Source organism: Pelobates fuscus, chromosome 3 (assembly GCF_036172605.1).
Source record: "Pelobates fuscus isolate aPelFus1 chromosome 3, aPelFus1.pri, whole genome shotgun sequence".
Lineage (NCBI taxonomy): Eukaryota > Metazoa > Chordata > Amphibia > Anura > Pelobatidae > Pelobates > Pelobates fuscus.
This window is the reverse complement of record NC_086319.1, coordinates 267,491,321-267,563,409: the sequence shown is the minus strand read 5'-3', so window position 1 is coordinate 267,563,409 and position 72,089 is coordinate 267,491,321. Positions and strand designations below refer to the sequence as shown.

Below are 72,089 nucleotides of genomic sequence, written 5' to 3'. Positions count from 1 at the left end.
ACAGCCCTGAGACAGGAAGGAGTCCCTCTGGCCACAATGTCCAGTTGACATGAGAAATATCCAATAGGCCTCTGGCGGCCTCTTAAGTCATTAGTTTGGGTGAGAACTCCTGTTGCGTGGCCTTGTCTTTCAGAGACAAATAATTTGAAAGGTTTTGAGTAGTCAGGTAGGCCCAAGGCAGGAGCAGAAGCAATGGCACGTTTGAGAGTATTGAAATTGTCCAGAGCTTCATTAGTCAAACAGAAAGGGTCAGACTTAAGTGCGTCATAGAGAGGTTGCATGAGCAGGGAGGCTTCTGGGATCCATGCTCTGCAGTAGGAAATGAGGCCTAGGAAGGCATGGAGAGATTTTGAAGTCCTTGGAGTTGGAATATCCAGGACAGCTCTCACCCGGTCCCGGGTAAGATGTCTGGTACCTTGAGATAGGCAATGTCCAAGGAAAATTACTGAGAGTTGGCAGAACTGTAGCTTGATGAGCGAAGCTTTGCATCCTTGTTCTGCCAAATAACAAAGCAGACTAATTGAGCACTGTTCAGTAGTGGGTATATCATCTCCACAGAGCAGCAAATCATCCACATACTGGAGCAGAACAACTTCTGGGTGCTCAGCTTGCCATGGGTCAAGGATGGTGGCCATGGCTTTTGCAAATTGACTTGGTGAATTTTGTGCCCCTTGGGGCATGACAGTCCAGGTATACTGTTGCATCTCATGAGTGAAAGCAAACAGGTATTGGCAGGATGGGTCCAGTGGGACACTGAAAAAAGCATTTGCTAGGTCGATGACTGTGAAAAATTTTGCAGATGGCGGGACTCCAGAGAGCAGAGTATGGGGGTTTGGTACAAGAGGGGTGTCCAGGACGGTAGCTTCATTGACAGCACGGAGATCCTGAACCATCCTGTACTTCTCTGGCTCACCTTTTGGAGTCTTCTTTTTCACAGGGAATAATGGGGTGTTGCATTCAGATTTACATTTTACCAGGGCACCCTTCTCCAAGAGTGCCTTGATGTGGGTAGAAATGGCAGCAGCCTGTGCTGGTTTTAATGGATATTGTGGTTTTCTTGGTAATTTAGCTCCTGGAATCAGCTTTACCACCACAGGGGGAACGTTTAGGTGACCTATGTCCTCTGGGCCTGAGGACCATAACTTGGCGGGCACCTGTGTTTTTAATGCCTCTGGGAAATTGGACCTTAATTCTGCTGCTTTCTCCCGGGGCTTTTCTAAATGCAGCATTAGAGGCAAGGAGCACAAGGCTGAGGTGTCTGATTCAGATAGAGGTGTGGACATTTCTACCTGCCCATCCGGGGTGAAGGTGATGGATGCTTGCAGGCGTGAGAGAACATCAGCACCTAACAGGTTAATTGGGCATGTGGAGGATACCAGAAAACGAGCAAGCAGGCTAGAGCCAACTCGTAATGGAGTTGTTAAAGGGCTATGTCTTGGCTGGCCATCTACTCCAACACAAGAAACATCAATATTTGATAGAAATGATGGGTCTGGCAGGTCTTGTTCTCGCAGAACACTACGGGCTGCACCTGTGTCAACTAGAAAGGTGGTAGGGTGGCCTTCAATGGGCAAAGTCACTGTGGCAAGTGGCCCCCCCTTATCCCCTGTAGACACTGCCATTACAGGGGTTACAGACACAGGCTTGCCAATTTCCTAATCATCCGGTTCCTCAATTATCGGAACCTGTTTGGTGGCTTTGGGAGCCGGGGCAGGTTTGGAGGGCTTTCTGGGCTCCTTTGGCTCCTTTTTTGGTTCTGGACAGTCACTTCTAAAGTGCCCCTTGGCTCCACAATTAAAACAATGTCCCCCCTCCTCTGGTCTAGTACCTCTTGGGACTGGGGTGGAGCGGGATACCATGAGAGGAGCTGAAGTGGGTCTTCTTGGGGTCTGAGCGGATTCCAAACCTCTAGCAACTAAAAGTAGGGTATCCAGGGGAACAACCTTATATTCAGGGCGTGCAGCAATGATTCCCTTGCGTATAGAGTCTTTAACACCTTGGACAAACGCACCTGACAGCATTTGTGAATGAATCTTGTCAGTAAGATCAAACCCCAAATCTGTAAACATTTGATACAGTCTTGCATGAAACCTTTCCACTGATTCTCCTTTATCTTGAATAACATCAGTAAGGCCAGCAGCCTGATCTGCAAGTTTGTCCTTAGCCCATTCTCTTAATTGGGTGCAAAAAGTTACTCCAGAGGGGTAGTCAACATCACTGTTGAGCAGATCTGTACTGAGGTGTCGGGCCATGCTTGGCCAATATGCATCCCCTGCTTTAATAGCACAAATGCTCAGTAGATCACGCCATGCGGCTGAATAAGTCTTTTGAATTTGAACTATCCCTCGGTAGAAGGGCATAGGCTGCTTTTCTGGGTCAGGGAGTGATTTCATCAGAGCACTAGCTTGAGTGGGGTTAAAAGCAACATACTTAGGAGGGGCCCGTTCTCCCCGACCCTTGTGGCCGAAGGGATCATCGATAGAACGATGAGTTGGGGCTCCTGCAGCAAGCTCCGATGAGACATGGGACACCCTGTCCACCTCGTCATCATCGAATTCTATGATATTGGCTCTTCTGCGCGGTGCAGGGCCCGCGTGAGGTGAAAGGATCGGTGGTTGGGAATGAGCCCCAGATGCAGGGGTGGCTAGCGAGTCATAACCTGGGGATAGGTAGTCACCGGGGATTACTGGCATCAGGGCTGAACTGGGGGCCGCCATATTGGAGGCGGGGAAAGGAGTTGCTTCAGGATTAAGGGAAGAAGCGGCAGCCATATTTGATATGGGCACTTCCGGGGCAGACTGGGCCGGACTGGGCATGACCGGAACCTGGGGAGTGGCTTGGGGAAAGGGAGGGTAACCGGGGTAGGGCAGGGCCATGGGATATGGGAAGGGGTAGGGCCAGGCAGGGGAGGGCAAAAGAGTAGGGTGGGCAGGTACGGTTAAGGAGGTAGGATATTGGATTGAGGCGGAGCTGGTTATGGGAGGAGACAGGACGGGATTAGTAGGGATGGATGCAGAAAGAGGAGTCGTAGCAAGGGAGGGAGGGGTAGTTAGTTGGGTGGGTGCTGATGGAAGGGGATTAACCATAGAGAGGGATTGCAGGGGGGAGGTGGCAGATGAGATGTTGGGATTAGGCATGGAAGGGAGCGTGGGGATGGCTGAGGATGATGGGACCGTTAGAGAAGGGGTAAAGAAAGATCCATCAGAGTTCAGGACTGGGCAGACAGGGGAGGTGATGGGATGGGATTCGGGAGGATTGGGAGTGGGGAACATAGTCAGCTGGCTATCACCTATTGCTGACTGAACCTTGGGGATAGACATCCCCTGGGCGCCATTTTGGGGCGCTGGCTGAGGGAAACCCCCAGCAACACAATTTTTATGATACACAAACAATTTCACACCTTTGTGATTTATCTCTTCTTCAACCCAACCTTCTAACTGAATAGCCTTCGCTACTCTGTACCATGCTTCGGCAGTCTTTAATAAACCATTATCTGTAAGCTTGCCTTTCATTTCTGCTAGTAACTTGCGCCAACTTTCTGGTTGCAATCTTCCACATGTCGGTACAGCAATTTTACATACTTTTGCAATCTTTTCAACACCTTTAACCATCTCTTCACCCTCTCTGTTCTCTACTAAATCACATGCTAACCAGCCCTTGCTGGGCTTATCTAAATCCTGTCCCATAGTCCCTTTACCCCTATACCAGCGTCCTAGATATAGAGAGAGAGAAGGAAAATTGAACAGGAACGTCTACAATGCTCGACTGCCACCCGAGAATCGTGGGACTTTCTCAGGTGCGTCTTCCCAAAACGTAGACTAGTCACTGAATCCGCCTACCCGGGGTGGTAGACACGGATTGGAGCGAGGTGAGAAGTGTGTGACCAATCACTTCTCTTTTAAGAGGAATGGGAGTGGATAGTATAATAATATAGAAAGTGTAGAAAAGATGAAAGGCAAGGAAAAATCCTTAGAGACAGACACAGGAGTTCATGAGACTCCTCATTAAACAAACAAGACAACAATACAGTTGAAATACAGTGCATGCATCACAGTTCAAATGAAATCAACAGTAATTCCTTTCCTTTACTCGTGTGCTTACTCCAAAGTCACCTCCCTCAACCCCGTAGTGTCTCCGCTCGGAGAATGACTTTCATAAGTCTCACTACCAGCGGCCACGGAAAACAACTGACACCGGTCCGAGTTCCGTCAGCCTCCCTCTGCACAGCAGTCCACAAGAATGTGGCCACCTCTATCCTCACTCCCGTAGTGCCCCTATAAAACCCACTTATAAGTCTCACTACCACGTGATGCGGAAAACAAGCAATGCCTACTTGAATCCCCCCAGGAAACAGAGTCCCCTGCCACAAGACTAAGTCCCCTACCACAAATAAACAGAAAACTGGAATTCCACCAGCCCCAGTGCTCAGGGCTGTGGTTACCAAAAGAAAACTGGAATCCCCCCAGCCGAAGCTGAGGTTTACCAAAACTGGAATCCCCCCAGCCTTGGCACTCGGGACAGTGGTTACCAAACTTGGAATTCCACTAGCCCCAGAACTCGAAACTGTGGGTTACCACGTGCACAATGAGGCTAGCTGGGCTCTCAAAGTGTCACCAGAAGGATCACAGGATCACAGGAAATTATGAGTCTACACAAAATCCACAGTTCCAACAATCCCCTTTTTCCTCCTAAAAGGCTCCTAAAAGAGGTAAACAGGCAAAGAAGACCCCCAGGAACGCATCCACAGGTCAACCCCCCTTTTTCCCTACAACCACAGCACCGTGGTTCCTAAAAGGAGTAAAACAGGTAACAGAAGACCCCCAGGAACGCATCCACAGGTCCACCCCCCTTTATCCCAAAAGGGGTAAAATACAAACAGATAAACAGACAAACCGAAGACCTAGGCAAGTCCCCTCAGGTCCACCCCCCTTTATCCCAAAAAGGGGAAAACAAGCAAGACAGAACCCCAGGCAAATCCCCTGCAGGTCCACCCCCCCTTTATCTCAAAATGGGGAAACAGGCAAACAATTCAAACACAATTCAAACACACCCAGGCAACAGATAGACTAAAATGCAGGTAAACAAGTGAGTAACGAGACACCGGGCAAGATATTACCTGTCTTTGATGTCCTCCCGGGAAGCAGTCACAGACACGTGGACGGGTCAATCAAAGGGGCCGGAACATACCGGTGGCTCTGCAGAAGTCTCTACCGTGTACCTGGAGGTGATCAGTCTCCTTTCCTTCCCCCTGGATTCCTCCGTCCACCCTTGTCTTCCTTAGGACGGCTCACCGGCCGGACATAGCCCGATGCCCCACGTTGGGCGCCAAGTTGTTATGGTACTTTTTAGCAGTAAACCAAAATGTTTAAATGTCTATCTGTTCCTGTCCGAATCAATAAAATAAATTGCGTATATACGCTGAAGTAATTAAGTCTGACACACAAGGTTCAGGTTAAAATAACTTCGAGAAAATTTATTGGCAAGTGATTAAAAAGCGGACGCGCAGGTCCTTTTAAGAGACATTTTACGTCATCATTGATTATTAGAATATCAGCAAATAAACATCATTAATTGGATTAATTGTTAAGTGTCGGGATTAATGTCCACCTATCAATATTATTAATTGGCTCAAAAACTAAGTGGTTAGTCCCGTGTCCACCCACCAAGAGGTGGGATTGTTCTGGACACGGGTGGGGGACAAGGGGTCTTGAGCGTCATTTTACACGGTCGGTGATCTCAGGCCTCGTGGCCAGGTGCAAGGTCTCTTATGAATAGAACATTTCATTACTACTGTGCTCTCATGGCCTTCAAACTATACTATGTTGCAAATCTTAAGGAAAAGTCAGCAATTCCTGTGTTAATCATGTCTTTATAGAAAATACAGTCTTTGTTCTATTGTATTAGATGTGCTGGGAAATTCTGTCATGTAAGGTAGTTTTAAAATGAACAAGTTAGGTTATGAGGACAAAATGGAGGATTGAAGAAGTCAGGTTAGGAGGACAAAATGGAGGATTGTCACAGTATAAAGTTAAAATGGAGTTAGTGCAATCATTGAATACAAGTACAATAAGGGTTTTTTAAATAATCCCACATCACATCCAACTTGTCTGGTTACAAATATGTGTCTGTTAGTCCACTCATTGTACAGCACTACGGAACTTGTTGGCACTTTAGAAATAATAACGATAAAAATAATCCATTATTACAGTGAGAAGTATGGGGTAGTGTGCATGTACACATATCTCTGGCATTCAAATACTAAAGGTACACACAAGTACACATCTGCATTTAACACCAACATGACAGACAAATACACCCTTGCATTTGCACAAACACTCTCCATACAAAAACAACCAGAATTTCAAAGACACAGCGAATGGAAATAGAAATAGAACGTTGTTGGGTTGTGTAAATGGTAGATCCCCAACTGGCAAATCATTACAACAGTTGAGAATCTACCTTTTTTCACACATGCTCCACAAGGGGCCCCCAAACATGAGTGCACTGGGGCACTCTCCTAATTAGTTTCACCCTGGGTATCAATTACTATCTTTGTGTTCAGTTGTCAGAGATAGATTTAAAAGAATCAAAAAGCCAATAGGAATGGCAGAGTATTGATTCTTCAGATTTACCACTAGATGTCAGCAGAGTCCCAGTGATGGTGCGTAACATTGCAAAGAAAAATAAAATAAATATGTCTTCTATTTTTAGAAGCATTAACCTGGATTGGCACACATTTAAAATAAAAACAGACAAAATATGATTATATCAGAAACATTTTCCTTAGTATTGGACAGTACTGGAACTTACAGGGAGTGCAGAATTATTAGGCAAGTTGTATTTTTGAGGATTAATTTTATTATTGAACAACAACCATGTTCTCAATGAACCCAAAAAACTCATTAATATCAAAGCTGAATATTTTTGGAAGTAGTTTTTAGTTTGTTTTTAGTTTTAGCTATTTTAGGGGGATATCTGTGTGTGCAGGTGACTATTACTGTGCATAATTATTAGGCAACTTAACAAAAAACAAATATATACCCATTTCAATTATTTATTTTTACCAGTGAAACCAATATAACATCTCAACATTCACAAATATACATTTCTGACATTCAAAAACAAAACAAAAACAAATCAGTGAACAATATAGCCACCTTTCTCTGCAAGGACACTCAAAAGCCTGCCATCCATGGATTCTGTCAGTGTTTTGATCTGTTCACCATCAACATTGCGTGTAGCAGCAACCACAGCCTCCCAGACACTGTTCAGAGAGGTGTACTGTTTTCTCTCCTTGTAAATCTCACATTTGATGATGGACCACAGGTTCTCAATGGGGTTCAGATCAGGTGAACAAGGAGGCCATGTCATTAGATTTTCTTCTTTTATACCCTTTCTTGCCAGCCACGCTGTGGAGTACTTGGACGCGTGTGATGGGGCATTGTCCTGCATGAAAATCATGTTTTTCTTGAAGGATGCAGACTTCTTCCTGTACCACTGCTTGAAGAAGGTGTCTTCCAGAAACTGGCAGTAGGACTGGGAGTTGAGCTTGACTCCATCCTCAACCCGAAAAGGCCCCACAAGCTCATCTTTGATGATACCAGCCCAAACCAGTACTCCACCTCCACCTTACTGGCGTCTGAGTCGGACTGGAGCTCTCTGCCCTTTACCAATCCAGGCAAGGGCCCATCCATCTGGCCCATCAAGACTCACTCTCATTTCATCAGTCCATAAAACCTTAGAAAAATCAGTCTTGAGATATTTCTTGGCCCAGTCTTGACATTTCAGCTTGTGTGTCTTGTTCAGTGGTGGTCGTCTTTCAGCCTTTCTTACCTTGGCCATGTCTCTGAGTATTGCACACCTTGTGCTTTTGGGCACTCCAGTGATGTTGCAGCTCTGAAATATGGCCAAACTGGTGGCAAGTGGCATCTTGGCAGCTGCACGCTTGACTTTTCTCAGTTCATGGGCAGTTATTTTGCACCTTGGTTTTTCCACACGCTTCTTGCGACCCTGTTGACTATTTTGAATGAAACGCTTGATTGTTCGATGATCACGCTTCAGAAGCTTTGCAATTTTAAGAGTGCTGCATCCCTCTGCAAGATATCTCACTATTTTTGACTTTTCTGAGCCTGTCAAGTCCTTCTTTTGACCCATTTTGCCAAAGGAAAGGAAGTTGCCTAATAATTATGCACACCTGATATAGGGTGTTGATGTCATTAGACCACACCCCTTCTCATTACAGAGATGCACATCACCTAATATGCTTAATTGGTAGTAGGCTTTCGAGCCTATACAGCTTGGAGTAAGACAACATGCATAAAGAGGATGATGTGGTCAAAATACTCATTTGCCTAATAATTCTGCACTCCCTGTATATTACCAAAACGAAAACACTGTAAATGGCAAAGCACATGTTTCTGTATTGTATCATTGTCTCCCTAAGCCTAACTTTTGTATTTTTCCATTTGAGTGTTGATGTCTTTTTTAATTTTGTATTTACTTAAATGTTTAACCCAGTTCTTCACATTATCCTAATATACCCTGAGTATACCACTAGTAACACTAACCACAACAGCAGAAAATAATACATGTATATGTTGGCTTAATGAAGGCATGCTAGGGGATATAGTGTACAGGACAATGACAAGAGAAACATAGGCCTCTTCACTCCGAATAGACCATCAAGAAGAGTTTTGTCCACACTTTATGAACACACTAATAGTTGTCCCAGAGCAAATAAACCTCATTTGGTTATTGGCTCACATTTACATATCATTTTGAACTGTGGCCTTGTAATTCACAAACTGAGCCCTAAGGTGTGTCTCTTGCAGATAAATGAACTTGTTTTCCTTGTGCCTTTATAATTGCTCACTCATGCCTATTAACCCTGTCTTCACTTTTTTTTTTTCTCTCCAACAGGTACTTTTTCAAAAAAAAGTCGGATGATGCCATTTATGGTACCATTTCAGATTTGCTAAATCAGAAACAAGTGATCTGGAATACGTACTGTATGTTTGATGTGCTAAACAGGATCAGACTTGGGTCCTCCAGTGTACACTTGCCCATTATTGATTGTCATAATTTATTGTAGATATGTGAACCAAAAAAAAATTGTCATAGTTAATCCACACACGTATGACAAATGTATAAATTTGGTGTCTCCAACAGCCCATACCAAGACACATCTTGTGTACAGTGAGTAGAGTAGACAAGAGAGTGGTCAGGCTCAATTGTGTATTTTGTGCTGCACTAGGCATGACTAAACCCGGGCACCCCGTAACCTAAATTTGCCCCACCCATTCCTGTTAAAGCAGCATCGCTTCCTGTTTAAGACCAACACTGGCAGACTTTGACTGACAGACACACATCCTCACTGATACATGCACTGACATATACTCACTGACAGATACACAGTCATTGGTACACAAACTGTTTAGCCAACACACTCTGAAACACCCACTCACTGACAAGCACATACTCACAGATACACATACGCTGACATAAACTCACTGAAAGAAACACACTGACATACATACACACGGTCACTAATTTGACACACACTGGCACACAATTTCACAGACTCACACATCCCCACAGACACTCATTGACAGACAGACAAACACACACTCAATGACAGACACTCACACACACACACTCACTGACAAACACACACATTCACTGACAGACACACTCACTGACAGACACACATACTGGCAGACAGACTTACATTTATTGACAGACACACACACATATTCACTGGCAGACACACACACATACACACACACACACACACACACACTCAATGACAGACAGACACACATGTACTCTAAAAAACATACACACTCACTAACAAGAACACACACACTGACAGACACACACACACACACATTCACTAACAGACACACACTCAGTGACAGACACACATCATATTCTGGCTCCTGACATCACAGCAGTGCATGCAAAGGAGCAGAGCAGGAGGAGCACAGAGATCAGCACTCCTTTGCCGCTTCGGCTACAATACGCATGTCTTTCCACCCAATGGGGACCCAAAGGTGGCCAATCGGCCAGCTCTTGGGCCCCCCATGCCAAAAGACCAACAAGGCATCTGGGGTGCTAGGAGGTGGTGTTTTTTGCTGCCCCCTGGAAAGTGTTGCCCAAGGCATATACCTTGTTAGCCTCGTGGCAAATACAGTGCTGGTTAGACTAAATCAGCCCAAACAAGGGTTAAGGGCTGTGCCGCTCCAGTATGGCAAATCTTTCCCCCATTCTTTCCTTCTATTCATGGAAAGGTGCACGTTGGCAGCTGGTTCTTACTTTCTACTCAGTGACTTTCATGGTGGGTATGCCTGCGGCACCATTACTAATATAGCTTATATTGTGTGAAAACCTGTAATTTACTCCATGTTCCAATTAAATAATCAGCATTTTAATTGATGCCCATTATCTCACAACCTGATTTTAACATGCATTTGTCGTTACTGCAAATAGTAATGCAACTACAGATAACGAAATCAAGCTTTTACCTTCACTGCAGTAATAACCCACACACTATAATTTTACATAACTCCAGATTTAGGAAGTCAGTTCTGCAATTTGGTCGGCTGATTGGTGCTTTAGAAAAACACTAATGTTAGGGTCCCAACTGGAAATGCCTTGAAGAAGCCTTGAGAAGCGAATAGACTTGCTATGCACAATGATGTAAAGAGGAGGTACGGAGAAGCCATAGATAGTCAACGATAAATCAGAACAGCCAGCCTAACACATCTCATGTCCAGTGTATTACTTAGAATGAAATGCAGACTTTCTTGAGCAATAAAAGTTGAAGCAGGTAAGTCATAACTTTGACACGTATAGTTAAAAAAAATGTAAATATATGTTTTTTTAGCACAAGTTGAAACATTGTCCTCTCTTAAAAAGATAATAAATTCTAATACTTTTATTAAAAAAAAAAAAACTCATTGTTCCCAGGCCCACTTTGCTTGTGGCAACTGGAGAAATATCCCTGTGCCCAAGTGTCCCCCTGAGATGGGCTTATTCCTGCAGATATGCTGATGGGGAAGAAAGCAGAGAGGCGCTGGTGCAGTATCATTGCCTGCTCTCCAGCTCCTGGAAGTTTGTCAGATAATGGAAATGCTGCAGCAAGCAACTATTAAGTAAGCCAATGATGAATCCACCTTGACCTTGGCTGTACTTTTCCTGCTTGACTTTACTAAAGATTCATGAAAATAACAGTAAATTTAACCCCTCTGGATAAACCGTGAATATTTTGCAGACCTGTTTTCTTTACTAATTTTGCAGAAATGACAAATATTAATCCGAAAAATGTTTCATGTTAGGTGTTCATGCAAAAAGGATATACACAGATATAGATAAATAGATACATGATAGATAGATAGATAGATAGATGATTGATAGATAGATCGATAAATAGATAGATAGATAAATAGATAGATGCTTGATAGATAGATAGATAAATAGATAGATAGATAGATAGATGATTGATGATTGATAGATAGATAGATAGATAGATAAATAGATAGATGATTGATAGATAGATAGATAGATAGATAGATAGATAGATGCTTTAACAGCATGGCCAGATCGTTGTAATATCAGCAGCCTGGGAGGAAGTGAGAGCCAGTCACAGAGGGAGCCGAGAGGTGGATGCAAAAGTTACAGGGAGGGAGAAGAAAGAAGAGAGCTTGTCCAGACCCAACACTCCCAATAGCCTCAAACACCAGCAAGACACAGGGAAAGGCACCCTCGTGCCAACAAAAATTAATAGTGGGGTGGCTAAAAATGATTACATGCCTGCGTCTGTGTGTCAGTGTGTGTGTGTCAATGGGTGTCTGTGTCAGTGGGTGGGTGTCAATGTGTCAGTGTGTGTATGTGTGTGTATCTATGTGTTTGTCAGTGTGTATGTATCAGTGTGTGTTTCTATGTGTGTATGTGTCAGCAAGTGTATTTGTGTGTATCTGTGTGTCAGTATGGGTATCTGGGTGTGTGTGTGTATGTGTCAGAGTGTATCTGAGTGTATTTGTGTCAGTGTGTATCTGATTGTGTGTAGGATCTGCCACCCATTCCACCACCATCTTGCAGGCACTTAGAGCTGTAGGTGATGTAGACCAGTAAGTTTCCTAAGTGTAGGGGATGTAATGTTTGTGTTTAGGGAATGTAGTGTATGTGTATAGGGGATGTAGTTTGTGTGTATAGTGGATGCAGTGTATCAGGGAGGAAGTGTTTGAGTATAGTGGATGCAGTGTCTGTGTAAAGTGTATGTAGTGTGTGTGTATAGTAGATGCAGTATGTGTTTAGTGGATGTGGTGTGTCTGTAAAGGATACAGTGTGTAAAGTGGATGCAGAGTATGTATATAATGGATGCAGTGTGTTGTGGTGGGATTGTGAGAGGAGCAGTTCCATTATTTATTTATTTTTGCTTTATAAAATATTATTCCTTCCATCCTGCCTCTTACTTCTGGCTAAAGAGGGAGGGACACTACATTCCCTGGTGGGCCTGTGATACTTAGAGTCTCCTGCTGGGTGCCCAGACTCTTCTTGCGAACTCGGACAGAGTACAGTGTTGGAACATTGCCATGTTAAACCAATGCAATGCGTTCGCAGGAGAGAGGGAGGATCAGTCTCTAGTGGCTGACTGACCAGCAGTCTTCATCTTCCCTCTCCAGCAGCCAGTCTTCACCTTCTGACGCGAGCCGGCATGCATTGTGTGCTGTGTTGCCATGGCAAGAATCAGCAACACTTTGCAACCGAGGTCTGCAAGGGTGCCAAAGGTGGAGTTTAGTGTGTCCTGGGCCCCCTCTTTGAAGATAGCAAGGCATATATAAATATATAGCGGCACATTGGAGGACGCATGTATAGGGCCCTGGCACACAGCAGTTTACAAGAGCAGAGGCGAAAAGTCCGGGCCCCCAGCCAGGACCCTTACGGTTGTCATGCCTGATGGCTGCCCTGTTAGGGAGAGAGGCGATGGCTTTTTTAACCTCTGTTTCAGTTATGGGAGCATTCAATACCTCTTATTGATCATTAGTAAGTTGATCAAGCCCAGAGTCTTCCATGGTCTATATGCTCAGAATCCGGGTCACCAGGGGAGGCTGAATATAGCGTTTGAAAATATTATAAAAAGAGTGTTTTAATTGTTTTGGAATCTCATTGAATGCTCCCATGACTGAAACGGAGGTTAAACAAGCCATTACCTCTCTCCCTAACAGGGCAGCCATCAGGACATGACAACTGTAATGGTCCTGGGGGCCAGGACTTTTCACCTCTGCTCTTGTAATCTGCTGTGTACCAGGGCCCTATACATGCGTCCTCCAATGTGCCACTATATATTTATATATGCCCTGCTATCTTCAAAGAGGGGGCCCAGGACACACTAAACTCCACCTTTGGCACCCTTGCAGACCTTGGTTGCAAAGTGTTGCTGATTCTTGCCATGGCAACACAGCACACAATGCATGCCGGCTCGCGTCAGAAGGTGAAGACTGGCTGCTGGAAAGGGAAGATGAAGACTGCTGGTCAGTCAGCCACTAGAGACTGATCATTGTATATATGTGATGTAGGAATGGGGGTGTCTTTGTTTAAACATATGTATGAGAAATTTGCATGTTAAATTGCCCCAACTGAAATATTTGTTTTTGGAATATTCGGTTTTGCCTTCGGCATGTACCATTAGGAATGTGTCCAGTAATTGAAGATTATACTAGCTTTAGTGTACTAATAATCTTAATTTTAGTAATGACAGGAGGCGAATATTTGCATATCTTTCTTTACTGAAAACTCCAGCAGCATAGAAACAGTAACAACCAATCAGAGAAAAGATATGGTGCCCATAAAAGGCCCTGTCTATGACATCACTTCCTCTTTCTTTGAAGCGAATGTTAAATAACAACAAAAACATAACCAAATTACGTTAACAATTCAACAACATAGTAGTGAAAATTAACTCCGGCAGTTCCATGGTGTAACGGTATGGAAGGTGAGTCTTTGTCCCGAAGAGAAGACGTTCATGCTGAAAGAAAAAGAAAAAGGTGAAAGGTCTCTGGCATGGTAACATGTCCGCATACAATAAACATTAAGAGCCTGAAACACCAATGGATATTAGGATGTGTAACCTATTGATATACATATAACTTCGAAAGCAAAGGCGTGTAAGCAGTAAAAGCACCACATAATTCAAGGAACATGATCAGTTATACAACCTATGCATGACTTTCAGGCTATATGTCTAAGTAGTAATATACAATCATAACATGCATGCTTTCCTGAACACCAAGACATAATCTGTACAACACGAGATAACATGGGAGGGATCCTATAGGGTGGGAAATATTCGCCTCCTGTCATTACTAAAATTAAGATTATTAGTACACTAAAGCTAGTATAATCTTCAATTTTACCACATGACAGGAGGCTTCATATTTGCATTTTTAAAGCTTAGAATTGACCAGTGTGAAGGAAGTATGAGATGTCTGCCGAAATAGAGCGTTTTAAACGTACCCTCTCGCGCTCAAACCGCGCATCGTATAATGTCGGTTAGGGAAACGTCGGCCGAAAAGGACTTGTGAGGCCGCCGCTCCCTTGACCGAGTGGGCTCCGAAACAAGGTTCGACGCCCGCTAGATACAATAGCCAGCGGATCCATCTGGCCAGTGTAGCGGTAGACACCTCTCCATAAGGTTCCACGTAAGAAGTCAGGAGTAGACCCGTCGTATGAGTACGAAGGGGTCGTGAATTCGGTATACCCCATTAGCGTTCCGACCACCCCTAGTTTGGTGTCTGACACAAAGTATGGGTATGACACCGAAGATAAATTGGACTTAGTTCGTCTCGATATGGTAAAGGTAATCCCGTCTGGTGTGATAGAGAAAACCATCCATATCGAAAGCCCTAACGTCCGTCACCCGTCTAAATAAGACGAGGCATAACAAGAGGGCTAGTTTGGCTGAAAGTTGTTTCAGTGACAAACAAGGATTGTCCTGCTATTCCCCAAGGAATCACAGCACCACATCCACCTGCCAGAGGTGTGAATACTTGGGTGCCGGGTCTCGATAGTTCTGCACCCCGTAGTAGTCGACAAACCAGTGGATCTTGACCTACTGGTCCGCCCTGTACCAGAACGTGCGCCGCCGATATGGCGGATCCGATCGCGTTGAGGGATCGATATGACCGCCCCAACGAGACCAGGTGTGACAGATAGTTAAGGATCGGTGGGGCAGGTGCGGTAAAGGGATCAGTATCCCTTTCCACCCACCAAACACTCCAGGCCGGTCAGGCAGAAATATAGCATTTCCTGGTGCCGGCAGCCTATGAGTCCCATCAGAGGTCTTAGTTGATGCAATAGGTCGTGGACATTCCAGGAGGCCCTGAAATCGTCCAGGCCACTAGTGCCAGTCGTCCTTCCATGACAAAGGAGTGGGCTTCCCCTTGAGGTCCCGTCAAACGTAGAGGGAAGGTAGGGAGTGGTAGAGGGTCTTCGCGAGACGTCCCCAGGCAATCCGGGAACCACAGTTGGCATTGTCCGAGGGTTGTCATGAGCAGGAGCGATATCCTGTGTGTGCATGTGTATCGAAGCACCCTTGCCATTGTGGAGAGCGGTTGGGTCCATTTGTATGGGTTCATCCACCACTAAGCATCCGGAGGAAGAGTCAAAGATCGTTTTGCCGATCCAAGTTTGCAAGTGAAGTAATCACCATCGAAATTCCGTCCTCACTTCTGTCGACAGTGGGATCCAGTGGTCGCATGAGTGACCGGCGTGTACGTATCTAGCCAGCAGTCGTTGCATGGCCCCGTAGTGTAGTGGGCCAGGGAATATCGATTGTATGGAGGAGGAGAGGAGGAGAGGAATCCCACAATCCAGTGAGTATTCTGAGAGGAATCGTATCCAACCTTAGAGCGTATCCGACATCCATCCGTATAGGGGTGATCTTGTCGGGGACCGACGCGGAACGTAGTTCTCCAAGCCAATGTCGAAATCGAGGAACTGACCCGACACAGATGGGGGAGCGATTTGTCTGCGTACTACCAAAAAACCCATGGAGTCCAGAACGTGAACGTCAAATTTGACTGCAAACGTAGCCTGGATTCGCAAAGGGTCAGCAAGTCTTCCAGGTACACGAGACATCGCACGTCCAAATTCGCGGATGTGAGCCCTCACCGGCTTCAGTAGCTTCGTGGGTACCATGGAGTCGTAAACTGCTGTGTTAGTCCTCATCACTGGGATCGGAGGAAAACTAGGTAGTTTAGGGTAACGGATATTGACAAGTATGTGTCTTCGGGGTCCAGATGTGTAAACCAGTCGTTATCGTTCAGGAGGTCTAGTAGAAGGTTGATTTTCTCTATCCTGAAGCGTTTGCATACCACGTAGGAGTTACCTTGATGATAGGTTGACTCACTAGTAGATGAAGCAGTTGGTGGTTCGGTTCCGCTACCGACCAGTCCTCCCAAAAACACCTTTCCCCGAAGGGGTGTGGAGGATTTGCTTCAGCGAGGTCTGGGCTAAAGTTAGTGTGGTGGATAAGTTCCCGCCGTCAAATAGTAGGTCTTGTGCTTCTGGGCCGAATACTAGTCGTTCTTACGTTCCACTTCCTCAGATGGCGAGTTGTCTTTGTGTGAGTGATCTATTATGTCCAACGTGCGTGGTGGATAGTAGTCTTCTTTGTTGGAAGATTGTGGTGGACAGGGTTGCGGATTCCCGGTGTTCCGTCTACTTGGTCTGTTCGATGGGCGACTTGCTTTAGACCTTAGTGGCGGAGGGGGGGGGGGGGGCTGGAGCCTTTCCCTTGCCGTTTTGACATGAAGGCTCGTGGGGCTGAGGTCCCCAGCAAGCAGTTTGGGGCAGAGCTCATAACAAAAAAACCTTCTCCACTGAGGCCGCCACCGCGTCGTTTATCAAGAAGTCCTGGGGAGGTTGAGAGTGTCCTCCATGACCCGTCATCCCAGGTGGTGTGCCATGGTAACCCAGAGGACACCCACATTATAATTGTTGGCACCTTACAAGTATTGCATGCATGTCTGGGGGTCATCCCAGGTGGTGTGCCATGAAAATTTACCCAGAGGACACTCACGTTCAATATGTACGCCAGGTACAGTAAATGTACAGATATGTATCCCTGTGAAGGGTACTCCGCAATACACTCAGTTCACTCATGATCCTGCCTGCAAATCGTATCCAGCAAGGTAGTACTGTTGCTTTACTGTAAAACTGCCAGGCAGTGTTTAAACATCCATATATGTATGCAGTAATCAGTGATAAAGTTGAGGCGTAGGTCTTCGTGCATTCCATCGGGGTTCACCCCGGGTGGCGTGCCGTGGTAACCCAGAGGACACCCACATCAACGTAATGGTCTATGAATGACCTTGCATGCATATCTGGGGGGTCACCCCAGGTGGTGTGCCATGAAAAATACCCAGAGGACACCCACATCAACATAATGGTCTATGAATGACCTTGCATGCATATCTGGGGGGTCACCCCAGGTGGTGTGCCATGAAAAATACCCAGAGGACACCCACATCAACGTAATGGTCTATGAATTACCTTGCATGCATATCTGGGGGGTCACCCCAGGTGGTGTGCCATGAAAAATACCCAGTGGACACCCACATAAATGTGTACGGTCAGGTACAGTAATATAGTATGACCCAGCGTAGGGTATAATAGTACAGTATGCCCCTGTATAGGGTACGGTAGTAGTATGTCCCATGTAGGGTACATTAATATAGTATGCCGCTGTGTGGGGCACAGTCATATAGTATGCCCCTGCGTGGGGCACAGTAATATATCATGATCCTGTGTGGCATAGATATAGTATATGACCCTTTAGGTTACAGGAGAAAACATTCAGTGTCCATACAATGCTTTGCATGCTGAAATAAAGCCACCATTTAAACAAGGACAAATTGACAGACACACACAAACTTACTCTCACTGTTCTCAAAGTGCCCACCAGGGGATTTGAACCAGAGCACTTTGCAGGCCTGAGCCTGCTGTACTGCTTTCAAAGCCACAGCAGCTCACTGTATATATATCTTCAAGCATATGGCATGAAGTAAAATTGCCGTATGGCCGAGGGTTGTGAGAGTCATGGTCCAGCTAGACCTGCCTGTCCTCAGCTTTCCTTAATACAGAAAAGCAGTTGTCCTTTAAGTGTCTCATACAGTCTATACTGATACAAAAAGACCAAGTCTCAGGAAAAGCTACCTCATGTACCCGCAGGCACCCCATGCAGAGGTCACGATGAATACAAGTGGAGCTCGGCCATCGGGTGATTCCCGAACCGCCAAGCGAGCGGGGAAGGCGGCCGTCGGTATCTCGCGAGCCGCGAGATCCAAGATGGCCGCTGCCCGCATGTGGAGGAGCGCGACGATCGCGCGGCAGAAAAACAAAGGAAAAATAAAACTAAACTGATCTAGCCTCCCTCCACCCATCCCCATACAGTCCCCCAAATATATAAAGAGCAGGTCCGCGGGGCGAGCGCGACACGGGCAGTCGTGACGTCCGCGGACCGCCAGGCATAACAAAGTAAAATACAGAGGGGGAGAAAAAAGGAAGAAGGTGCTAGGGACAGGTTATAAGAGGGCCAGATAGCAGTAGTTGAAAAATCATTATGACAATTGTAATACAGTGTAAAAAAGAGTATACCAGAGAGGTAAAATACTCTGACCTGTTGTAGGCTGGAGCAGCAAAGAAAGAGGAAGTGATGTCATAGACAGGGCCTTTTATGGGCACCATATCTTTTCTCTGATTGGTTGTTACTGTTTCTATGCTGCTGGAGTTTTCAGTAAAGAAAGATATGCAAATATGAAGCCTCCTGTCATGTGGTAAAATTGTGTGGCATCCATATAGGCTCTATTGGCAAGATATGTTCGACAAGTAAGATAAACCCTTATGGGCTTAGGAAACTGAACCATTGATAGCTTAGAATTCGTTCAATCATTAGTTTTTTTTTATCAAGAGAACCCTGAGAGATTATTAGAAGGTAATTGAGATGCTAAATGCTGATGTTGTCGTCAACCAAGTTTGCCCTGGGCCCTCCAACATAGATATACTGACCAATCCATTTGACGTTAAAGATGGAATATGCAGAGGCTTTCCATAAGCACAAGTCTTTGCAAGGCAAGCAGGTTGAGCTAAATAACCAGGAAATAACAGGACACACTCTTCACACCATAGGCGTGAGCAGCCTATTGCATAAAGGTGCCTGCGGGACTGGAGCCTGCGGGACTAGAGTTCACTCTCGCGAGTTCTGAACGTTGCTGTGGTAACCGCGGCAACGCTCTGACCTCGCGAGAGGAACCCAACAGGTTCCACAAGGCCTGGTTTGAAAATGAATAAACTTTAAAAAAACAATGGACTGCAGGGGAACAGGACACCAAAACTGTTAATGTGTGTATTTTATATTCTCTGTACTTTTGTGGTGTTGAACTTTTCCGTCATTCTTTTTAATTAGGACAGTCCTTTTTATTACATGGACACTCTGGGCATCATAACAACTTCATTGCATTGAAGTTGTTACTGTGCAAAGAGTTCCTGTGCACTGATTTACGTTAAGGGTTTATAACGTTTATGTTTGCAAAATAGTCCCAGATCTCTCCACCTCTCCACTTCCTATACAGATCAGGCCAAGCACCGCTGGTAAGCTGAGAGTGTCAGCTGCATAGGAAGGGGCAGAGTGATTGAATGCTGATTTGCAGATTTTGGGATTAAACGTTCATTAATGGTTTAACCCCTTGAGGTAGGATGTTGGCCAGCAACATAGAAAGTTCATTGCAATGAGATTGTTTTGGTGCCCGGAGTGGACCTTTAAGTAGCCATTTTTTTATTCATTGCAATGCTTTTCCACGAGGTCTGTAGGAGCGCTCCCAGTTGAGCTCAGCCTTACCTATGCAGCGGCTGTATCTGATAGCCCGAGAGCTGCTGGCCACTGCACGTTAGAGCCTTTTATCGCTCAATCAGTTCAGCCCCTATATACGGTCGTGAATGTGCGTGCATCCTCAAGTCGAAATCATGCACGCATTTTCCGATATCACATGACCCCTATTCTTGAGCTATTTTAACTCAAAATAAATATTTATCAGTGTCCTGTTTGTGGTTTCCTACTAGGTTATCCGTGAGAGCATTATTTGAATTGATTCTTGTACATTTTGACTTTGGTTTGTACTTTGACAATTCTGACTTCTGTATCCCTTGATCTTTGGCTTGTCTTACCATTTACGTATCTTCTATTTCCCTGACCTTGGCTTGTTCTATACTTTTGTGTTTAATGACCTTAAATCACCATTCTAAGGTCCGGTAATACGCTTTAGGATTTTGGTTATAATCATTGTATTTAACTTAAGTTCTGTGTGTTGATTATTAGACTATCCTGGCAATGTTGCCCAATATAATTAATTGTAATGCAGGTTTTCTCTATTTCTAAATCCAAGTTTTACAATTTTATAAGTGAGATTAATTCACTTTTCCTGGCTAATCGTGGCAGCATCACTTATGGGTAGCTCCGCCACCAGTCCAGATCAGGACATGAACTGACCAATGAAAAAAAAAGACTGTATCTATAAAAGTTCCCTCCTCCTTCCATACAACATAGATAGGAATATTTTCCACACAAAAAAAATGTTTTGGCCACCTTTCCATGTGTACCATGGGTCTACCAATCACAGTTTAGCCTCTCTGTGCCTGAAGTACCCAGTAAACAGCCTGCATGAGCAGAACTAACTGGTTCATGTTTAAATATAAGCAGTTTAAATCATGAAGAAATTCTTCTTACTTTTGCTGAGGACTAGCAGTGGCTCAAGAAAAAGCTTTTATAAAATCCCCCTCCATAACCCTCTGAGGCTTTATTGGGAGCAACCTTCAACTATATATATATTTCAGGGAATTTTTATTGAATTTATACAGAATTGGTTCTTCCCTCCTATACAGTTCAAGTCCAGTGCACATTCTCTAAAAAACTTCATTCAACAATGCAGATCTAATTGATACATTCGGAATTACGTCTGTTCCTAATGGGTAAGCAATACCTTGTTCCCCTGTACCCATTCACAATCTTACTTGAGCCCTTGAATTTTCCCTAATGTTGTAGCGTTCCCAGTCTCTTGTATTGAGAGCGCAGGCAAACATCACATACATTTATACTGTTTCCGAGGGAAAATGGTGCAAACATTCGGTGTCTCAATTTGCTGAACACGCACTGGCTCCTTTAAAGGGACATTCACCTATAGGATCTTAAAGAGACAGCATACAAGAATTCTGCTCTACCAAAAGATTTGCTGGAGACTTTAGAAATCTCCTTTCGCTGCCGTTATCACCTACGTAGGCACTACATTAATCCATTTCGTCAACCAGGTAGGTACTACAGTAATCTGTTTTGTCCTAGACTAAATTTTTCTTCCTTATCTCCCTCATGGAAACAATCCTCTTACCTAAAATAATTTTATTGGCTGTTATTTTTTTTCTTTTTCAGATGGCTTCTCCCTTCTCCATTGCTCAGTTCAAATAACCATAGGGGAGTCAATAACATTTTTTAATAAGCGGGGAATCAAAAGAGTGCCAATAGTGCCAAGAGTGCCATCATGTATATTTATGGCCTTGTGTTTTACACCTCAAATATGAGCCGAAAAAGATCAAGGGATGCTACACCCACAAGGAAACATAAAGATAAGTCCAGTGGGGGCTCATCCTGATGGGAGTCAGAGTTCCATTCTGACTCCCTCCTCCTTCCTCCCGCGTGGGTTCTGATAGCTGGGAGGAGTGACGTGCAGTCACTTCCTCCCAGCAGTGATCTCATCACAGGGGGCCCGGTCACGCTGTTAAAGCGCCCAGCGCTGACCGGGCCCCCTGATCATCCATATCTATCGGGTGGCCCTGACAGCATGGGCCACCTGATGGACCCCTTGGACGGCGGCCCTGGCAAGGTGGCCCGTCAGGTGTGTGTATGTGTGCAAAATGTGGCAGCTGGTACCCAGTCGCAGTGGTCCGCAGGGCGGCCGGGCCCTCTGCGACCGCGGTATGTATGCCACTGCTTACTGGCCTATAGTTGCCCGACTCCTCCCTACTGCCTTTCTTGTGAATAAGCACAACATTCGCTACCTTCCAATCTTCTGGGACTACTCCTGTTAACAATGATTGATTAAATAAATCTGTTAATGGTTTTGCTAGTACACTACTAAGCTATTTTAATAATTTTGGGTGTATTCCATCAGGCCCCATTGACTTCCTCTGTAAACTCAAATGTACCGTATATACTCGAGTATAAGTCGAGTTTCTCAGCACATTTTTTGTGCTGAAAAACCCCAACTCGAGTCACTGTCTGTATTATGGCAACTTACATTGCCATAATACAGACAAGGACCGCCGGGCTCATTACAAGCCCGGCGGTCCTGTTGGGGGCTGGCAGCGAGATGTAACTTACCTTTCCTGCAGCTCCTGTCAGCTCCCTTCTCTCTCCTCCGTTCCGGTCAGCTCCCACTGCAAGTCTCGCGAGAGCTGCGGGGTCAGAGTGGCAATGCTCCGCGTGGCTCTCACACCGCGAGATTTACAGTGGGGAGCTGACCGGAGGAGAGAGAAGGGAGCTGACCAGCTAATAAGCAGGGAGGGGGGACGAAAAAAAATAACATAAAAATTTTAATAAAACATAAAAATGTTAATAATATTTAAAAAAAAAATAATAATAATGTAAAAATAAAATATCAATAATATTTAACAAAAAATAATGTAAAAATAAAATATAAAAAATATAAGAAAAAAAACAATATTAAAATAATAATAATTTAAAAAATAAAATTAAAATGCCCACCCCCCACCAAGGCTCTGCATCACACACACACTGCATTCATACACACACACACTGCACTCATACACACACACTGCATTCATACACACACACTGCATTCATACACACACCGCATTCATACACACACACACGGCATTTATACAAACACACTGCATTATATACACACACACACACACTGCATTCATTATATACACACACTGTAAATAAATATTCAATTAATATAATTTTGGGGGGATATCATTTTATTTAGAAATTTACCAGTAGCTGCTGCATTTCCCACCCTAGTCTTATACTCGAGTCAATACGTTTTCCCAGTTTTTTGGGGTAAAATTAGGGGTCTCGACTTATATTCGGGTCGACTTATACTCGAGTATATACGGTAACTAATTACTTATTTGTCCTTTTTTCTTAACTGAGGTCCCTTTCCTTCATTTTCATCTGTAAATACTGAACAAAAATATTAATTGAGGCAGTCATCTAGACCTTTATCCCCTTCTACATACCTTCCTTCTTTTGTTTTTAATCTAACTAATCTTTGTTTTACTTTTCTTTTCTCATTTATGTATTTAAAAAATGTTTTGGCTTCCGGTCGATGACTCGAGGTGGTCAGACGCACTACTCTGGAGCTCCGTGACAAAATCAGAGAAATCACGCCTAATTATCGCCAAAATCGCCACTGCTCACCGCTGCCTGCACGCAGGTACCCCACAAGCCAAATGGGACGCAAGCATAAGAAGAAGGCAGCAGATGTAACAACCCCGGGGCTCACAATTGGGGAAATGTGGAGGAGAGCATGCGGCCCGAGTGAAGCCAATATGGCGGCGCTCCATGGCGGCTGCACGGACTTCTCGGACGATTATTCCGAGGAAGCAGAGGAGGAATACCTCCCAACTCCAGACCCGAAACCAAAGAAAACCTCCAGCAATACGAGAAAAGACCCTGATGCCGACCTAGTGACCACTGGGGTGCTCAAGGCCCTCCTGGCAGACCTGCAAAGCAATATCCTCACGGATGTCACGGCCTTAAGGGGTGAACAGCGGGGTCTGACAGGCCGCATCACTGTGCTAGAGGCCTCCTCTCAGGAACACAAGAGCACCATCGCTACTCTGCAAGGTGAACTGCGGGAACTGCACCGCAAAAATGCGCTGCTGGAACAGCGCCTGGATGCCAAGGAGGACGCGAAGAGACGATTCAATATCAAGGTCAGGGGGCATCTAGAAGAGCTACCAGAGACAGAAGTTCCGCACACGGTCAAACGCCTTCTGACCAGCATACTGCCTCCAGGTAATACTGCACCTATCGTGCCCGCAACTATTTTCAGGATCCCAAAATCTGCCAAAGCCCCTAACTCAGACACAAGGGACACTATCCTCACCTTTCACAACGGAGCGGACAGAGCGACGGTCCTTACCGCCCTTCGGGGAAAGACCCCCTTACAATTTGAGAGTACAAAGCTGACTTTCTACGGCGACCTGTCAGGGGATACCTTGGCGTGGCGTAGGTCACTCCGACCCCTCACCACCACACTCCAGCAACACAATATTCCATATCGCTGGCGGACCCCCAACTCACTCCATGTGCAGCGCGGGGAGACAACCCACAAGATCCATGACCCACAAGACGCAGCAGAACTACTACAGACCTTGGGCCTCACATGGGACTCACTCCTCCAGGCGGGCCCCGTAGCCTCCACCACACCGACTCACAGTTGGAACCCAGCGGGCAGTGCCCCATTTGTACCTCGAAACCTCACACCAGTTACATACGCCGCAGTCACCACCTAAACCGAACTGAAGCGCCTTCACGTCCACTCCGACGTTGCCCTCACCTGACTATACCGGGCCCCACCACCGAGCAACCTAGAACCTCTGGGACTTTATTGATCACCTACCGGATTGTTATCCCACCCTCTGCTGGGCCCCGACGCGGCTATCAAGAGACCACAACTCATTACAGTCAACCAGCCACAGACTCTCACACAGGGAATGGATTTCTGTGGGTGGTCGCGACGACCCAACTTGCCGCCCATGCCTCAGCCAACGGGCTACACTGGGATTGTGTTCGATCCTGAAGCGGACTACAACCATGTCGGCCCCAATACCGGGACACTGTATGATGTACATAGTTCCTACTCTTTGCGAAACTGTTGCTCACTCCTGTGCCTTTATAATGTGCTCCCATTTACTGTCCCAACTGCAGGTGCACAGTAGCGCATTGACATACTGATTGCCCAATTAATGCATACAGCCTACACAGCCTCACGAACCCAATAGTTACTCACCGGAATGAATGAATGGCTAGACTTCGCCCTTAGCTCGACACACGCCAAACACTTAAGGGAAAGGGATGCCCACATACATCAGGTTTAGCACCTACAACATATGTCTACCTTAACAGTAGTATCGGCCTCCCGTCTGACCCATAGCAATGCAGAACATCATCACACATAGACAACATCTTGGCGCCACGCTTGCTTCTGCTATGCATCGACCACATACTCTTGACAATACCTTACTAAACCCAAACCTGACTATTATCGAGAATAGTGCCAAGACTGCTTAACTCCTGTTCACTTTTACTTTTATCCTTACCCCTATTACCGTACAATTATACAAGCTTAATTCGATGTCCCATATGACCTCATGACACTCACTTCGACGATTGCTAACGGGGTGCTTCAAAACTGTTTATTTTTGCTTCGTATGCACGACTTGCTATCACTGTCATTGGCTTAACAGCAGACATAGATAGGCCTATTAACTTGTATGCTTTACTTTTATAATTAATGCTTCACTAAACACAAACTGTTTATATAAAAATTTGATTATTAATCCTCTGCTTGAGCTAATCGAGAATACTGTTGCAATTCAACTCTTTATATCCCAAAAATGTGCCAGCTTACCGCTTGCCACAACTTGTACGAAATGTTTACTATTCTAATTTGATGTCACTGTTGTGGCGCACCAAAGTTTATTGCTATTCTTGTGCACCCAAAGTTTATTGCTATTCTTGTGCAACCAAAATAAAGAATTAAAAAAAAAAAAAAAAAAAAAAGGTTTTGTCCCCTTTTTTACTGACTGTGCTATTTTCTCTTCTGTGTGTGATTTGGAAGCTCTTATAACTTGCTTAGCCTCTTTCTGCCTACTCTTATAGATTACCTACTCTGTCTATCTTCCTCACTCTGTTTTTTTTTTTTTTTATCATTACTAAATGCTAACTTTTTGTTTTTTTACTATTTTGGCCACATCTGCGGAGTACCACAGTGGTTTCATAATTCTTTTGCTTTTACTGACAAGCCTAATGCAATTTTCTGTTGCCTTCACCAGCGCAATTTATAAATAATTCCATTTCTCTTGTACTCCATTTAAACTGCTCCAGTCTTATAATAACTCCTTTACACATATTCTAATTTTAGAAAAGTCTGTTTTTCTAAAGTCTAAAACTTTAGTTTTTGTGTGGTGTGACTGTGTCACTGTTCTTATATTAAACCACACTGACTGATGATCACTGGATCCAAAACATTCACCTACAGTAATATCTGATACCAAATCTGCATTTGTTAACACTAAATCTAGTATGGCCTCTTTATGAGTTGACTCCTCAATGACAAGCAGCTTTTTTAGTTTCCCAGTACACATGAGGAAGATTAAAGTCACCCATGATGATAACTTCCCTTTCATTGTCATTTTAGCTCTTTCCTCAACTAGTAGATTACCTAACTCTTCTATTTATCCTGGGGGCCTATAAATCACACCTACACGAGTTACGGTGTGATTTCCAAATTCTAATATAACCCAAACGTACTTTATGTTTGCCTCACTAACTTTTATTAGGCTAGATTTTATGCTATCGTTCACATACAGGGCCACCCCTCCCCTTTCTCGCCTTTCCTGTCTTTTCTATATAAAGTGTACCCTGGTATTGCTATGTCCCAATCATTTTTCTCATTATACCATGTCTCAGTAACAGCGACTAAATCTACATTATCTGTTTCCAATGCCATTATTGCACAATTACATGGATCTTATTCCCTAAACTGTGAGCATTTGTAGACATGACTCTAAACTTATAATTTTTTTAACACACTCGCTACAGTTACTTTCTGTCCTTGTTTTGGGAGGAAATGTTTATCACCGTTTTGCCACCCCTCCCCCCCTAGTTTAAATATATCCTAGCAAAACCTCTGAACTGGTCACTGAGAACATTTGTTCCCTTTTGAGAAAGATGCAAACCACCTTTTTCGTACATTTTATTTCCATTCCAAACAGAGCTACCATGAGAAATTAACCCAAATCCTTGCTCCCGACACCATTCGCCAAGCCACAAGTTAAAGTCCCTAATACACATCCTCCTGTCGTTCTGAGTGTTATGCACAGGCAGAACTTCAGAGAATGGCAGTGTGGAAGCAACCTACTGTATATCAAAAACACAAAAAACTTCCTTTACCTCTGAAAGCTCCAGGAAGACATCTCACAAGTCCACTAATGTCCAGCTCCACACCTCTTATGATAGAATCCCCCAATAACAACTGCTTTCTATCAGGCCTCACCTTATCCTTTTTGTCATTTGCTGCAGTCTTGCACAACTTTGACATAGAGGATGGTGGTTCCACAAACTCGGTGCCTGAGCCTGTCTCCATAACACCTCTTCACTCCATGTCTGAGCTTGTCTCCATTACACCACTACACTCGAGTCAGGGCCCAAGCCTGTCCCCATAATACCACTACACTCAGTGCCTGAGAATGTCTCCACAACACCATTTCACACTGTGCCTGAGCCTGTCTCCACAACTCCACTACACTTGGTGCCCGAGCCTGTCTCCATAACACCACTACACTCTGAAAGTGCTGAAAATGAATTATGTAGAGCAACAGACTGTGCAATATGCCTTTTATCCACAACTCTAAGTCTACCAGATCCTACAGTAATCCATCTGCCATTCCTATGACGTCTCTGCGGCAGTGGCTTTGCAACAGTTCCAGCCTGAGTTTGTTTAACGGATAACTTACAAATCTCAGACTTCAAAAATATTGTATAATTTACAAATCTCAGACTTCAAATATACAATCTCCTTCCGCAATATAGAGAACTGTCTATAGATTAGACAGCATCCAAATCTACAAAAAGTGAAACGTGACCAATTATAAAAGCTAAGAAAGGGCAGGAGGTAGTGATAATATGGTATCTCGCTCCCATACACTCGGAACTAGTGAGTGGGAACGAGCACACTACGTCCCACCTCCTGTCTCGGGAGCAGTCACCAAGTCTGGATTGATAGGGCAGGGGTAGGCAACCTTTTAGCAGCACTGTGACGAAATAAGATTGTGATGCCCCGTAGCGTGCTGGTCCTATTCTCTTTAAATTGAGATGTGCATGTCGCCGTATTCTGCTTGTATTATTTATATTGCAGTTGCTTTGTATCGTTGTATTTGTGTGTATATTGTATATGTTCATGAGTAGTTTGTGGTATCGTGTATGATACCTATGAATGTGGGCTGTGTATGGGGGATGCTTGTGGAATTGTCTGTGTGGATGGATATGTCACATTGTGTGTTTGGCAGTGTGTGTATGTGTGGGGCTGTTTGGGATATTGCATGTGAGAGGCTGCATGCGGGGTTGTGTGCATGTGTGTGGATTGTTCGTATTTGTATGAGGGGGAGGCTTATGTCGACAGGGCATGAGCGGAGGTGGAGCCTAAGTCAGCGTCAAGGGACCTCAGCACTGGACTTAGGTAAAAGACAGAAAGGGGAGCCGCGAGTGGGGGAAACGGTGCCAGGAAGAAAAAGTTTGTTTTCCCTGTGCTATAGTTTTGCTTTAAGCAAGCTGAAGTGCTTTATGGGTGTGGAGTGGTCCTTCAAAATAATGATAAATTGTAAAGGTAATATGAATATAATAAATAATATAAGTTAGTAATAGAAATTTAATATCTGGAATTTCACTGAACTCCACTGAAGCGTGGAAATTAATTTGTACCAAATTTGCAGGGAGACAGTTGCCAACTCTGCCGAATTATCATTTTGTTTGAGCAGTTGGTTGTATATTTCTATCAAGACATAACGACACACTGGTAACGCTTCAGGAGCTGAATGTTGAGCATTTCACTATAAAGCACATACAAAGACTACAGGCACCATGACCACGTCAAATCACTGACTTTACAAGCTTGGAAACATATCCAATTCAGCCTGAATTTTGCATTTTATTTTTCAATATATAAACCCCTTGTGAAATAGGGATCCACTGCCAAACAGTTTCAGATTTATGTTACAGCTTCCCTCTGATAGCATCTGAGGTATGTACTGTATTGTAACTAACCAGGAAATGTGAGTTATGACACTAGGTTTTGAATATTTTGCTACATGCCACCCACACCACCAGTGGCAGGGCGGGGAGGAGGGAAGTATCGCAGCACACTGGCCAGGCAGGTGACATGCACCAACTTGTGTGAGAAAGGGCAGAGCCAGTAGTCTCTCTGGCTTCGTGACGTCACTGCCTCCGCCCTCAGCCCGCTCCCCTTGTCCCAGCCCAGTGACGTCACTTCACCCGCGGCCTCCATCTTGAAGCCGTGGCCTCAGAGTCCGGTCCTCCCGCCCCGGGCAGCGGCCTCCCCGGTATCCGCCTCCATCTGGAGTCCGGGACCAGCACCGGCCCAGGGTCAGCATGGCGGGTGAGAGAGAAACACGGGGGAGGGCGTTCGGCGGTAATATTGGGGGGTGGGGGCTGTTTTTCTGTCTGTAGTTGAGGTGGGTTTGTGAGCAGCCAGCCCGGGTGAAGCCGATCCACACACTGACACAGAGCACATAGAGAGAGCCTGCAGCCTGCTCACTGCACAGCTCAGCTATAGCATAGCTGGATATATTAAATAGAATATAGATAAAATCATTTTCGCTGGCCAAGGTGTGTGCATATCTATATATCTATAGCATGTCCATGACTGTGCATGTTGCATGTCCATTTTCCTATATTCTACAGATATTTAAATGTCTATTACACCCTTGGTACCATAGGTAATGGTGTCCTCGGTTTCTCAGATGGCTAACCTTTTTGGCACCGCACCTGTGTTGCAGACTACTTATGATGCTCAGGCAACCATTGAACTGGCTGAGCATCATGAGAACTGCAGTCTGCAACATATGGAGCGCCAAATGTTACTCATCCCTCTTATTAATCTCAAAGACTATTGCACTGTCATACCAACATAGATCACACACACTCTTTATTTAAGAATGTGTTCTTTATTCACACATGATTGTACATGCACCAGGTATCCTATATTATGATGACTCTGTTGCTCCTTTATTGAAAAAACGCTTATAAAAAGTGAGTTGTGTAGGGTGGCATTGATGTTAATTCAGCTTACAACTATATAATATCCATAAATGTCTCTAGGAAAAGATTAGATAATTGCCTATGGTAAATGTGGTCTGGAACACTGAATCAAAGGTGGCCATGCCAAGTTTTCATTGAATGTTATGTATTTTTTTTTTTTAACCAGTTATGAAACATCTCATTGAAGTAGATATAAAAAAAATATATATGGCTTGTGACTGTTAATACCCACCCACACAGTGCATCATTTGTTTCAAGGGATTGTGGGTGATGGCATGTGAGTGGACAGTGTCTTATGTCAGTCTTGACTTATTTTTTGTGATCCTAACAATTAGTTTAACAATTGCTTAGAAGTGTAGATGTACTATATAATAGTGAATAACCCCATATGGTATACTAGTAGAGTTTAATTCAAAGTGAGTTTTTTTTTTTTTTTTTTTTTTTTAACATGCTTGAATGGATCCACTGTCTGTATTGCCAAGCTTGAATAAATCAATTCCTCCTTGTCTAATCCATTACTTTGTTGCTTCTATTTAAGAAGGATGTAAAAAAATTGTCCTCCACATCAGAAATGGAGTTATTTTATTTAACCCTCTTGGTGACCGATTTTTGATTAATGTATTGTGGACCCCTCTGATTAAGTCCCAGTGTTACCAAGTTTTCTCCTATCTTGGATAAACGTGTGTATGTATAGTCTTAACAGTGGTAAGAAAAACTGTATTCATCTATGTTAATATTGAAAACCATTTCTACAAACCGGCATACATACATTCTTCTCTTGTTGTTCCTACCCAGATTTGTACATTCTTTCATTAGTGATTCTATTTTCAAACCAATTACCTAGTGATGACTTTATTATACAAGGTGTTGAGTGTATTTCTCATGTTGACGACCAGACATTTTACTGGATGTCCATCATAGGAAAGAAACAGGGTGCACAGGCTCTAGCATGCCAGTTTTGTAGCAATCATGGTTTTTAAAACCTTCTCTCTATCTTTTCAATGCCTAATCCTGTCCATTCAGGGTTTTTGTGGTTATCTTCCCCTCCTACACATTCTCTTTGACAATTCTAGATTCCCGAACTACACGAGATGTATTTCCCCCCCATAAAATAGCCCCTCCTTTTGAATAAGGAAAAAAAGGCATTGCCGCTTCCCCCAGTCAGTAACCTCACAGGAAGACCGTTCCCACCATCCTGTGCATGCAGCTCCCACCCCCACACTCCCTCTCTCAGGGGAAGCCTCCTTTCTTTGTACATACACTATGACAGGGATTTCTCTCCATCACTCCTGCACATCCTTTCTCTTTCATGGATCAAACATTGTGAAGAAGTCAGGTCTGGCTAAAGAGCTTAACCCTTTAAAATGGATAAAAGCATAGGTACCAACTTTATAATGAACTGGGCTTCCTCTGGATCTTCAAAATCTAGGGAATTGTGTAGAAGCTTACTTGGAAATTTCCACTAATATGTGCTGTTGGGAAAAGAAATCCAATTACTTTTTCCTCTCTTAATCCGCTCCTGCCTGTAACATAGGGTGGACTACTTTTTACCTGCTGGTTGGTAACATATTTTTGAAATCCTTGTGCAATGCAATTTCATAACTACGATAGCCTAGGCATGTTGTTACTTGGCTGTGTTCAAGTTCAGCATGTTTTATGCATTTGCTATTTTGTACAAACCAATTCTTGACTCTGCTGAAGGGTGAGGAGTTAGGAGACTGAAACATAGCCCCTTCCTGTATCGGCGGAACTAGGAACTCTTTTCTGAGGGCGGTGCAGGATTTCTGTGAATTGCAGCTGTATTCCCAGGAGTAATGTTCCAGAAGTTCTCTCCTCGAGCTGTCTTTCTGGGTAGTCTTCATTTTAATGTATGGAATCTGTGTGCCTGGAATAGACCTGGTTTAGTGAAAACCTCACTCTTCCTAGTCTGAAGGCAGAACTTTCCTTTACTTGTTTGGACTTGTGATGAATTTTCTCCAGATAAGGAATTTTACCTGCTCTATTTTACTCTGAATGCTAAGTTTTTAATGCAGCCACATATATGCATTTTCATATCTTGCTGTCTCCACTTAGAAAGTTATTAAAGTGTGTCTTAATCCTGATATGTTTTAATGCAAGTCTGGAGAGGTTCCAGTTAATATCATACTTTCGGGTGCGGCATACTTGAAAGTTTTTAGTTGTCTGAACGATTTGAGGTGTGGATTTGCAGTTTGGAGAAAGGCTTTTAAAATCCAGATTGGTGTTTTTTTTTTTTTTCCAGTTTTAAATGAAATATTACATTATATATGGGGTTGCATATTTCTTTAGCAAGCTGAATTTTCGGTTCTGCTGCAGTGATCTAGATTCTAGAACATTTGGTTTGTGTGTGTGTGTATATATATATATATATATATATATATATATATATATATATATATATATATATATATATATATATATATATATATATATATATATATATGTATATGTATATGTATATGTATATATGTATATATATATATATATATATATTATATATATATATATATATATATATGTATGTAGCGGTTCTTCCCTACTGCTATTAATATGATCACCATCAAATTGTGTTGCTGTAATGGTAGTCTGTGCACTTGATTATCAGTTCAATTGTATTGGTATTGTATCTTGTGTGTGTGTGTGTGTGTGTTTTTTTAAGAATCTCCTTGTGACTAACCCTGGTCCTCTCTAGGGGGGCCTCATATTTGTGCAGAGAAAGGCTTTCTTTGCACGTGTCTGTAGCTTGGTGCTGGTTTTATATTCCTGTACAGTCTAATACCCTATTGTTGGCAATCCAATGCTCATTTGTCCGTGTATGACTGGAAAGATACTGACCAAACTTCATGAGAAATATTACCCTTTGTAACTGTAATGTTAAAGATCAGCCATTAATCTTAATATCTGTTTTAGATTTGTTTGTGTATAGCATATCTAGAGGCAAAATTAAGTGTGGCTCTTATTCCCATTGTGACTTTTTTTTTTTTTTTTTTTTAAAGCTGTCACTTTGTCTTACTCCAAAATAAGATTGAATTTTAGTGCTACAAAATTAACTTAATTGTAATTTTTGCATTTGTTTCTTATATTTTCTGCAATAAATATATTAACTAATAATGCCTCTGGTGCTTTTTACTGATCATAATGACTTTAACATATATTTGCTCTGACACAAATAGTTGTAATTCACAGAGTATAATTCAGACATTAACCATCCCCCTCCCCCCCCCCCCACCCCCCTACACCCCATGTCCTCAAAAGCTCTTTGTTGGCATTACTTTGTCCCCCTGCATTAGATTAACATGTGGGGCAAGTGTGCATTTAATTCCTGGGACATGAATAAGCTTTTGGTTTTCTGTACATATTTTGCACAGAGACCTTTTTGGTCACTTATATAATATCTTTGTATTTCTATTTGACCTAATTATCTTGCCTGAGTTTTAGTTTTAAAAAAATAATTTAAAAAATCCCCTTTTCTTTTTACCTCTTGAGGGTCCGTTATTTTTTCTTTATTGTGGTTTCCTGTGTTTCTCCTTTCTCCTACTCTTTCCATGTGGCCTTGTCTCAGTGTGCCAGACTGTCCTTTGTCTTGGTTAAAATCTTTTTTTGTAGCTTGGGGCTGTCTGGTTTCAGGCCTAGTCCCATTTTCAGTCATTTGGATCTCACTAATTGCAATTTGTGTTTTTTATTTTCCTTTTAGGAGCTGGTGGAGGCAATGATATTCAGTGGTGTTTTTCTCAGGTGAAAGGAGCTGTGGAAGATGATGTGTCAGAGGGTAAGTTGCATTCATTTAGGAATTTCCCTGTGTATAAAGAAATCACTGACAGAATGTTCTGCTGCTTTTAAAAATTATACAACTCAAGAAAAATACTTCTTCAGTTTTTATAAAAGCTATGTTTAGCTGGAGAGAAGGTTATTTGTGTGTGTGTTTTTTTTATTTGTGCTCACGGAACAAGGATAACTGGGACAAATATATTATTAATTTATTATAGATCATAGGGATTGACCGATCTTGACTTTTTTCTAGAGCCGATACGGATAATCTGTGCACTTTTAGGCCGATAGCCGATAATTTACCGATATTCTGTATGTTTACCTTTAAAAACAAAGAGAGAGAGAATTTGTACACAACAAATCTACTGTTTACTGAACGTGTTTATTTTTTTAGCAAATCTTTTTTCTTTTCTTTTTTTTAAATTAAGTGGTAAAGGCACAAAATACACTTGCCGGTCAGATTTTTTTTATGTTTTCAAGAATATTTCCCTTCCCTGTCCCTTAGTGTATCTCTCCTCTCCCTTGGTGTTCCTTTACCCTCACATCCCATCCATATCCCTTAGTGTTTCTTCTCTCCCCCCCCTCCCTGTCCTTTAGTGGTCCTTTTCCCTCTCTGGTGTCTAGTGTGGCCAAGTGGAGCAGACTGTGGTTACTGTACATGGCTGGACTGACAGGAAGCACTCTCTCAGTGAGCACTTCCTGTCAGGCTGGCCAGGTACAGGAAACTGTAGCTCCTGTACCGCGATCTGCTCTGCTCCGCTCAACCACGCTACACTTAGGGACTGGTTGGCGGGAGCGCTGTGGGCTTCCTTCCTGCTGGTCACTCGATTCTTGCAACCCCACAGCTCATACGCCCTTAAGATGGTCGCCTTATGGAAGCGCCGACCCTGCGTGCCCTGGGCTGCCACTCACGTTATTGGCAATATCAGTATCAATAATGGCCAGTACTGATATTTGCCAGAATCTAGAATATCGGCCGATTTTATATTGGCCGATCCGATAATCGGTCGATGCCTAATAGATAGTAGAAGAAAACCTTTAGGAACCTCAAGAAAGCAAACATGTTCTGTTTTGAGACAAATTAAATTGTAAGTTAACAATGCATCATGACTCATACCTTAGGATAGCTTCTGTCCCTTTTAAGGAAGGAGGTGTAAGTCAGTTGATCTTATTGAGAATGAGGCCTATGACAGAGATGCTATAGCTGGCGCTCTTGCTATTGAGCTGCCTCATCAACCTAAATCATGATCCATCATGTGGTGAGGAGTCAAACATTTACATACAGTTCACTTCGGATTACCAGGATCCCTTTGGTCTTCAGTTATTTTGCCAACGTGAATTTCCTATTCTGTTTGATCAGTTTTTTGTCAGTGTGGACATTAGCTGAGATGGTAATATTGTTATGGTGCTTAGCATCTTAAAGCTTATCTCAATGTAAAATTGTGACCGCAGTTTTAAAAAAAAAAAAAATTTTTTTAACTGCATTATTTACAATGCAGGGTTAAATCCACTTCTAGTGACTAACATACTAATGACCATTAGAGGTACTTCCTCTGCACCAACAGAGTAAAGCTTGTGAAAGCCCATAGGAAAACAGTTAATACAGTGTTTGTATTTGCATGTGGCGTCAGGTCCCCAGGCAGGTAGGGGGAAATCCTTTTGTGTTTCAATAAATTCAGATTGAAACTTGTCAGAGAGCAGCATGGCTCTGTAATAGAACAGATCGTCGCTTTTGGCCTTTACAGTTTATCCAACAATGGCCAGAGCTTGAATTGAACAGTAATCCCTTCCTGTGAGAGTTTGTGTAATAGTTGGTTGTACCAGTGGTTCAGGAATAGGGAACATGCAGTGTTGAGATCACAAAGCCAAGAGAAAATGATTGTGTAGACTTCTATAAACATGCAGATTTTATTGGCTTGGCCAAAGTCCATCATACAGGCAGAGTTTGGCAGTGGCCTGAGTACTTGTGATGTGGGTGCATCTGTCATTTTATTCCTATACACAGGGGATCAGGGAGGTATTTGTTGTTGCAGTGAAAGATTATTTACGTGTGTGTTTTGTCTGTCCTTTTTTTTTTTTTTTTTATATATATATCAAGTTCTGCACACCATGAGATGTATTGCATGGGTTAGAGTAATGTCTATAAATATGTCTGAGTGAATGATGCTGCTATTGTAACTTTTAAACAGATCATTTTACCTTGTCTTTTGTGGCTATGTGTATATGGAGGGACATGCAGCCAATATTTGTTCCAAGTCTTTTTATATAGGTCTTATCAAAGTATGTTTCTGATTGGATTTCACCCATTCTTTTAATAATATTAAAATAGTAAACCACTAATCACATTTAAAGGGAAACTATAGTGCCAGGAAAACAAACTCCTTTTCCTGGCACTGTAGCTTCCCCTTCTGTCAAGACCCCCTTTCAGCGGCGCTGAAATGGTTAATAAGTCACTTACCTGGATCCAGCGCCGATGTCCCTAGGCGCTGGCTCAGCTGCACCCACGCTCCTCATCCACCGGCGGGGGAGACCTAATGCGCATGAGCGTCAATCGCCATAGGAAAGCATTAAAGGACCAATATAGGCACCCAGACAACTTCAGCTTAATGAAGTGGTCTGGATGCCAGGTCCATCTAGGTTGAACCCTTTCTGCTGTAAACATAGCAGTTTCAGCGAAACTGCTATGTTTACACTAGGGATAATCCAGCCTCTAGTGGCTGTCTCATTGACAGCCGCTAGAGGCGCTTCCGCTCTTCTCACTAAGATTTTCACAGTGAGAGGACGCCAGCGTCCATAGGAAAGCATTGATAATGCTTTCCCATGAGACTGGCTGAATGCGCGCGCAGCTCTTGCCGCGCATTCAGCCGATGATGGAAGAAGAGGGAGGACAGTCCCAGCGCCGAGGGAGCCCGGTGCTGGGGGAAAAAGGGTAAGGGATTAACCCCTTCGTCCCCCTTCAGTGCCACGGGAGTGGAACGAGTGTGTTTTCCTGGCACTATAGTGGTCCTTTAAACAACGCTAGACGTCCTCAAGCGTAGTTTAGACCAGTGCTCCCCAACCTTTTTATCGCCGCGGACCGGTAAACATTTGATAATTTTTCCGTGGCCCGCTTGTTTTGATTTAATAAGACAAAAAAAAAAAAACAGTCACATATATTAAAAAAACACGCAGACACATACAGTCAGAAAATCACAAACACAGTCACATAAAGACATAGACTCAAAATTGTGTGTATGTGTGTGTGAGCGGTGCAGTGTGTATGTGAGGGTGGCAGTGTGTGTGAGAGTTGCAGTGTGTGTGTGTTTGGGGCGGTGTGTGTATGGGGGGCAGTGTTTGCGGGGCAGTGTGTGTAGTGTGTGTATGGGGCAGTGTTTGGGGGCAGTGTGTGTAGTGTGTGTATGGGGCAGTGTTTGGGGGCAGTGTGTGTAGTGTGTGTATGGGGCAGTGTTTGTGGGGCAGTGTGTGTAGTGTATGTATGGGGCAGTGTTTGCAGTGTGTGTGTGGGGCAGTGTTTGGGGGCAGTGTGTGTATGGGGGCAGTGTGTGTAGTGTGTGTATGGGGGCAGTGTGTGTATGGGGGCAGTGTGTGTAGTGTGTGTATGGGGGCAGTGTTTGGGGGCAGTGTGTGTAGTGTGTGTATGGGGGAGTGTTTGTGGGGCAGTGTGTGTAGTGTGTGTATGGGGCAGTGTTTGTGGGGCAGTGTGTGTAGTGTGTGTATGGGGGCAGTGTTTGCGGGGCAGTGTGTGTAGTGTGTGTATGGGGGCAGTGTTTGCGGGGCAGTGTGTGTATGGGGCAGTGTTTGTGGGGCAGTGTGTGTATGGGGCAGTGTTTGTGGGGCTGGGTGTGTAGTGTGTGTAGTGTGTGTATGGGGGCAGTGTGTGTGTAGTGTGTGTATGGGGGCAGTGTGTGTGTAGTGTGTGTATGGGGGCAGTGTTTGGGGGCAGTGTGTGTAGTGTGTGTATGGGGGCAGTGTTTGGGGGCAGTGTGTGTAGTGTGTGTATGGGGGCAGTGTTTGGGGGCAGTGTGTGTAGTGTGTGTATGGGGTAGTGTGTGTATGGGGCAGTGTTTGTGGGGCAGTGTGTGTAGTGTGTGTATGGGGGCAGTGTTTGCGGGGCAGTGTGTGTAGTGTGTGTATGGGGGCAGTGTTTGTGGGGCAGTGTGTGTAGTGTGTGTATGGGGCAGTGTTTGTGGGGCAGTGTGTGTAGTGTGTGTATGGGGCAGTGTTTGTGGGGCTGGGTGTGTAGTGTGTGTATGGGGGCAGTGTGTGTAGTGTGTGTATGGGGGCAGTGTTTGTGGGGCTGTGTGTGTATGGGGCAGTGTTTGCGGGGCAGTGTGTGTAGTGTGTGTATGGGGCAGTGTTTGTGGGGCAGTGTGTGTAGTGTGTGTATGGGGCAGTGTTTGTGGGGCTGGGTGTGTAGTGTGTGTATGGGGGCAGTGTGTGTATGGGGGCAGTGTGTGTATGGGGGCAGTGTTTGTGGGGCTGTGTGTGTATGGGGCAGTGTTTGTGGGGCAGTGTGTGTAGTGTGTGTATGGGGCAGTGTTTGTGAGGCTGTGTGTGTATGGGGCAGTATTTGTGGGGCAGTGTGTGTAGTGTGTGTATGGGGCAGTGTTTGGGGGCAGTGTGTGTAGTGTGTGTATGGGGGCAGTGTGTGTAGTGTGTGTATGGGGGCAGTGTGTGTAGTGTGTGTATGGGGGCAGTGTGTGTAGTGTGTGTATGGGTCAGTGTTTGTGGGGCTGTGTGTGTAGTGTGTGTTTGTGGGGCTGTGTGTGTAGTGTGTGTATGGGGCAGTGTTTGTGGGGCTGTGTGTGTATGGGGCAGTGTTTGTGGGGCAGTGTGTGTAGGGCTGTGTGTGTAGTGTGTGTATGGGGGCAGTGTGTGTATGGGGAGTAAGGAGGGTAGGGAGGCTTTTTTTTATTTATTTAATTAAAAATAATATATTGATGTCCCCCCTCCCTTCTTACCTTTACTGGGAGGAGGGGGGACATTTCTTAGTCCCTGGTGGTCCGGTGGGTATTCCCTGGTGGTCCCAGTGGTGGTGAGATGAACTCTAGCCCAGTTACAGGGCTAGAGTTCACTCTCGCGAGATTTGGAGCGTTGCCGTGGTAACCGCGGCAACGCTCCAAATCTCGCGAGAGGAGGACCCGGAGGAGCTGCAGGTAAGAGCTCCCGGGTCCTCTCTCACTCCCTCCCCTGCCGGCTGTCAGCAATTTTAATAGTTTTTTCTGCTGTGGAAGTGATAACTGAATGGCATTTCTTATGCATTAAATAATGCACATTAGTGCTTTTGGAGCAAGAACATATCTACTACATGATGGTATGGAAGTTCAGAAAGGATTGGTTAAGCTATGGAACAAAATTAAAGGAACCCATTTGTAGTTCTGGTGCAGAGAATGCCCAGTCACCCCCTCAGAGTACTTGCTTAGTGAATCTTTTAAAGATGACAGCTTACCTGGGTGCCCAGTTCTGCTGCCTCCGTTGTTGTTCAGAATAGAAGGAGCTAAACTTGTTTTGGTGCTATAGAACCTCTTTTAATTATTAAGAATTGAAAGGTGTTACACCCAGACACACCGCATGAAAACCTATCTTACACATTGCTTTAGAAATGTGGGTCCCTGGAGTTCTTTCCAGGTAAAGCAGCTTTTTCGCTTCTCAGTATTTCATAAATATATAATCTTTATGAGGATTTTGTGGGGGGTCATGGAGAACACGACTCTCCACCATGGTGGTCAGGCCCCGCCCCCCTATATAATCTTTATGAAATACAGATGCTGACTGTGTTGGAATTTAAATGAAATTCCAATGCAATACAAAGATGCCATAAGACCAGGTAAGGATTATATCATCTTATGGTAAAGGCTGCAGAACTTTGCTGTCTACTTTTGTCCATTCCCAACATCCATCACAAGTGACATCTGTGGGATGCAGGCTTGGCCTCTCTCCTCTATTGAGGCCGGAATCCTTTAAAGACTTCAGTGTTGTTTGCTTGCAGTCCCTGGCAAATGAGGCTCCAGGAGCAAAGTAGATCTTTAGAATGATGGCCCTGAAAGTGACATTTGCTTTTAATTGTATTGTGAACAGGAATCTATATTTATTCAATTCTAACAAACACAATGTACTAACCCTGACCTAAAATAGAGATATTAAATGGACCAATTGGCTGATTTTATGATTTGAATTTTCCATTTCGTCAGACGTGGTGACTGTTCTGGCATTTTCCTCTCTTCAGTTCTCTCTAATTTCCCCGCCCAAAGGGAACTCCCAGACCAGTTTTCCCAGTCTCCTGTCGCCGCAAGTTTGGAGTTACATTTTAGAACGGAATCAACCTAAAAACATATAAGATTCATATTCCTGATTTAGTCCTAATGTGTGGGGTTCTCTTTCAGTTGTTGCGTAAAGGTACATGGCAGGCTATAATTGATCTCCATTTTATAGATTCAAACATTAAATCTCCAAGGATATTTATCTTAGAAAGTTGTATTGCATGTATAACCATATGGTTTGTGAGTGTTTTTGTTGATTTAGGGTTCCATCTGTCAGGAATTTTTTTAAGTAAAATGAATCTCTAGTTTGTTAAAGTACCTATTACCACACACAAATGCTTCCAGGCTATGTCCTTGCTTGACTGGGTCACATTAATTGCTTGCTGTGAGAAATGGAGAACAAACCTCAGATTATTAAAGGGTTACTCAATGCATCATAACCACTACTTGACAAATCTCAGGTCGCCATGGCGACTAAAAATTTTGCCCTGGCGCCTGGGATTTGTCAGCTTTTTTTTTAATCTAAAACGTCCGACTGGGCAAATAATGGAGCCGGCCGTCCACCTGCGGGAGCATGCTACATGCTCAGTGAGCATTGTAACAGGCCGCCCTGGGCTTTATGAAGGGGGACGGCTTAGTGAGCATTGTAGTCGGCTGCCCTTGGCTTTATGGAGGCTAGGGCAGCGTGCAAGGGAGCAGTGATCTTCCAGCGGCTCCTCTCTGCTCCCTTGCGCTGTTTAACGATGCCGGCAGCTGGAATAGGACGTCATTCCGGCCCCAGTATCACGGAGCTGCAGGTAGATTACTGCTCCCTCGCATGCAGGAAGAGAGCATCCCCACTGGACCTGAGGGAAAAGTGCACTCAGCTGTCCTAAAGGTAGGGAGGCTGGTTGGATTAAAATAAAAAATGTAAATTTGTGTGTGCGCGTCTGTCAGTGTGTGTGTCTGTTTAGTTACTGGCCCCTCCCCCCAACGATCACATGATTGGTGTTTTTACTCACCTTTTTTCCCCCCATGCCGTGCAGGTTTTGCCGTGGCTTGTCCCGCCTCTATTGCTGAGTTCATCAATCTTTATGATCTCAGCTAAGCCAATGCTTTCCAATAAGAAAGCATTGGGAGGATATTGAGCATGACACAGGACTCTCTAGTGGCCGTCTGTGTGACAGCCACTTGAGGTCTTAGTAGGCAGCAATGTAAACACTGCCTTTTCTCTGAAAATACAGCCTTTACATTGAAATTGCTATAGGTACCAGAACCACTACATTCAGCAATAGTGGTTAGCTGGCTCTTAGATTCCAAACAAATTTGTCAAGCCCTGTGCTAGGAGTACCCTGGCCCCGTTTCCCAGTAATGGTGTCATCCAGTGACTACATTCGACTACTGCAGCAGAAGGTGGATGTCTTATCTTGCCGGCCATTCATTGGCGGAGGGCTTCAACTGACCAATCTTCAGCCAATGAATGCATTTATGTGCATAAAACTATGCACATAATGGATGTCAGCCAGCATGGAATCCTATGACACTGCTAGAGGTGGAATTGCATCTCCGGTAGCAAAGGTGCTAAACTGTGTATGTGCAGTGTTTCAAACCGAAATGCTTCACATACAGACTACAGCACCATGACCACTTCAAATCACTGAAATAGGGCTAAACTAGAGGTATAGTTAGTCTCTATGAAAGCTGAAATGAAAATAAAAAGTTTATTTTTTAATTAATTTATTTTTTTGAGGAAAAAGAGGGCTGGGTAAGCAATGATTATAAATGTGTAGAATTTCAAGAATTTAAACCATTATTTTGCCATGCCCTTTATTATTGCAATGTGAGTATATCTCATGTCTGATAACTGCTAGCCAAGCAAGACCTGAAAGTTAGAAGCATACAACCAGTATAGGGGTGGGGGAGGTTGTTGTGCGCATTTCTATAATTGCAGGTATGTGTGTTTGTCAATAAATGCCAGGATATTTTTGATGGTTAGTATACACTTGTGCTTACTGCTGCCACTCTGAGAGGTGTGTTCAATAGAGAGCATACTAGACTTGTGTACTGGCCAAAAAAACAGTGTACAATACATACAAAACCCTCCAGTCACAGAGCACATCAAAATGATGAGCCCTACATGGGTGGCTATTTTCAAACACACATTCCTACGTGTGCATGGCTTACATTTTTTGAGTCCTATGCTACTAGCTAGACCAGGGGTAGGCAACCTATGGCACATGTGCCATGCACAGCACTCAAAATGTCTTTGCACGGCACTCAAGGCTGCTAGAGCCAAACATGCTCTGGCCTATCAGGAGTCCCAGTGAAACTTCAGATATTTGCGAATACAAAAAGGTGGTGAAGGGCAATCTTCGATTTATGCATTACAGCACGTAGAGGAAGTGATCTCAGATCCCCTCCTCCCAGTACTTGTGAATCGGAATCCACACTGTAGTAGAGCAGCCCGCAGCGGCTGTTGCAACTTCTGCCCTTGACCAGTACGTGGCCAGCCTGGTCCCCACTGGAACCCAGGGAAGCCACCCACACTGCTATATATACACAGAAATGCAGAATAACCCTCCCCTCATACAAATAATACGAACAGCCCACAAATAAACATACATACAATCCGCACAAACGTAACCCGCTAACAATCCACATACACGCACACAACCCCACATGCAGCCTCTTACATGCAACACCCCAAACAGCCCCTCAAATACACACACAACACCAAACACACACGTGACATATCCATTAACACACACAATTCCACAAGCAGCCCCCATACACAGGCCACATTCATAGGTATCATACGCAACACCACAAACTACTTGTGAACATATAGAATATAATAGCTCATATACTCACAAATACTATACAAAGCAACTGTAGTAGAAATAACACAAGCAGACAACGGCAACAAACACACCTCAATTTAAAAAAAAAAAAAAATAGGACCTGCACGCTACGGGACATCACAATCTTATTTCGGCACAGTGCTGCTAAAAGGTTGCCTACCCCTGAGCTAGACCATGAAGGTTACTCACCACTACCAGTTTGGAGAGTTTATGACTGAATTCTACTAGCCATCCTGAATTTTCGTTTCCGTTGAGCAGAAATTTTGATTTGTGTGTGTGTGTGTATAGATATGTCCTCCTTGTGCTGTTATTGAAAATCCTTTTTTAGCTGGAGACTGCCTACGTGCACACACTTGATTTGGAATAAAGAACCCAGTTATATACTGCTGTTCTTTCATTTCCACTCATCTCAGTATTGCACACTCTAGCTGCTTCCATGAGCAGTAGTATTTGAGGACATTATGCAGTCTGTGACTTGCTTAAAATGGATACTGTGGGCAAAGTAGAATATTGGTATGATCATCTCTTATCTGCACAGAAAAAACAAATTTCGCAGTGTTGGCTACATTGCTTTAAGGGAACAACAAAGCTAAGTTTGACTGACAGAAGCAAACTGACACTGTAGGTTTTGAGAGCCCTGCCTGCTAGTTCACAGCCTCTGTAGCTACCAGTCTTTAGATGACGAGCATACATTGCTTTTAGTTTACTCAATACAATGGCATATTGGCTGTATTAATCTATGGCCTTTACCTGCTTTGTATCCACAGCAAAACATTTACTTCTTACCATCTGTGCTGCTACATAAGTGGTATAAAATACTTGTATGCTGTCTTCTGATATTTAAAAAAACATGTTTATATCCGACTTTTTATTGGTGGAAACTTAAAATGTGGTTTATTGTCTGTCCATTGAATTGTGAATTGTTCATATGAGCAGTTTGATTTTATAGGGAGACATAATCATGTGACCCTAACTTTAAAATACTTTAAAGACAATCATAATATGTAGTTGCTTTTTTTGTGAATTTTTATTTTTGTTGTGCATGTGCATTACAATACAACATTTTGCTAAATGAGAATCTAATTGTTACAAGTATTTTTTGTTACTGAGATCCCACTGCATTGTCTTGATATACTCTAAAATGTTCACCTCTGTCACTCAACCATATATGATTTGGAAACACTGGCCAAAATTATGGCCATTTTTTAAATGTTTAAAATTCAATTTGTGATATGCAGGTGATGTAAACACTAGTTCTTGAGTTTCTGTCCCCAAGGAAAATTTCTTAAAGGACAACTAAAGTCAGACAGATCATCTGTTCTCAGTGAAGTGGTCTGTATGCAATGGTGCTGTCGTTCTAACCTGCAATTTACAACACCTCTACTGGTTGTCTTCCATATATGATCTGGAGCAACAGAGTAAAATTTGTTCACATGACGTGCAACTCAAAGGAAAGTATTGAATTCAAAGTATTCCTATGAGAAGTATTTGTATGTACGCGCACTGCCTGTTGTAGTTATGTGAGAAGTACTATTGAGCCATTCCTGGTAATGGGGCAAGTTGGTTTAAAACAGTTTGCCTTGTTACTTGGGTTCCAGCGGAACACAGGCTCTCCCCTACAGCAGGCCTAAGTAATCTTGCTTCTTCAGAGCTGCAGAAATCAGATTCTACTCCTTCATTGCTGAGCGTTCTATGCCAATGAATGCCACTCTGCGTGTAGAATTTTCCACAGAATTGAGTTTAGCCAGACAGAACTCTTGTTCTGAATTGGCTTATGGTGCCCTAGTGACACTGCTGTATGTGGAGTTGCAACTCTGCCAACAAAAGGTTAAACTTGGCACATGCGTTTCATAGTAAAATGCTGCACATACAGACTCCAGGCGCCATGATATCCTAAAATCACTTGTCCTATGGGTTCATTACCTCTTCCTCCCCTTTCTTGGTTCCTTTATTGCAGAGTCTTTAATTTAGAATTTCTTATATCCTGCTCTGTTAATTGCTTCCTAGAGTCTCCTACAGGGGTAGACAACCTTTGGCAGTCCAGCTTTTGTGAATTACATCTCCCATGATGCTGTACCAGAATTGTGGCTGAAAGCGCATTATGTGAGATTTAGTCCATAAACTCTTGTGTTGAAGGTTACCTACCCCTGCTACTGTGTGTGATTACAGTATAATTTAGAGTTAAAAATTAAGTTAAAGGGACACTCCAGTGCCTAAATTTTATAAAATTATTTAAATTTATTTTAAAACTCCACTGTTTAGTAGATATACCCCAAATAATGTGTGCATTTTTAATTAGAGGGGGTGAAAAGCTCTTCTTTTCCTCGTAAGTCTGTTGAAATAACCAAGCACTTTTGTGAAGATGAGGTTTGTATTTATGAGACCGACAATTGAGACTAAGTATACTGATGTCAGTTGTGTGGTTATAGAAAAAGTTATATATGCTGCACATGATAACCAAACTCTGGAGTGGCTGCACTCCTAGAATTAAATAAGTGGAAGGAAGGGCAAGGCACTCCATGTTCTATATATCTTGCTTTTAATCAGCTCACTAGAATGTAAATAATTCTCTCCTGTAGTTTATAGCAAACTGTGAATGTAGGTAAGCTATTCATTGTTTGTATTGACATGTGTCCATTGCAGCTATTTAAGTATAGCACTGTATATTTTAACCACGTACTGTTCTTTAACTTGCTGAATGTATTGTAATGCCACAAATATCGTTGTTGCCTTAATTTGGAATGTGCCAGACAAGTTTTAATCAAAGCTGTTATGGTTAGTCTGTGGGAGTTACGATTAAAAAAACATTTCAAAAGCAAAATAAAGCAGCCAGTCCGCTAAAAATGCATTGATTTGCATGGTGATTGCCCCAATGTTAAACCACAGCTCCTGAATTTTGTTTATGCATTATGTGACTCCATTGTGCTATGACCAAAAACTCAAGTTTAACCTTCAGTTGTTGTTTATGTATTTATTTATTTATTTTTTTATGCAATGTTTATCAGTTCTATATTTGGTTAGGTTGAGCAGGCTGCGTGGACAGTCACAAACTCTCAAAAATAAAAGAAAATTGCTTTGGCGTGGGAAGTGAGGTGAGTTTTAGCTAACGAATGATGATGCTGGCCTTACAAATCGGAATGTTGAGAGGTTAAACACCGTATATGCAGTATTTCCTAGAGAAAAACTGCACATACATACTTCAAGTCTCCTGATCACCTCAGATCAATGAAGTGGTCATGGTGCTTGGAGTAACCTTTTAATGGGACATCTTATGGTACTGTCTATAGTCATAACCTACCACCCCCATCATTTTACGTTACACTGTTTTTATTTGGTTAGCAAAAATAAATTGTGTATCTGCAACCCAAGTTTCACTTCACTACATTATACTGTCCAATCCTCAATGGTAGTGATGATCAGTGTGCAATGGGGGCAACTTAGTCTGGCTGTAGTGATGAAGGTGCTAAAACAATGATTGAAACTGTTTAAAAAAATTAATTGTTTATTTTTCTCAATTGCAGCTGATATAATCTCTACGGTAGAATTTAATCATTCTGGAGAGTTGCTGGCCACAGGAGATAAAGGTGGACGAGTAGTTATCTTCCAGCAAGAGGTCAGTATGGACAATCTGTTTGGACCAGTTCAACTTGTTCATGTGATGTCAAAGGAACAATCCAAGCATCATAATCACTAGAACGCAATGAAACAGTTTTTTTTTTTTTTTTTTCCAAGCAGTTTGGCAAAAATGCAACAGTGACTTGGGCTATGATGGTGGGGACAGTGACATTGCAGCAGTTAGAAGCATCTATGCCAAGAACTTCCATGCACTATAATTCATGGAATGAGGGCTTGGACAATTCTCCTTTAAATCCAGTAATAAGTTTTTAACCACCACAAAGATATTATGCATGATAAAACATCACAATGTCCTTTTAAAGGGATACTATAGTGCCAGGAAAACAAAGCCTTTTCCCTGCCACTATAGGTTCCTACAGTGCCCCTCTCCATCGTTCCCCCACTCCCACGGTGATGAATGGGCTAAAACCCTTTCAGTCACTTACCTGAATCAAGCGCCCGGGTCAGGGTTCGCCCAAGCTTCTCTGGCTGACGTCGACGGGGGAGACCTAATGCGCATGCGTGGCAAGCGCCACACTCGCATTAGGGTTCCCTATAGTAAAGCTTTGTTTCTTTTTTATTTTTATTAGTACAGAGTAAGTAGATACAACAGTGCCTGTATCGCCACATTAGCGTCACCAGGCTCTAACTTGTAGGCATAACATAACAATAATGCAATATATTGGGTTTGTACATATCACATTTACTAGGATACTGTCAGGTGAAAACATGCATATTCATAGAGAAGCTAATGGTCTAGGTTCTTAGAACTTTAGTAAATTAGCTGAAGCTTAGGCAGACAAAGGGAGTATGGGGAGAGAAGTGTGTCCCATGTTATGCAGAATGTAGTATGGTGGTCCTGTATATGCTCAGGTGGGTGCATCTAGTGACTTCTGTAGGTTCGGTTGTCAGGTGCTCTTCGGTTGTCAGGTGTGTTCGTGTAGCAGGGTGGCAGTGTGGTTTGGATGGGGTGGGGTCAGTGTGGGTAGGTGAGTATGTGCTCATAAAGGTTAGCCACTGCGACCAGCATGTCGTGTATTTAGAGTATGAATGGGTCAGTGAGAAATGTAGCTCTTCCATTAATCTTATAGATTCCACCTTTTGAATCCATTCCCTTATTGTCGGATGTGATTGTTTTTTCCAGTAAATCGGGATAAGCATGTTGGCTACGGTGATTAGGTTGTTGATTAGCGTTTTCTGGGGTTTGGCCATCGGTTGTGAGTATATGAGAAATAGGGATACTTTGGGTGATAGGGGGAGGTTTGTTTCCGTTATCACCGAGATCAGGTTCATGATCCTTTGCCAGTATGTTTGAATGACTGGGCATTGCCACCAGAAGTCCCGGCGTGCCTCCAGGTTGGTGGCACCTCCAACAGGAGTCCGGGAGGGTAGGGAATAAGTGGCTTAAGTGTGATGGGGTATAATGCCATCTGGCTATGCGTTTGTAGTTGTGTTCGTGTGTGGCGTTGCTGATTGAGGAGTGGAATATGTTCATGAAGATGCCTTTGCTTTCTGAGCTGGAGAAGGAAATTTTGAGTTCCCTTTCCCATTGGGCCAGGAATGGGGGACTAGGGTGACTAGTCGTTCTGAAGTAGATTATAGAGTTTTGAGATGTGTTTCGACTTGAGGCCTACGCTATCGCACACGTTTTCAAACGTGGATAGGTCTCTTGTTGCACCGCGGAGGAGTGGTGTGGTTGATATGAAGTGTTAGCTGATTAATGTTGAAGCGTAGTAAAGGTGTGGCTATTGTGTCAGGTATGATCTCCTCTGGCGGTTTGATCCCTTGGGCATTGAGTAAGGTTCCTAACCTAAGGTAGCTAGATGTGTGTATAGTTTTGAACGTAGATGGGTTCATACCAGGTCGAAATAGCGGGTTGTAGGTTAGTGGGTATAAAGGGGATGGATGTGGTGAGATATTTGGCAGCATTCTAATCTGTTGCCATGTGCGATGGTTGGGTGGTTGATAAGAGTTCTGCCGTTGTCATGCCAAGGTGTGGTGTGTATAGGTATAGGGAAACAGTGTGCTTCGAGTTGCACCCATTGTTTTGGGTTATTGGGTATCGTCCACTCGTAAATCCGCGAGAGGACTATGGCATTATGGTAGTTCTCGATATTGGGTAGACCAAGACCTCCAGAAAGTTTGTGTCGTCAGTAGCTTGTGTGATAATCTGGGGTGTTTATGAGCCCGTATGAAGGTGCGTCTTAGGGTGGTGAAAAAGGTTTTGGGTAGAGCAATAGGAAGGGTTTGTAGCATGTAAAGAATTTTGGGGAGGGTGTTCATCTTTAGGATGTGTGTGCGGCAGAGCCAACCAAAGATGGGTTTATTCCACCTGGATAGGTCTTTCGTGAGAGATTGTAGCAGGGGCGGGAAGTTTAGACTATAGATTTTGGATAAATTGAAGGGTATGCGGACCCCCAGGTAAGTCACAGCCTCATCTGCCCAGCGGAACTGGAATTCTCCCTGCAAGGAGTTTTTTGTTTCTTGGTTCAGCTTGAGTGGTAGAATCTCACTCTTCGTGAAATTTACCTTGAAGTTGGATATAGTTGCGTACCCATTAATGTCTCGGATTAGTGCTGGTAGGGAAGTCGTGGGCTTTGCGATGGAGAACAGGAGGTCGTCGGCAAAAGTTGCCAATTTGTGTTCCCTGTTATTTATTTGTATATTTGGGTTGTCCCTGATGCCCTGCAGGAAGGGCTCCATTACTAGGACAAAAAGTAGAGGAGAGAGGGGGCACCCCTGTATCGTGCTATTTCTGATATGGAAGGGCTGGGATAGTTGTCCGTTGACACAGACTTTAGCATTGGGTTGGAGTAGAGCGCGTTCATCCACCTGATCCACGCGGGGCCAAACCTCATGTATTCCAGAGTTGTCAAGAGAAGGGACCAGTCCACCCTGTCAAAGGCCTTCTCCGCGTCAATGGAGACCAATAGGCTTTGCGCTGCGGAGAGGTGTATAAGATTTAGCACTTTCATGGTGTTATTTTTGGCCTCGCGTGATGGGACAAAGCCTGCCTGGTCAGGGTGGACCAGCTCCTTGAGAAGTGGGCGTATGCAATTTGGCTAGGATCTTGGTGAATATTTTGAGATCCACATTAATTAGGGAGATAGGTCTGTAGCTCCCGCAGCTCAGGGGATCCTTGCCCGGTTTGGGAATCAACAGAATATGTGCTTCTAGGGCCGAGTCAGGTAATTTGGCTGAATGTGTGAGGGAGTTGTATGCTGCTGTGAAAGGAGATAGTAGGCTTTTAAAGGATTTATAGTATGGGACTGTGAAGCCATCTGGGCCCGGGCCTTTTCTCAGTGGGAGGTGTTGTACGACGTCTTCAAACTCTTTGACTGAGATGGGTTCGTCTATTGCTCTCTGGATGTTTGCGGGGAGTGTGTGCACTAGACGAGAGGATAGGAAATTTTTGATTTCTGTTTTGTCCGGGGGTGTTTGTCTCAGATTGTAAAGTTTGGAATAAAAGTCCCTGAATGCATTTAGAATGTCTGGTAGTATGTGTGTTGTGTCCCCTGATTCTGTTTTAATTTTTGAAATAAATGTGGTTTGTCTGGTGTCCTGCAGCATCTTGGCTAGTAGGCGGCCGCATTTGCCACTGTTAGCGTAGTAATTGTGTTTGGAGAGGGAGAGTTTACGTTTAATGTGTACGTTGAGGAGTTGTTGTAGGGACGATCTATATTGTGTAAATTGTTTATATGTATCGAAGGAATTGGACCTTTTGTGTTCTTATTCTAGGGATCGGATGGAGTTGGTGAGGGAGCGAGTTTGAGCCTCGCGATCCTTTTTCATTTGGGAGGATAAAGCGAGTCCTCTGATTACTAGTTTATGCGCCTCCCAGGTAGTAGTAGGTGAAACCTCCGGGGAGGTATTTTCTTTAAAGTAGTGTTGGAGATTCTCCAATACTTTGGCTATGAGAGTTGGGTTGTTTAGTAATTGGTTGTTTAACTTTCATTGGAAGGAGTGCGTCGGGAGAGAGGGTATTCGAATGGCAAGAGACAGGGGTGCATGGTCTGACCACGTAATTTGGCCGTAGTGGCACCTCTTTACAAGGTGTAGGAACCTATGGTGGAGAAAGAGCATGTCTATCCTTGAGTATGTTTTGGTGGCTGTGGAATAGTATGAGTAATCTTTGGAGTGTGTGTTTGTTACCCGCCAAGCATCAAATAATTGTGCTCGGTCTTGCAGGCGGTTAAATTGCCGACGTGTGGGAATTTGGTACGTAGTGGACCCTGAGGTTGTATCCATTTGGGAGTCCATGGAGACATTGAGATCCCCGCCCATGATTAAGATACCTTCCTGGAACGATTCTATGGTTTTGAGATTTTTTTTTTTTTTTTTTAAATTCTTTATTTTGGTGGTGCATAGCAAGGTCATGGTATTACAGTACATTGTTAGCCAGACATTGGCTGCAGTATTGTACAATGGTAAAGCTTTAACAAAGCACCTTTTTGGTTTTATAGATAAACAAGAATGAACAGTAAGTTTGGGTTAGTGGTAAAGGGTTAAGACAAGTAGTAGAGGCATATCAGTGTAGTAGCATCATAAGCGTTACTTAATAGGTTTCTCAGACTGATTCTGCAAGTGATCTTATGCAGCGATGTGAGTATACTTAAGAGGTTAGTGACATGCTGCCATGTTAGGTTACATTCAACTCGCGTATAGTACTGCATAGCATGCTATTCCACGTAATGTGCTTCCCATAACATAAAGATAAACGTGCACGTTTTATACCGGTGGGTCTTGTCCACATTTACTGTGCCCGCCTAGCAAACCATAAGCAATTAGACATTCCCATTGAGTAATTAAATTAAGCAAATGTGCTGATTCTACATGGAGCTACATGGATCGGCTCGCTTGTACGTAACTGTTAAGCAGCATTTCGGTAGGCCTATACAGCATGGTTGAGGCAAAAAAAAATAAAAATAAAAGGAAAACAGTACCACTTGCTTGAACGTAAGCTATTCTAAGCATTACTAAATTTTTTGTCTCCCAGAGGAAGTCCACGGGCTACAGGTTATGCGTGCTTGTTAGTGGGTTTAGTGTTTTACTCTAAGTCTAGTTTATCTTAAAGATGATAAAAATTAAAAAAGAAACACAACAAAAAATAAAAAGGCAGATTTGAAACAGGAGTCCACCAAATTGAACAGGGTCTGTGAAGTCATCTGTGTTAGTGTCAGCTCTGCAAAGTGCCAACGGACAGCCTCGGTCTTCCAGCCCCTTCATCCAATGCCCAGTCTGTGGGGAGATCGTTGGTCGCTCATCAGTAGGCAAGTTATGCAGCCCCTCGGTTCGGTCCCGTCGTGGTTGCACGTCGTCCGGGAGCTCTCTTGTCTAGCCTCACGGCTTCCAGCTTGAGCCCAGAGGTGCGGTATTGTAGTACACTGGGTAGGGGTCTCTGGTGCCGCTGTATGGCATGCTTGTTGGGCATGCTTGGTGGCCCTGGTCTGGTGTGTGTGGGAACGTGTGCTTGCACAGGGACATGGCGCTGGTTCCCGCCTTGCTGATCTTCGGCATCTGTGCTGTCGGGTGGTCGCTCTGGGGGTTGTAGGCGGGTACCCACAGAGGTGGCGCCGGGTTGCGGGGCGAATCCATGCCGCTGCTTCTTTGATCGCTAGCCTGAAGGACCGTCCCAGAGTACGGCGCTGTGTCCAAAAGTTTGCACAGAGCCGTTCGAAGAACTCTTGGGTATGCTTAGGCGGCTGGGTAAGTGTGCTCTTTGCCCGTGCGGCCATCTTGGTTGGGCCTCGACCGTGCAATTTAGTTGCATGCTGCATCGCTTGTCCAGGGGAGCCTCTCGGCAGTCCCGTGGGGGCCGGGATATCCCCCACCGGCCCAGAGGGGGGGGGATTCGAGCCACAAGCCGGCCGACTGGTCACTCTTCGAGGTCGGAGGTTGTCCGTCTCCCCTGCTCCTCGTGTAGTAGCGGGTGTCGCGCGGGTCGTGTGCTGGCGGGAGCCGTGAGTTGCAGGCTCTACCCGTTCCGAGGGGCAGTGAGGGTGCTCCCCGGGCTGAGTTACAGGGTTTGGTGCAATTATGAGTGTCGCTTGGCCCATTTGCGGCATTAAAAGTGTGTCCTCTTGAGGAGCTCCGGTTCTACACGACCATCTTGGTCGGCTGTCAGGCCCCGCCCCCCGAGATATTTTTTAAAGGATCGACATTGATTCCTATTTGGGAAGTATAGATTGGCAAGGGTCACCATGTTGTGTCCGATGAGCCCTTTTACCAGAATCAGTCTACCTGAGTCGTCTGTATGGCTGTCTTTGAGTATGAATGGGATCTGGGAGGAGATAAGGATGGCTACCCCTCTCTTCTTTGCTTCTGTATAGTCACTGAAAAACCCCAGTGGGTATCTGGTATTTTTTAGAGAGGGTGCGACCCCCTTCTTAAAGTGGGTCTCTTGTAGATAAGCGATGTACACCTTTTGTTTTTGCAGTTCATGGAGGGTCAATGATCTCTCCTCGGGCGAGTTGAGACCTCTGGTGTTAAGGGTGAGTATATGTATGTCTGCCGTCGGGGTTGAGTACTGGGGGGGAAATGGAGTCCATTGTGTCAGCTTTCTCTATAGATGCACTTGATTAGAGTTTCAACTAGTGTGACTATGTACAATGAAACCTATTAATTTTAGGTTGAAGTAAGGGAAACCAAAATTATAAAGGAGGGAAATAATAGCGCGGCTAATCGGTTTGTAGCGGAGGGTTCTTGAGGAGGATTATAATTGGGAACGAATGTCTGTCGGTGTCTATCCCAGATAGTGGGTTAATTGCCACTAGGGAATCTTAAGGGCACCGCTGAAAGGAGGGTTGGAGTCCGGATTTATAACAGAATTGAGTGATTTCCGGATACAGGGTGTAAGGCCCTGCACGTATGGAGTGTAAGCTGGGTGACTTCCAAGTGCACCAGCAATCCATGGGAAGTTGTGAGACAATAAATGATGCGATGGTTGGGGGGGTGGGGGGGTGATTTGGAGTACCTGGGAAAGGAAGCCTGTCCGTGTACAATTGCGATAAAGATACTTCGGTCTTTGTTGTTGATATTCCCCATTTACCCCTGGTAAATTCAACGTCCCGGTGTGCCCGCGGTGACCACGGGGACACCACGACGGGCCCCCCACACAGCACACATTTCAATACAAAAGCAGACAGATACAACACAGTCTTGTTCAATGGCCCAGCATGTTTTGACAAGCCCTCGCCCATTGGGTTCGTCAAGCTTGTCCGATCTACTCCATCCGCTCCCCAGGCCCGTGGTCCCCCCGCCCTGTTCCCCCCCCCGGGTGCCAAGCCGGGCCTTTTTAGGAGGGGAAGGGGGCGAGAGAAGGCAGGCCCCAACTTGGCCCAGGTGCAGATTCCCCCTGGGCCCAGATCTGGGCAGGAGACCCAGAGATAAGTTAGAGTGGGAGCAGAGGGTCCATCTGAGTCCGTTTTGGAGAGGGGACATACCCGCCATGTGGCAGCGCAAACTGGGTCGGTATCTGGCTAGGTGGATAGACTGGGGAGGGGGTAGAGTCTCTTATGGGGCGGTTAACTCAGTCACTTTGCCCGGTCTGCGTTCACATCAGGCCGCGTGCCGGTCTAGGCCGATTCTTCACCGTGTCGGGGATCAGACGTGCATCGGGGGATGTGCGTGTATTCGATTTCGGCAAGCACTTCCCAGGTGGTCGCAGTGGGGGTAATTTAGTGGCGGGACGATCTCTGGGTGGATGGGCCCATATTACGCCATGATCCACCTGGTTCGTTGTTCCTTCTTTTAGCTGGAGTTTGGCTTCTGCTTTGCTGGGGGAGTTGAGTCGTGGATGAGCCTGGGTATGTGCCATACCAGTCCATCACCTCCGTGTTGGGCAAGTCCATAGCTCTTGTGAACACTGGAACATTGTGGCAGAGCCCTAGTCCTAGCAGGGACTTCCCTCTGCGGGATCACCCAAGAGTAAAATCAGGAACAAGAAAACACCAAGTTTCCTCCCCAGCAACTGGACGACACACAGTTCTTGGAGTACAACTTGTTTTATTCCTTTCCTTAAAGTAATAGTAACCAATGTAAAATGTTGATCTTTTTGTTTTTCCCCTACAGAGTAAGAGTCCATATCATAGGGGGGAGTATAGCGTTTACAGCACTTTTCAGAGTCACGAGCCAGAATTCGATTACTTGAAGAGTTTAGAAATTGAAGAGAAGATCAACAAAATTCGATGGCTACCCCAGAAAAATGCGGCACAGTTCTTGTTGTCTACAAATGGTAAGTGTGTCATGTCTTACACTGCCAAATTACAAATTAGTTACATCTTTTCGGTGGGGTGACATAGGTTAATGTTTCATTTTGTTTGTCTAAAGATAGGTCTTGAATTTAAGGGGTGGCCCTCAAAATTGGCAATTAAGCATGGAAGCTTGGAGTGCTGGCCAAGGTGGAGTGATCATGTTTATTAGTGGCTGCTTAACATATTTGGTTGCCTGGTGTGAAAAGTAGCTTTCTGGTTCCTGGAAGTTCCATGACCATAAACCCCACCCAACATAGAGAGCAGCTGCATGGAGTTGTTTTTCAGCTTCTTTTGATCAGTAATGTTGATCAGAACTAACTGAAGTAGAGTTGTATGTGAAGTGACCTGAATAGTGAAAGTAGCATGAGATGCAAGGTGACCTGAGGGAAAACTGTTAAAATGGTGACAGATTGAGCTGTGACATGGAAAAGGGTCTAAATACACCCGTGCATTGAAATTGGCAAAGTGTGAGTGGACAATTATATTTAATATTGATTTTAATCAACACGGTTAAGCACTATGTTGTGCCTTTCTTCTAATTGTTCCTAGCAGATCCACTCCATGGTGTTTTTCTAAGAACATTTTAGGCCTGTATTAGAATTTTCTTAGATCTGCACAAATATTTCTTAACCCTAAAAACCCAACCTTTGTAGACCTGGCCTCTACACCTAATGCCATAGTGCCACAGTCACTGTTTAGTTTTACTTACTTTTTCTCCAGTGTTCCACTCTGCCTCTTTGGCTGAGATTATGCCAGCCTATTCAATGCATTCTCAAAGAAAAGCATTAGGAAGCTAGTGCGCATTTGTGGCAAAACACTGCTACACCAATCAGATGGTCTCTCTGAAACCATCTAATGGAAAAGGTGTATTTGAGTGTGGCGGAGGGGGGGAGCAAAAATGACAACTTCACTGAGATGAAGAGCCCTTGGTTCTTATAGTGTCCCTTTAACCCCTTAAGGACCAAACTTCTGGAATAAAAGGGAATCATGATGTGTCACACACGTCATGTGTCCTTAAGGGGTTAAGCTCTCCGTGTGATTTTTATATGTAAGATGGTGTTGGGAAGGACAATTACATGTTGTTGTTTTTCTTTTCCATTTATATTCTCCACAGTAATACAACTCTTTATTTACACTTTAGATAAAACAATAAAGCTATGGAAAATCAGTGAACGTGACAAGAGACCCGAAGGTTACAATCTGAAGGAAGAGAATGGGAGGTATAGGGATCCAACCACTGTGACCACTCTCAGGGTGAGTTCCGTTATCTCTTGTGTCCTATGCTCTTTTTGAACTGTGTAGAAGATGCATTAACCATTAATCGCATGGAGTACATTTTATCTGGATAATGACCTCCTTTTTATAGTCCTATTTTATCTTGGCCATACTCTAGATTAGTTTTGCACTCTTGAGTGTTGAGAACTATGGTTTTCAAGAGGCTTGCTTAGCTTCTTGGTAGCTGTATTTTGCAACAGTTGGAGTGACATAAATTGATTCACTGTCAATTTGTGTACAGGAGCTTTGCTGGGTTTGTGAAATTCGACTGATTTTGAAGACCTATGTTTTGTTTAATATCATCCCGTTTTTCTCTTTGACACTTTTAACTTCGACATGAATTTTTCTTTTTTAAGTCTTTTGTTCTGTTTTCTTTTGTAGGTGCCAGTTTTCCGCCCCATGGACCTGATGGTTGAAGCAAGTCCTCGAAGGATATTCGCCAATGCACATACATATCACATTAACTCCATCTCTGTGAACAGTGACTATGAGACTTATCTATCAGCAGATGACCTGCGTGTCAACCTGTGGCATTTGGAGATAACAGACAGGAGCTTTAGTATCCTTCAGTATATCATTCTTCATTCCACCATGATTCCATATTAGTTTTCATAGAAAGATCGTACACATTATTCTGATGTTGTGCAAGATGACATATTGGTCTCAGTGAAGTGACTGCACATAGTAACTTTGTGATACTAATGATGAAAGTCAATTTGGGTGTGCATATGTTGAATCTGTCAGTCAGCATAGAACCACCAGTTTTAAACCCTTTCCCTATGTGCACTGATTATTTTGATATTCATTGTATCGCCATGTTCGCTGAGATGGAACATATCAAATGTTGTTGTCAGTCACGTGTGGGATAACCTGCTCTTTTCATTCATTGCTAAATATTAAAAGGCACACTATAGGGTCAGGAACACAAACATGTATTCCTGAACCTCTAGTGTTACAACCATTATCTAGCCTCCCTTGCCCCCCTAAATATAGATAAATCTTACTTGTATTCAAGTCTGCTGGCTTTGTCCCTGATCTGACTGCGCGGCTGACATCATCAGAAGTGACTCTCCAAGCCAATTACAATGCTTTCCAATAGAATTGTCTGAAATTGTCAAGGAAGCAGATCAGGGGCAGAGCCACCAAAAAAAAACACTGTTCTGGCCAATCATCATCTTCTCATAGAGATGCATTGAATGCATGCATCTCTAAGTAAAATTCTATATCTCCATGCAGAGGGTCGAGACAATAAAAGGCAGTGCTGCACACTCTTCAGCACAGCCCCAGGAAGAACCTTTAGTAGCCATCTAAAGGAGTGGCCCGCGAATGTATCCCTAAAATTTAATGTAAACACTGCCTTTTCTCTGACAAAACGGTGTTTACTGCTGAAAGTATGAGGGGAATGATTATACTCACAAGAGCAAGTTCAATAAGCTGTAGTTCTGGTGACTATAATTTCCCTTTAACCATTAAAAAAAAAAAAAAAACACACAAATTGTCTTTTTTATAATATCCAGGTATTTTATGTATAATTCCTTCACTCACCTACTCCAGACATCGTAGATATTAAACCTGCTAACATGGAGGAGCTGACAGAGGTGATAACAGCAGCTGAGTTTCACCCACATCACTGCAACACTTTTGTATACAGCAGTAGCAAAGGCACCATCCGTCTGTGTGATATGAGGGAGTCTGCTCTATGTGATCGCCACTCTAAGTGTAAGTACACTGCCAAGCAAATTGCCTTTGGAATAATGGTACAAGTGACACTCTAAGCATCAAAACCACCACATTTTAAAGCTGTACTTGTGGAACACAGCAATGTTTACATTTGTCCAAAATCATGTTTCTAATGACAGTCAGGCCCATATGCATTTCCTTGTCAATGGAACACTGTAGGCACCTTAACCACTGGGTTCCAGGTTCTGCAACACTGCTTAAAGATGTATTTACCATTCGTAAAGAGCCTGCACATCTGGCCACCAATTAGGCTATAGTGGAGTTATATTCTTCCCGCCATACCAGAGCTAGGTGGCAGTGATAGACTGAAAGCATCAGCTGAGGACTCTGTCAATCAATGCCCCAGTAAGAATTGATATGGACACATGGAGGCTTCAAGCTGCTGGGGACTGAGAATCTGTACTAAACATTGAGTAAACAGTTCGGTCTTGATTCAGGACCCAGTGCCCGCAAACTCGACATTCTAACCTTTAAAATTCATTGGAAGTGTTTTTTTTTTTTGTTTGTTTTTTTTAGTAGGTTAGTTTTAGGTGTATATGTTAGCGTGCTCAAACATACTGTAGAATATTTAATAAACTGCTCTCTGAAAGCTAGGGCAAATGCACACGGGGGAGGGGGTTGTATGTGTGACAAGTGAGTAAGTGATGCTACATACAAGCAAAAATAACAAATTATGCATTGAGAAACTGAACAGCTGCAGAAATTAACCTATTTGTGGTGGCATAGGAGACAGTGCTAATAGCACCAGAGTCCGACTAAATCACGTGACTAGTTTATTTTCTAGGCTGATGTCGATTTCTTGCCCGCCAGGTAAACTGGCTGAGTGTTGTATACATGCCATTGTGGCTTGTCACGTCCCAGACCAGTTGATTAGGTGTCTGCATTAGGGAGGAAAAGTCCCAAAGCTGCGATGAATGCATAGACTTCTTTCGGGTCTGTGAACCTGAGTTATTTGCTTTTATATTGGACACTTGGTCTACATCCACTGCCCCACCTGTAAGGTGTAGCATTATCCCGTACCGTAGAAGCATTGTATTATGTCTGAGAGTGTCGCCAGAAAATGGCAGAGCGTGAGGACGTCCAGCGTCCGTTACTAGACCAAAGGTCTGTTTGGATCCAAGAAGCGCCTTCACTGGCTGTCTTGTAGACAGCCACTGGAGGCAGACTTAGTGCTGCAATGTAAACATTAGAGTTTCTCTGTAACTGCAATATAAGTGCAATAGGGACACTGTACCTAGACATTTCAATAAGCTGAAGTGGTCTGGGTGTCTATAGTGTCCCTTTAACAATAGCCATTAAGGCAGCCTTATTCGCCTCTCTACGGAACCGTACCAGTTAGTCCCTTTGGATGTCATCTGGTGCTTTAGCGAGTGTGCTCTCCAGAAAGTAAGCGTCCACTATAATGCTCTTGGCCTTCGAGGAGGATAACAAAGAAGCCAAAGGCCTGAGCAGTTAAGGTATCTCTCCTGCAGGCACGGTCTCAGAAACTCCCCTTGTTCTTAAATTCTGACACCAGTGTAAGTACTCTATTAGGGCCAGTTTTGTCTCCTGGAACTGTCTGTTGCAGTTGTGTTAATGCCGTAGCAATATCCTGTTGTTTGCCTCCCATGTCTCCCACATCTTCCTCTACAACTTGTATGCAGCCTATCAATGTCGCTATATCTTCAGCAGAAAAGAAAGTTCCTTTATATTGAACAGTAGGGATGTTATATCTGCCTTGCTTGCAGATAGGTGATTATTTTGCACTAGAGTCAGGCCATCATCCTGGTTGTCTGAAGCACTGGCCTCCATGGAAGCCAAGCTGGTTGCCTCACTGACCCCTTCTTAAAGGGACACTATAGTCACCTGAAGAACTTTAGCTTAATGAAGCAGTTTTGGTTTATATAACATGCCCCTGCAGCCTCACTGCTCAATCCTCTGCCATTTAGGAGTTAAATCCCTTTGTTTATGAACCCTAGTCACACCTCCCTGCATGTCACTTGCACAGCCTTCCATAAACACTTCCTGTAAAGAGAGCCCTATTTAGGCTTTCTTTATTGCAAGTTCTGTTTAATTAAGATTTTCTTATCCCCTGCTATGTTAATAGCTTGCTAGACCCTGCAAGAGCCTCCTGTATGTGATTAAAGTTCAATTTAGAGATTGAGATACAATTATTTAAGGTAAATTACATCTGTTTGAAAGTGAAACCAGGTTTTTTTTTCATGCAGGCTCTGTCAATCATAGCCAGGGGAGGTGTGGCTAGGGCTGCATAAACAGAAACAAAGTGATTTAACTCCTAAATGACAGTGAATTGAGCAGTGAAATTGCAGGGGAATGATCTATACACTAAAACTGCTTTATTTAGCTAAAGTAATTTAGGTGACTATAGTGTTCCTTTAACATAACAGGGCCTCTGTATCTCTTAAGGTCTGATCACAATGCGCTTGAGGTAAGGAGAGGAGACTGCCATCGCACATCTAGACTGTACCGCTGTGGGTTGGAAGTATTGCTCCAAATCATCCAAGGCCTAAGCTCCGAGGCATCCTTTTGGGCACATGATGTCTTGTAGCTTAAAGGAGCAGCTGCTAGATATTGGGGGGGGCTTGATGAAAGCAATACCTTTTGCTAATTTTGAGCATCTCAAACTGTGTAGTGGTTTCAGGAAAATGTAAACCTTTCCACTTCCCAGAAACATTATTTACTTTGTCCCAAAAAGGGGACAGAGTCTATGCATCAAAATCACTTTATTAGGATGAAGCAGTTTTGGTCCATTTTAATGTTTTATTTTTTTCAATTCTTTATTTTTGTAGTGCAATGCAAATAACACAGTAAAGAAAGACATTGCAAAAATAAGCTTAAACCAAAGAAACATTGAATGTGACGTCCGATAAGAACATAGAAACATAGAATGTGATGGCAGATAAGAACCATTCGGCCCATCTAGTCTGCCCAATTTTTAAAAAAATACTTTCATCAGTCCCTGGCCTTATCTTATAGTTAGGATAGCCTTATGCATATCCCACACATGCTTAAACTTCTTTACTATGTTAACCTCTATCACTTCAGCTGGAATGTTATTCCATGCATCCACTACCCTCTCAGTAAAGTAATACTTCCTGATATTATTTTTAAACCTTTGCCCCTCTAATTTAAGACTCCTCTTGTTGTGGTAGTTTTTCTTCTTTTAAATATAGTCTCCTCCTTTACTGTGTTGATTCCCTTTATGTATTTAAATGGTTCTATCATATCCCCCTCTGTCTCGTCTTTCCTCCAAGCTACACAGGATACATGTTAAGATCCTTTAACCTTTCCTTGTATGTTTTATCCTGCAATCAATGAACCAGTTTAGTAGCTCTTCTCTGAACTCTCTCTAAAGTATCAAGATCCTTCTGGAGATACGGTCTCCAGTACTGAGTACAATACTCTAAGTGAGGTCTCACCAGTGTTCTGTACAATGGCATGAGCACTTCCCTCTTTCTACTGCTACAACCTCTCCCTATACAACCAAGCATTATGCTAGCATTTCTTGCTGCTCTATTACATTGTCTGCCTACCTTTAAGTCATCAGAAATAATCACCCCTGAATCCCTTTCCTCAGATGTTGAGGTTAGTACTCTATCAAATATTCTGTACTCTGCCCTTGGGTTTTTATGTCCAAGATGCATTACTTGCACTTCTCCACATTAAATGTCAGTTGCCACAACTCTGACCATTTTTCTAGTTTACCTAAATCATTTGCCATTTGGCTTATCCCTCCTGGAACATCAACCCTGTTACATATCTTCGTATCATCAGCAAAAAGACATACCTTACCATCAAGACCTTCTGCAATATCACGAATATAAGTATTAAAGAGAATGGGTCCAAGTACAGATCTCTGAGGTATCCCACTGGTGACAAGCCCCTGCTTCGAATATACTCAATTGACTACAACCCTCTGTTGCCTGTCACTCAGCCACTACCTCAACCATTCTACAATATTGGAATCCAAACTTAAAGATTGCAGTGTATTGATAAGCCTTACTGAAATCTAGGTGAGCAATGTCTACTGTACCACCCTGATCTATTATTTTAGTTACCCAATCAAAATAAATCAATAAGATTAGTTTGGCATGATCTCCCTGAAGTAAACCAACCCATGTTGTCTTTGATCTTGAAATCCATGTGTTTTTAGATGTTCAACAATCCTATCCTTTAACATGTTTTTCATTACTTTCCCCACTACTGAAGTAAGGCTTACTGGTCTATAGTTGCCTGACCCTACTATCTTTCTTGTGAATGGGCACAACATTCGCTAACTTCCAATCTTCTGGGACTACTCCTGTTACCAATGATTGGTTAAATAAATCTGTTATTTGGTTTTGCTAGTACACCACTAAGCTCTTTTAATAACTTTGGGTGTATTCCATCAGGTCCTATTGACTTATTCGTCTTTACTTTTGACAGTTGAAATAGAATCCCTTCCTCTGTAAACTCACATGTAACAAATGACTCATTTGTCCATTTTCCTAACTGAGGCCCCTTTCCTTAATTATCATCTGTAAATACTGAACAACAATATTCATTGAGGCAGTCAGCTAGACCTTTATCCTCTTCTACATACCTTCATTCTTTTGTTTCTAATCTAACTATTCCTTGTTTTACTATCCTTTTCTCATTTATGTATATAAAAAAAGGTTTTGTCCCCTTTTTTACTGACTGCTATTTTTTCTTCTGTGTGTGACTTGGAAACTCTTATAACTTGCTTAGCCTCTTTCTGCCTAATCTTATAGATCTGTCTATCTTCTTCACTGGGTTTTTTTTTTTTTTTTTTTTTTTTTATTATTATAATTACTAAATGCTAACTTTTTGTTTTTTACTATTTCGGCCACATCTGCGGAGTACCACAGTGATTTCTTGAATTTTTTGCTTTTACTGACAAGCCTAATGCAATTTTCTGTTGCCTTCAGAAGTGCAACTTTGAAATAATCCCATTTCTCTTGGACTCCATTTAAATTGCTCCAGTCTCATAATGACTCCTTTACACATATTCTCATTTTAGAAAAGTTTGTTTTTCTAAAGTCTAAAACTTTAGTTTTTGTGTAGTGTGACTCAGTCACTGTTCTTATATTAAACCACACTGACTGATGATCATTGGATCCTAAACGTTCACCTACAGTAATATGTGATCGCAAATCTCCATTTGTGAACACTAAATCTAGTATGGCCTCTTTGAGTGTGCTCCTCAATGACTTGTCTTAGAGACAATCCCAGTAGGGAGTTTAGAATATGTGTGCTCCTGGCACAAGCAGCTAGTTTGGTTTTCCAATTCATATCAGGAAGATTAAAGTCACCCATGATGATAACTTCCCCCTTCATTGTCAATTTAGTGATTTCCTCAACTAGTAGATTATCTAACTCTTCTATTTGTCCTGGGGGTCGTGAGAAATGCCTGCAATACTGCACCATTTTTTTGTTGTAAAGTCACTTGTACAACAGGTTGAGAGAGAACAGGCAGCATGTAAGAGAACAGCATTTAGGGAAATGCAAGCAGAAAGACAATGTAGGATGCGAGTGGCTGAGTAATATTAGTGGCAGAAGTCCACGTAACGAAAGAGTAGTGCAGAAGCAGACCACCAGAAAGTAACCCTTCTCCGATTAGCGTATGCCTGTCCGGCAGACACCACAGTCCAGCACGATGTTGCTACCTATGCCCAGAGAGGGTGAAACGCAGACCCACATGTGCAGGAGTATCATGTAGTGAAATGTGTCCGGTGGGCCGCTGAACCAATGTCTTCTGCACATATGTGCCAGCTGCCCGGCTTGTAGGAGGGCTATGTCCTCGGCTATATGATTGGCGTCGGTGTAAATTCCGAGTTCGCTCCAAACACTTGGCCCTCTATGGAAAGCCTCTTCCTGGCCATGAAGAGGACCCGGCAGGCAGAACAGGGGCAAGTTAGGTACTGATGGCTCACAGACTGCTGCCCCTGTGCACTCTCTGAGCCTGGACCATAAACCCTAAAACAGCCTGTCTAGACCTTGCAAGATGTGGAACAGTGTCTCCAGGCTCTGGCGAGCACATGGTATGTGCCATTTTGGAGTGGGTCTGGTAATGCAGGTTTCCACTGCAGCACTGTAGGTGTGTGCCAGACTAATTCTCACCAGGGAAGACCCATGGAGTCTCCGAAGCAGAGGGGACCTGCCGTGTCCCTCACACAATTTGTCAGTTCGTTCATAGGCTGCAGGTCTGCCATTCAACAGGATCGCCACACGGGGCTGTACCAGCAGGTGAGCGCGCTCCACTAAAAGCCCACAGGCTTCAGATGAGTGTAGATTACAAGATGCGGACCTAATGCGTATATTTTAATAATCTGTTACTAATATGTTTGTTTTATCAGAGCCTCACAAACTCAGTGTATTTTATTTATTTTTTTTTCTTCTTCGTCCACAGTGTTTGAAGAACCTGAAGATCCCAGTAACAGGTCATTCTTTTCAGAGATAATCTCTTCTATATCTGATGTGAAATTCAGTCACAATGGCAGGTACATGATGACCAGGGACTACCTGTCTGTCAAGATATGGGATTTAAACATGGAAAGCAGACCAGTGGAAACCTATCAGGTAACTATGATTTATCACACGTATTCATCCCCTGTTTTGTGCATGAATTTTACATAGGATATAATGTAAAACTGTGTCAAAAAAAAACAAAACGACTGGACTATTTAGAGCTCCAGTGTTCTCTGTACTGCAACTTACGTTAAATCTAATTTTTTTTTTTTTTTTTTTTTATTTTTTTTTTAAAGCTCAGGGGCAAAACTGATGTACACATATTTAATTTGGTGATACATAATTCAGTTTTAAAATTAGGTTGACCCAGTTATTTGCTAAATAAAAATAGAAGAAACCCTTAATTAAACTTTTGTAGCTGTTAACCTGATCCCATTTCACTGGGTACAGCATCAATGCTACTACAACTCATTGTAGTTGTTGCCTAGAACATTGAATGCATATGATGGGGTTGGAGATCCATTTTTAAGGGTCCAGACACAGGGTTTTAGAGTCAGTATGTTACATTACAGCAGCAGGAACCCTATCCAGAAGGTAAATACATATTAAAAGCTCTTTTTATTTGAAAGATATGTGCATATCCCTTTATGTGATAAGTCCTCGTTAATATAATTCAGCCATATCACCCACCAGTTTGTCAAGTTATATTGTTGGTTCCTAAAACCATTTCATCTCTTCCATTACTGCTGTATCTGGTCCAAGAAACCCCTGTAAATTAAAGGGACACTCTAGTGTCAGGAAAACAAATCTGTTTTCCTGACACTATAGTACCCTGAGGGTCCCCCTCCCTTGGCGCTGAAGGGGTTCAAACCCCTTCAGTAGCTCACCTAATTCCAGCGCCTGGGCTCCCTTACCTCTCCTCCCCAGCCAACGTCCGCATTCTCGTCCGACGTCACAGGAGCCGCATGCGCGGCACTGCCGCGCGCACATTCAAAGTGTCCGTAGGAAAGCATTTTTTTTAAAAATGCTTTCCTACGGACGCTTTGCATGGTTGAGGCATTATATGCCTCAATCATTGCAGATGAGCCTCTAGTGACTGTCTGGAAGACTGCCACTAGAGGCTGGCTTAACCCCAAATGTAAACATAGCAGTTTTTCTGAAACTGTTATGTTTACATGTGAAGGGTTAAAACCTGAGGGACCTGGCACCCAGACAACTTCATTGAGCTGAACAGGGCACATTTTAAGTCACTAGTACCTGCGGTGGTGTATACTTAACTCATGGTGCATTATCAGGGCTCAAAGAATAAATGTAATTAAAACAATTAGTAAAGGGGGGAGGGGGCAGCAGGGAGGTGAAGAGCAGCTTTATATTTTAGTATTTAATGTTTCCCCTCCTTACCTCTGGCCAGGGAGTGAGACACAGAATACCCTGGTGGTCTCCGGTAAAAAGCTGCTGCTTCAAATCCCTCATGGTACAGTAGCTTCTGTGAGGCGCAGCTTGCACCTCTGCAGAGTGCAAGCTCTTATTGTGAGCCCCAGCTTGTGCAGACTTAGAGTATTACCGTGGTAACACACGGCAACACTCTGGCAACCCGGGTTTGAGCGCCTGGCAGAACCTGAGTTCTGTCAAAAATTTCCATCACCCATTTTCACGCCAAAAAGGCAGTTGGCAGTAAGACTTCTGATAATACATATTCTGTCTTATGGACATTTGAATATATGTAATTTTATGGATATATGTCCTGTGCTTTTTTCCCAGGTACATGAATACCTCAGGAGTAAGCTATGCTCCTTATATGAAAATGACTGCATCTTTGACAAGTTTGAGTGCTGCTGGAATGGGCCTGACAAGTAAGTGATTTGTGCCTTTCTACTTCTGAAATGTAGTTGTATCAGAGTGCAGCTTCAATTAAAAAATGAAAACACATCCGTTTGATTTCTTTTTCCATTTGTCTAATAGAAATCAGTCTGCATTCACCCACTGGCCTTTTACAGATATTGCTGCATTCACGCACGCACATATTTACACCAGTATTGTTAAGTCTGGCCTCCCTTATGTTGATGGACTTAAACTTTCAGAATTCTTTGAATTCAATAGATGGGCAGAGAATTATGGAAGTTGCGGTCCAACAACATATTGGGGCTGCACTCTGACAACCCTGCTTTAGACAGGCAAGCACCACTATAAACATAATGGATTTTAAGCTTATTTGAGCAGGAACTTATTCACCTCTTGAATCTGTGATCATTTTGTTTGACTGTGTTGGAATTTCACTGAAAGTCCAACCTTGTCAAGATATACTGATCAACTTGGATTACTCTGGCAAAATGGCAGAGTCCAGCCTTGCCAAGCCCACAGTCTTAACTAGTGACTGCTGAGGGGAATGGGATCTGTCTATGGAAGATCTTGCAGAATCCTCCATAAACATCAGTGCTGTAGTTTTCTGCATACACCACAAGGGTACAGCATTGACATCGGCTCCTGGCAACTGAAGCGCCAGAAGCTGAAGAGTACTGGATGGAAGTCCATGTCGCAAGGGACTGATTTGGGTAAGTATAATTCACCTTCCCCTGCAACCCATGGGCCACCTGATGCTCATCTGCCGTGCTGCAATGTCACAGTCTGGAGGCTTTGCAAATTATGCAAAGACTCCAGACTGTGATAGAGCCACTTTAAATACCTTATAATTGTGTAAACCTGCATAAAAATTTGGAACTGCATTAATGCTAATAATGCATATGGTGAGTAATCTTCAGAAGATACCTTTACTTGTTTTTATTTTTTTATTAATGCTCTTTTGAAAGATTTTGATAAGTTTTTGACTATACATTGTGCTAGCAAATAGTTTTGTTTTTTTCTCCCACTTCTTGGTTAAATCTTCGGCATAGACTATATTCTATTTAAATGACACGGGGAAAGCAGAAAAGACCTCCCATAGAAGGTCCTTCTGTTTTCCCAAGCATAGTGACCACAGTGCATGTGATGCAGCTGCTATGGAAACTCCCTATGGATTGCCTTCCTAAAAAGGCAAATCCAGGAATAGCCGAGGAGGAGACATGGTGGGTGTTAGATAAAGAGTAACACAAAAACTGGGAAATGGCGGTCCTGGATCGCTGTATGGTGAGTATATCTTGGTATATGGCATTGAATACATCATATATCTCTGTGTAGTTAATTTATTTGAGGACAATTAAGCCAAAGTTCAGATTTAAAATATATTGTTTTAGTGTCTGATGTTGAAATTTAGTCATGCAGTGGATTATCACCTTTCTGGTGCTAACTGAGATCTACACTAGCTTGAAGTTAAGCATTTTCATACATACTTTACATTTATGATTGCGTAACTTTAATATTGATGCTGTTTGTTACAGATATTCTCTAACTGCATCAATTTATTAGTTACATTAAATTATTCTAGTTTGGGAATATGATCATGTCATGTTCTGCAGGAGATAATGAAATCACATGTTCACGTTTTGTATTGCATCTTCTTTTCAGTGTGGTTATGACTGGCTCATACAATAATTTTTTCCGGATGTTCGACCGCAACACCAAACGCGATATCACTCTGGAAGCATCACGGGAAAACAGCAAGCCCCGTATGGTGCTGAAACCTCGCAAGGTCTGTGCGAGTGGCAAGCGAAAGAAGGATGAAATTACAGTAGACAGTCTGGACTTCAACAAGAAGATCCTGCACACAGCCTGGCATCCCAAGGAGAACATCATCGCAGTGGCAACCACCAATAACCTGTATATATTCCAGGACCGTGTCAATTAGCCCTGGCCTTTTACTGCAGGACAGTCCCTATTTCCATCTAGTTCCAATAGTCGAGCCTAGAATTCGTACCCTGTTCCAAAACTGAAGAAAACTTACGACAGTGCGGGAACTTTTGCCAGTCCCTCCTAGTCTGACTTTTTCCAGTGTTTAAGGTGCCATCAAATATCCTTTCCCTTTTTTTTTTTTTTTTTTATAGCTGCGCAGGGTAAACCCCTGCTCCTGCCGTTTTATCACCCAGTTAAGGGAACGGTTAGGTTTACTGTACTTTTCTTTTGTTGTTTTTTTTTGTTTTGTTTTTTACCATCTCGCCTGATGTGTAGATTTAATTTGTCTTTTTCTGTTAATTTTTTTTATTTTGTGATGTCAGTTGCAGTACCAGTCTTCTCACTATATAGTATTTTATTTTTTACTTTTTAGGCTGGAAAGTGGTGGGGAACCTTAAAATACCTTTATGGGTTTAATAATGTATAACCTTGTGACTCCTACCCCCTCTTCCCCCAAAGTTTGTTCATTCTTTTCTTGTTCATTTTTTTTTTTTTTAAATATTATTTACTCAATTTTTTTTTTTCTCTCTGTTGCTTGTATTGGATTTTTTTGGCCATACCCTACACCCCTTTCTCAATCCATCCTTCTCTACTTTCTGTCCCTCTTCCTCTCCTTCCCCATCCCGCCCTGCGCTGGTGTAAATCCAACCGCTACAAAGCACACAGGGAAATGGGTTGACCTTGGCAGGGTTGATGGGATAAGGTTATTGCTGAAAGCTGTGTCTTGATCACATGTTTTAATGACAACCTGACTGTAATCACTTCTTGCCTTGTCTGGCACTGAAGGGGGGGGTAAAGACTTAAAAAATTTAAAAAAGCCAAAAAACGAAGGATAAAAACTACTGAATAAAATACAAATGAATAAATCTGTGTTGTGTGTGTTTTCTTTTAAAGTGCTAATGGAATTTCAGTGTACTAATAGCCCATCTGTACAATGAAATTATAGGTACTGGCGCTTATTAGAAGTGAATATTCCTGGGAAGGCTATAAATCAGTAGCAGCCTAACACCAGCTAATAGATAAAAAATATATGAAAGAGGTGTAGCGCTTATTGAAAGGTAATGATTACTTTAAATATAACAATCGGGGTACACCCAGCTATATCACTCTCTGGATGTCAAAGTATAAATAGTACAACATACTGCAGATCATTTAGAACAAAGGTAAAGAAAAAGGTATAAACAGGACACTCACAAACGAGGAGCTTTTGAACCTAGCTCTGTTGTGGATAACCTCCGGGTCCGTTTAGGTGACCCACCCCTATAGATGAATGGCCAATCCTAGGGAAGCATATAAAGCGAAAAATAGAGTAGCACAGTTTCCACCAGTAGTGTACGATTGTAAGCCAATCAATACTTACAAACAGAGCCCCTATGGCTCTGCGGTATCTCGTTGTGTAGTTCAGGACTACACTCCCTCTTTATAAAGGTAATTCCGAAACCAGGGGGGAAATAAGAATATTTATTAATGCACTATAAAAACATCAAATAAAAAAGGAGCAATGTCCATATTAAGTTCTAGAACGCGTTTCACTACCAAACGTAGCTTCCTCAGCCAGGTAAAATGTGTATTGGTCCCTGGTTCTCCGGTCTGTTTATATATACCTTTTTATAACGAGGAGATGATTATTATTCTTGTTACGTAATTTACCATATCCTGGTAGTACGTTATGGTGATGGGTATTCATTACGACGGGCATTCTCACCTGGAGCTCAATCGTAGTCTGAGTATCGTATACACACAAGGAAGTAACGAGATTGGTAACGCATACAATACACATAATACGACGGAGCTCCAGGGGAGTGTCCTTTGTGATGAATACCCATCCCCATAAAGAGGCTTGAAGCACCAATGTGCTGCAAGGATATGGTAGGTTAATGAACAAGAACACCTGATAATCATCTCCTCGTTATAAAAGGGATATAAACACAGACTAGAGAACCAGGGACCCAATACACATTTTACCCAGCTGAGGAAGCTGTTTGGTAGTGAAACACGTTCTGTGTTTTTTATATGGACATTGCTCCTTTTTTATTTGATGTGTTTATAGTGCATTAATAAATGTATTCTTATTTTCCCCCTGGTTTCAGAATTACCTTTTTATAAACAGCGTGAGGATGTCCAGCGATGCTCTAGCACAGGTTTTCTGTGCTAAAGAGCAGGAAGTGCCCTCTAGTGGCTGTCTACTAGACAGCCACTAGAAGTGGAGTTAACCCTGCAAGGTAATTATTTCAGTTTATAAATAACTGCAATAATTACACTTGCAGGGTTAAGGGTAGTGGGAGTTGGCACCCAGACCACTCCAATGGGCAGAAGTGGTCTGGGTGCCTGGAGTGTCCCTTAAAGCTGTAGTAGTTCTTGTGACTCAAGTATCCCTTTAATGATCTGGAGGTTATGCAGATGTTTTATATAATGCAATTTGGGATCATGAACACTGAATTAAAGTGTGTGTATGTATGTGTATATATGTATATATATATATATATATATATTTGTGTGAAGGGCTCATGATGGCAAAGAGAAATAAGACCTAATAAGTGTAGGATGGTATAAAAGTAGCAAGTCGGTTGTGGTGTGCCGAAACCGACGATGAGGTAGGCCTGAAAATAAAGAGGGCCCACCAAGAAGAAATGTAAGAAAAAGGAGTTGATAAAGAGGTGTGGGTGGGAGGGTGATGCAACGCTGACCTCGAAGGTATGGAGCCAGGTAAGGGGTGTCCCTTAAGTAGGGAAGGGGTGTGTCATACGCCCCTCCCACAAACACAGGCCAAAAGGCCTTACTACTTGTGTGAAGGGCTCATGATGGCAAAGAGAAATAAGACCTAATAAGTGTAGGATGGTATAAAAGTAGCAAGTCGGTTGTGGTGTGCCGAAACCGACGATGAGGTAGGCCTGAAAATAAAGAGGGCAAAAATAGAAATTTCAATATTTAATACAAACTACCAATGTACATACTTTTAACAAGACATGTTCTGAAAAGCATTTCTTACTTATTGTATTGGGTTAGGAATGTATCGTGTGTAAGCGGATGATTTCCAGCGCCCCAGTGTCTTGATAACATGAACCGGTATGTTAACACTGGAGGCTGTGGAGGCCGCTCCTATGCGGAAGGAGTGGCCTGAATAGTTAGCTGGCTTGAGTCCCAGCTGTGTTAGTAATGACCTAACGTGGGTCATGAAGTTGGTAGTAGTGAGAACTGAACCTTGTAGAACAAAAAGTGGTTGTGATGGAGGTGCCTTGAGACTCTCTGTATAAGAGTCCAGTATTTGGACGGGGCACCATCTGTTGTGAGTCGGATAGTATTTAACCTCTACGGGTGGAGCGTGTTGACTGTTTTGGAATGAGGTAGTGTCAGGATATAATAGTCCATGTGTTTGGTTAAGTGCGAATGAAGCAGTAGGTGAGTGGATTGTGTTGTATTGATGGCGGTAAACTCTCTAGGTCTCAGAAACCCATAAAAAGCCATGTAAATAGCTGTTTTGATGACTAGAGTTGTGTTGAAGGAGAAGGGTTTTAGATCTAGTAGTTGTGATAATTTCTTAAGGATATGAAAATCTATAGGAAGCCTCTGTGCTGTATGCGGGGGTTCGGATCTTTGTATACCCCTAAGGATGTTCTTGATTTGGTATGATGACATGAAAACTTGAGTTGTTGGGTTGTAAGGTCAGCATGTGATGTTGGATGCCTGTAAGATATAGTTTGATTGTGTTGTAAGAAAGTTTGAGTTTGATGTGGCAAAAAGAGGCAAAACCTAAAAAGATGTCATGATGAATGGTTGTAATATGTTGTGTTCCAAAAGGAATCTTTTGAATAAACTGAAAGCTCTGTTGTAGGTTTTCCTGGTATTTGTAGATAGAGCTAGTTGGGACAAAGTTCTGCAATGTTGCATGATA

The 72,089-nt window shown here is 43.3% G+C and overlaps 1 protein-coding gene across 2 annotated transcripts; it reads left to right on the top strand.

Annotated features, from left to right (window-relative positions):
• Positions 1 to 29,367: 29,367 nt before the first annotated feature.
• Positions 29,368 to 68,684, top strand: PPP2R2A (protein phosphatase 2 regulatory subunit Balpha). 2 transcript variants are annotated; one of them, XM_063448501.1, is made up of 10 exons: positions 29,368 to 29,474; positions 33,849 to 33,923; positions 46,544 to 46,635; positions 54,708 to 54,870; positions 56,031 to 56,143; positions 56,546 to 56,723; positions 57,719 to 57,883; positions 64,314 to 64,483; positions 66,134 to 66,225; positions 67,874 to 68,684. In XM_063448501.1, exons 1-10 carry the CDS (start codon positions 29,468 to 29,470, stop codon positions 68,151 to 68,153), a joined length of 1,335 nt encoding a protein of 444 aa, XP_063304571.1. In that variant the 5' UTR covers positions 29,368 to 29,467; the 3' UTR covers positions 68,154 to 68,684. The 2 variants fall into 2 exon arrangements, with proteins under 2 accessions (XP_063304571.1, XP_063304570.1); XM_063448500.1 differs by lacking the exon at positions 29,368 to 29,474 and adding an exon at positions 31,936 to 31,987.
• The last annotated feature ends 3,405 nt before the right edge of the window (positions 68,685 to 72,089 follow it).

What these genes read in the sequence shown, in the direction of transcription:
- PPP2R2A (XM_063448500.1), top strand. Translation starts at nt 31,951, where the DNA reads ATGTTCCAGAAGTTCTCTCCTCGAGCTGTCTTTCTGG. An exon ending in GGAAGATGATGTGTCAGAGG is followed by an intron (nt 33,924 to 46,543) that starts GTAAGTTGCATT and finishes TCTCAATTGCAG; the next exon opens with CTGATATAATCTCTACGGTA. An exon ending in TGCTGGAATGGGCCTGACAA is followed by an intron (nt 66,226 to 67,873) that starts GTAAGTGATTTG and finishes TCTTCTTTTCAG; the next exon opens with TGTGGTTATGACTGGCTCAT.